The sequence below is a fragment of the Mustela nivalis genome, assembly GCF_964662115.1.
Source record: "Mustela nivalis genome assembly, chromosome: 14".
Lineage (NCBI taxonomy): Eukaryota > Metazoa > Chordata > Mammalia > Carnivora > Mustelidae > Mustela > Mustela nivalis.
Genome location: NC_139033.1, coordinates 32,030,061 through 32,102,149, shown reverse-complemented (window position 1 = coordinate 32,102,149; position 72,089 = coordinate 32,030,061). Strand labels below are relative to the sequence as shown.

The 72,089-nt window shown below is 38.7% G+C and overlaps 2 protein-coding genes across 5 annotated transcripts; one reads left to right on the top strand and one right to left on the bottom strand.

Annotated features, from left to right (window-relative positions):
• Positions 1-2,050: 2,050 nt before the first annotated feature.
• Positions 2,051-8,709, bottom strand: SERPINB3 (serpin family B member 3; the record flags this gene model as incomplete). Its single annotated transcript, XM_082700167.1, has 7 exons — positions 2,051-2,452; positions 4,496-4,651; positions 4,799-4,941; positions 5,769-5,886; positions 6,611-6,739; positions 7,964-8,020; positions 8,542-8,709. 7 exons carry the CDS (start codon positions 8,707-8,709, stop codon positions 2,051-2,053), a joined length of 1,173 nt encoding a protein of 390 aa, XP_082556293.1.
• Positions 8,710-44,977: 36,268 nt separating this feature from the next.
• SERPINB11 (serpin family B member 11) lies at positions 44,978-66,893 on the top strand. Of its 4 annotated transcripts, XM_082700160.1 has the most exons (8): positions 44,978-45,193; positions 50,392-50,576; positions 51,585-51,644; positions 52,697-52,825; positions 53,521-53,638; positions 62,725-62,867; positions 63,782-63,937; positions 66,016-66,893. In XM_082700160.1, exons 2-8 carry the CDS (start codon positions 50,409-50,411, stop codon positions 66,451-66,453), a joined length of 1,212 nt encoding a protein of 403 aa, XP_082556286.1. In that variant the 5' UTR covers positions 44,978-45,193; positions 50,392-50,408; the 3' UTR covers positions 66,454-66,893. The 4 variants fall into 4 exon arrangements, with proteins under 4 accessions (XP_082556286.1, XP_082556288.1, XP_082556287.1 ...); XM_082700162.1 differs by lacking the exons at positions 44,978-45,193; positions 50,392-50,576; positions 51,585-51,644; positions 52,697-52,825; positions 53,521-53,638 and adding exons at positions 56,558-56,674; positions 62,151-62,234; XM_082700161.1 differs by lacking the exons at positions 44,978-45,193; positions 50,392-50,576; positions 51,585-51,644; positions 52,697-52,825; positions 53,521-53,638 and adding an exon at positions 56,558-56,674.
• The last annotated feature ends 5,196 nt before the right edge of the window (positions 66,894-72,089 follow it).

Sequence of the window (72,089 nt, the reverse complement as noted above, 5' to 3'; positions counted from 1 at the left end):
ATACACTCTCCCCGGGGGCTGTTCTTGCCCTTAGGTGCCTTTTTTTTTTTTTTATATGTCTATATGTGGCTACAACATTCTGTTAGATAGCATCATTTTATTTTTTTAAAGTTTTTAAAAAAACTTTTTGACATAGAGAGAAAGAACGTACAAGCAGGGAGAGTGGCAGGGAGAGGGAGAAACAGGCTCCCGCTGGACAGAGAGCCTGATGTGTGGCTTGATCCCAGAACCTTGAGGTTCCAACCCAGGACCCTGGGATCATGACCTGAGCTGAAGGCTTATGATTAACTGACTGAGCCACCCAGATACCCCAGATAGCATCACTTTGTTAATTGCCTGGAGGTGATTATATTTTCATATAATTTTCATTTGAGATACATTTTTAAAATTTTATTTTATTTTATTTGAAAGAGAGAGGGAGAGAAAGCATAAGCAGGGGGAGTAGGGAGGGAGAGGGAGAAGCAGAATCCTTCTGAATAGAGTCTTAGATGAGGCTTAATCCCAGGACCCTGAGATCATGGCCTGAGCTAAAGGCACATGCTTTGTATGTGTGTGTGTGTGTGAACATTTTCTTTTATTGGGCTTTATATATATAATCAATAAAGTCAGAGTAATATGTAAATATCACAGTACAGAAAAAGGAAAAATATAAATGGATAATGCTTTTACTCCATGAAAAAAATATTTTAGCATCTTAATTTAATTTTATTTTTTTCATGTTCCAGGAGTCATTGTTTATGTACCATACCCACTGCTCCATGCAATATGTGCCCTCCATAATATGCACCACCAGGCTCACCCATCTCCCCAACTCCCTCCCCTCCATAACCCTTAGTTTATTCTCAGAATCCACAGTCCCTCATCTTTCATCTCCCCTTCTGATTTCCCCAATTCACATTTCTGTTCCTTCTCCTAGGTGCCTTTTTTTTTTAGAGTTCCTGAATAAACATGGTAAAGCTTATATTAGGCATGACACATTTAGAGCTTCAGATCATATAGGCATCTGAACTCCAGACTCCTCTATGTTCAAGTGCATCCATTTGGATGTCTCAAAAGTAATTAAACTTCAGGAAATATAGACCTAAACTCAGAATATTTTCTTCTCTCCAAAACAAAATCTTTTTCCATTCAATCCACTGGGAAGGCCAGAGTCTCGGACATCATTTTTGGCTTCCATCTCTCATTTCTGTCCCATATGACATGTTGCTAGAATCCTGTGCATTTTACTTTCAAAATAATTCTTACATATCTGTTTTCTTAGTGCTCCTCCTGACATTCTAATGGCTTACTAATTAATCTCATTGTGTCTGCACTGTTCTTTCCTCTCATCTATTATAAGAGCCAGAAGTATATTTAAAAAAATACAGATATGATGATCTCATTCTCCTCTTTGGAGAACAAATGACTGAAACCTATAATGGCTTTCTGTTTATTTTAGGGTAAAATAGGAAGTTGTTAACATGGCTTGCATAGCTTTTCATGGTTTGGTACCAACCTACCATCAGCGTTATGATGTTCTACTCCTACTTTGAATTTTCTTTTTTATATGACAATATATTTCTAAGTTATCTTTCCTGTGTGTGGTAGGCCAATTTGTACTTTATTGAAAAGAGAAAAAGCAACAAATAAAATGAATAAATAATTGCTTTATTGATAATGTATTTCATAAAAGAAATGTAGACATATAAGTGTTCCAGATATCACATAATTCAAAAAAGTGAGGGTATCTAGGTTAATAAGTTTGAGTAGTAGGTATGATTTTTGAAATAGGTGATATGATTTCAAATTTGGAAAAAATTAGAGAGTTTAAAACATCCTTTTATCTTATGTTGAACATTTTGTCCAAAGGGGAATTACCACTGGGAGATGAAGTAGATTTACATGTGTTTATAGAAGGGGAGAGATAGACAGATGTGCTGTTTCAACCATTACATTCTTAGTGACTATGAGATTGGATTGGAAAAAGAATTAAAGAGAAGCTGTTGTTTCTAGCAGTCCCTATACTGGAACAACTGTGAATTTCCTCTTAGTAGCAGCAGAGTAGTTGCATCTAAGGGGAAGAGACTCTGCCCAAGAAGAGGATGCTGTTGGTCTTATTGTGCTTGATGAAGAACAAGAAAGGGTGATCGCAATGGAAAGGGTGAGTCGGTGGTGATCCGACATTAACAACTACTGCTGTAGAGCTGGCAGCCTCCGTGCCCTCTTCAGTCACCTCCACAAAGGACTTGTGTATGACTTTAGATACCAGGAGATCCTTTGTCCCTGTCATGCCTGAGAGGTTGGCTTTCTGTGGATTGAAGACATCCACCATCCCCAGGGCTCTCAGTGTGTCCTTGAGGTCATAGGTCTCTTCCATTTTGAACCGGGGTAAGTATAAATCCACATAGTTATCATGCATGTTCTGTGAGCTCGTCCATTCTGTTAGTTTCTCAGCAGTCAGTTGGTCTTCAAGCTACAACAGTGGAAGAAAAGAAACAGCTGATGGGATTCTCATTGGATGTCAGACACGATTTATTTAACATTGGGTTGAATCGTAGAAAACTTTTATTTAAACAGTAAATGCAAATGCAGAAGATTCAGTGTATCACATCTTATCTGAGTAGGCAAAAATAACACAATCATAAATACGTATTTTACAATTGAAAAATGCATTATGTATTCATGACTGTTATAAATAAGCATAAATGTGCAAATATCTATACATGTGTATATATAGATATATATGTGCATACAACAGAATTATTAAAGTTATTTATTTTTTTTTAAAGATTTTATTTATTTATTTGACAGAGAGATATCACAAGCAGATGGAGAGGCAGGCAGAGAGAGAGAGAGAGAGAGAAGCAGGCTCCCCGCTGAGCAAGAGCCCGATATGGGACTCGATCCTAGGACCCTGAGATCATGACCTGAGCCGAAGGCAGTGGCTTAACCCACTGAGCCACCCAGGCGCCCTTAAAGTTATTTTGTAAGAGATGAACTGTTTCTATTTTTTACACCCCCCACATATGACATGCATCTTTTTCAAATGGACTTCTCTTGTTAATATCCCTGTGTACATAATTTTGTACATCCTAATTGAAACAATTTTTATTATGTAGGCACTACTTTTATTCCTTTTCCTTGCTTGACCTATTTGTAAATATTTCTTATATAGATATGTATTTCTCTAATCGAGTTTAAATTGTTACACAGTACTACTACTTCTAAATTGATATTCGATGTATATATTTTTACTTAATATTTTTAATCATTCACTATGTATCAGTCCCTAAATTAAACTATTTGTAATTTTGAATTTGAATTTTTCAATGTGTTGAGCCACTTCTGTCCAAAAAACCTTTTTGGATTAGTTCCTTCAGGTCAAAATCCCCAGGACTGGGTGCCTGAGTGGCTCAGTGGGTTAAAGCCTCTGCCTTCAGCTTAGGTCATGATCCCAGGGTCCTGGGATGGAGCCCCACATCGGGCTCTCTGCTCTGCAGGGAGCCTGCTTCCTCCTCTCTCTCTGCCTTCCTCTCTGCCTACTTGTGATCTCTATCTGTCAAATAAATAAATAAAATCTTAAAAAAAAAAAAAGAAAATCCCCATTATTGGGATTCCTGATGTCATTGATAATGAGGATTGCTGAGCTGGAGTATGAATACTGTTATGGCCCTTCACATGTATTGCTGTATTACTTTCCCTGAGGATCTCCTGGTCCATGTTAGCACTATATTTTGGGTGCGGCAGGTTCACTGTGACTTTAGCAGTAAGACTGGCTATTGGAGTCATTGGAAGCTGCCATGTTTGGAAAGTCCTGACTGCGCTAGTCCTTACTGCTTAGATCTTTGCCTTTGGTATTTTTATATATTAACTTTATTATAACAGGTTTAAGAGGAAAATGATAATCCCCTCACACACCTTTTTTTTTTTTTTTCTCTACTCTGAGCAATGAGGCTCCAAATGACTTTTGAGTTCTTAGGGACAGAATACTTCCAAATTGAAAAGTAGGCATCAAGATAAATATGTTTGTCTATTATCTACAAGACCACTGTGATTTGATATTTAAAATGTACCTTTTGTCGTTTTAATTTGCTTCTTTTGTTTATCAGTGGGCTTGCAAATATTTCCATGTGTCACCTACATATGAATGTTCATTTCCTTGTCTTCAAATAAATAGACTGGAATATATTAGAAGTTCTTATGGTTGCAGAATGTAAATGTGTGCCTAGATATGTTTCTTCTGAACTGACATTCCGTGGTGTCATCAGAATATTAATGGGACCTGTGATGTTGAGACTTTCTGTATATTCTTCCATATGACACTGTGATATTTAAGATATTTACTCTTTGGGGTACCAGATTCTTCTTAATAATTCTTTTTTAATACTTTGTACTTGAACTCTGTTAGCCACCACCACCACCCTGTGAGCATTACTTCAATGAACAGCCTATACAGACATTGTACTACTAGGAAATCAGGCAAATAGTGGGAAGAACTGGAGGTACAAGATTTTACCTTCTGCAGACCATCCACTTCATCTGGCAGCAGCAATACCATGCTTAGATCTTTGCCTTTGTATGGTATTTCCAGGATCTTGGCTTTTATGTCCTCCAGTGAGGTGAACTTAAAAACGTTGACTTGTTTCATCATTTGTACAGGTTTGCTTGTATCCTGGGGTAATTAATGTGGCAAACAAATATCCAGGGGAGGCATCGGTCAAAATAAGATAATACTATTGAGAATACCAAAGACATCCTCCTTCCAAAGTTTTAACGTTTCATTTATGAGTGTTACATTATTATAAATAAATTACAATACCTTGTTCAGCCAAAATTCTTTTCCCACAGTGTTTCTTTTATCAAATTTGTTGTCCCACTGTCCTTTGAAATAGACGGCATTCACCAGAACCAGCATAGTAGTAAACTCAAGGGAGTTTTTGGGAAGCAGATCCTTGATTTTTTCTGCAAAAGAAGGAAAGTACAAGTGGTTTGTCTGGAAGATGTTTTGAAAGTGACAGTGGATCATTAATTATTCACACACGTCCCCACTTTAGGGACTGTGAGCAGTAATTCTCGAGGTGCAGCTTTCCTTGTGGCACCAGCTTGATGGAGTCACCCTTGCTGGAGACACCCCTTCTTGTCTCTGGGAAGGGTGTTCAGATTCTCTGTCTTAGAGTGACTTCAGTCATCTCACACAGAATATGCATGCATCGATTTCAGCTACTCTTGCAGCTCCTCCATTCCCACGCTCGCGCTCTCCCCGAATTCTTCTGCGCCTTCATTCTTTACTCCTCCCTCTTCTCTCCCTTCGTTTCTATTTTTTCAGCTTTGGGCTTACTGCTCTGAGGAACTAGGGCTTGAATTTTCTTTAGGACAAAGGGCATGAGCTCCGTCACCTGAAACACTGCCCTGTGCTGTCAGACAGCCCAGTCCGTAATTGTCTTCCTCTCTATTCTCCACTTTGAGAATTTAAAGGATGTGAACCAAGATGGGGTCTGAGCAGAGCCTTGGGATCCACGGAGGTATGGTCATCCATGGCCATGAGCAAACAGATTGCCAGCTGTCTTTCTTTGTAATTGTCTTTCTTTTATGCCTCCTGGGTTCCCATGTTGCGTTCCACATTTACCCGAACCATTCCATCATCTGCAGTGCCCTCCTCCAGCCTCTAAGCAGAGCCACCTCCCTCAACCCACTGGCACCCCGTATGGTATCAAGAACAGGTTTTATACACACCAGAGACTAAAAAAAAAAAAAAAAGTGGCTTTTATGGGTGATCTCTCATACCATACCATGAGTTTGGCTTTCCACCCAGGAATTAATCTTCTTACGACTTTCTTCTGGAGCATTCTTAAAATCAACAGATTCCACACTGGTCAAGTAAAATTTCTTAACATTATCCATGTATTCCTTTGACATGGGAAGGAAGAAAGGAAGAATTAAGAGTAATATATCCATGACTATATATTCCCAAGTTAGTTATCTTCAATCTTGACAAAATATGGTACAGGAATCTGGACCCTGAAGAAATCTACATTGTCTTGCCCATGTTTATTTTATACAGTAAGCGTGTGGGTAATGTGAAAAAGAAGTGCAGGCTGGACATAGGCTGGGGCAGAAGAGTCTGTAGGTTGCACGCTGCAAAGCATGATGCTCTAAAGGAGATGGTGGGCTTCTGGGACTCCTCATCAGTTCTGCCAGTCCATAGGGTTCTTGCTTTTACTCATATCTTCTATTCTGGGCACTCAGTATTCCCTGACACTTTCCCAACTTCCCATAGAGACTCCAGGCCTGCCCTCTCATCAGTATCCCCGTAGCCATACATTTTCTAGGTCATTGCCCACCAAAATTTTCACTGTGTGACTGAATGGTGTCAGATCATTGGGGGCATCTCATGACTTCCTTTGCTGCTGAACATCCTCTTGGGTTATGAAGTAATGCTTTATATTGATGGATTACCCAGTTCTGGGACACGTCATTTGGTATAGTTGAGGCAAGGGAATCTTGTACCCTGTGTGAATGCTCTGCCTGTGGGTCAGCCAGGTTCCTCTGCCTCAGTCTCTCCCATTTGGTCATTGGAGGACAGAGGACCCAGGATTCAGATTAAAGATGTGGCAGGCCAGATGAAACTTACTTGAAGAAACTGATAATTTTTTTCTCCATAGAGCTTGTTGGCGATGTTCAGTTCATTTGCATCAGTGGGTTTCTTTAATTCAGTCAGAAGCTTTTGAAATTGATGATGTACATTTCCCAACTTTTCAACCTTCAAATATAAAAAAGTAGGTTCACTGCATTCTCTGTCAATGGAAATAGAAATACTAACCCCATGTAAACTGTTAGATCCAAAGCTAAAGTTTGGTAGTCCCACAGATGATATTCGTTGTTATTCCCTGATTTTTGGTGGATTTACTTAAATATTCTTCAGAATCCTTACATTCAGTCCCCTCCAGGAAATTCTTTCTTCCAGCTTTGGAATAATCTAATCTTTTCACTTTTTAACTATAGATATTGCATGATTCTGCCATTGGATTTTCTTTTAATTGGTACAAATAGGTTAAGTTTCCCAGCTAAACTTAAGGTCTTTAAGGGCTAGCGACACCTTTAATTTTAACAGCCATTAATAGTATGATAATATTGAATTTATATATTTCAGTTACATTATGACATGAAGCCCTTTACTGTCTTAGATTATATTTCTTCTAAGACCTGTTGACCATGATCTATGGCTCTTCATTAATGATATCATACTCCCAAGTGTAGAAGCAGCATGTGCAGTGGTAAGGGCTTTACATCAGTATCTCTGAGTCTTTAATCCTATTCAGGTGGAAACAAGAAGCTCAGAATTAAATCAACTTTCCAAAGGGATGCAGGTAGCAGAGTCAAGTTTTGAACACAGGTCTGTCTGAATCCAAAGCCTTCTGTTTGCTCGGTAAGAGTTTTGGACCTTAAGGCTATAACTATATATCTCATCTAATCATTTTCCAAAATGTGCTTGGATGCGGAAATCCCACTTATGAATTAATTAAAATTATATTGTTTTAGCAATAGTGTTGTGATTACTGTAATTATTATTAGTCTACATAATAATACATAAAATTTATCAGGGTTTCCAGTAATCTAGGCTCTGTTATAATGTTTTACATCTGTTTGTATGCATTAAGACAGATTCTTTTATTACTCCCAGTTTACTGGGATGGGGTCACTGTGCGTCAGAGCGGTTGTGTCTTGTTCATGTTCCCTGTTGGTGAACAGCACAGCAACCAGGAATTTGAAGCTCTTTAGGCACAGTGTTGATCTCCCCTCTGGAGACAAAAATATGAAATATTTTTGTATGTAATATGAAATGAGATACAACTCTGTCCAATGTATTTTACATAAGATATTTCTTAAAAATGAGCTTTTCACATATTATCTGAAATTCCTAAATTAAAGTATGACCCTCTTGAATAGGCAATTTTCCTTCTAGACCCAAGACTCTGTGACTCACATGGTCTGTTGTAGTTCTTCCTTCTGTGTTCTCTGTGACTTCATTAAAGTGAAGGGCCTGGAAGAGACAGGAACTAAGTGGGGCAAGAAAACTACTCAAAAGGTTGGGAGATAAAAAAGGAAAAAAGAAAGAACCCAAATCCAAACAAAACAAAACCCCAAACCAAAACCAAAACCAAAACCAAACCAAAATACTAAACAAAGGAAAAAGAGAGAACTTCAGTATAAGCAGACACTTTCTTGTAAAAACCAGACACTACAAAGAATCCTGTGTCATTATTTATTGCTGAGAAAACATGAAATGTTTTGCATGAATTTAAGTCAGTGCATCACTTCTCCCATTACCCTTCCCTGTCAGCCTTGCCTCTGTTTGTTGTGCGATTGGAGGAGTTCATCCCAGCTATCAGAGTAAATGCAGGCACGGGAAGTGGATGGGGCAGAGCCCTCCCCAGGGCTCTGTGAGTCATGGGAAGGCTTGCCCAGTCTCCTGTGCTGTACAGCCAGATCTGTGGTCATCTGCATGCAAGCCAGCCAAGAAATCAGTCTAAGCTGGTCAGTGTATAGCAAGCAGACACCTACCATCTCCATTTCGAATGCAGTGTTTTCTTTGGCTCCTAGGTAGGTCATGGCTAATGCTGATAGGATGGAGAGAGGGGAGTAGAAGACGTTGTCATCCTTTTTTGATGTTTTGAACTGTTGCAACATATCAAATGCGAAGTGGGTGTTTGCTGCACTGAGTGAGTTCATGGCGACCTTGGTGAGATCTGGAAGTCTAGAAAAAGCATAGATTCATTTTATGACTTTACTGAAGGGAAGTTTAGTCTGTAATGAACTTTTCTTAAAAGAAATGACTTATATTTGGATTGTGAGATTCTGGCAACTAAAGTTTTTCTTCTACTTTTCAAGCCTCTTTCAACGTATTTGTATTAATTTCATAATTAAATGACTATCAAATTACTAGGAAAAAAAAAAAAGCTTTTGTGAAAAAGTAACAGAACATCTTTATCTTTCTTCTGTCACTGGCAGTACTAGGCCTGGGTAGGAAAGGCTTTATACAGACCCCAACACAGAGGTAGAGCCAGCTCCCATGAGGCGCCTCTCTGCCTTTTCCTTCCAGGTTCTTTGCGAGTCAGAGACTCTCCTCCCCACCACATGTGTGCCTAAGGGAGCATTTGTTTAATCAGAAATAAATTAGCTAAAGGATAAATCAAATGAAGGAGATATTTCAATTTTACCCCGGCAGAATAAGTAAAATACAGTCACACAGATTGAGATAGATGCATGATAGAAAAAATGCCATTGCCATTATTTTCAGAAGTGATCTCTGTTATTGAGCTGGAGCAGCAGGAGGCACATACCTGTGTTCCTGGAGGAAGCAGAGGTGGGCAGGGAGCCTGTCAGCCTATGTGTGGTGAGCAGTGAACTCCTGAATATATAGCTCTCTCCTGCCACCTTCTAGTCCTTGTGATCAGTATTTCAAGTAAATCAACTTTTGATTTCTTAACCAGTCTAACCATCATATGAATCAACTCAAAATATTTATGAGAATAAAACACGAGTATTCTATTCCTGTACTTCCTTCTCACCTGCAGCAAAATACTGCAGACCTGCCATGGTTGGCTCTCGTGAAAGGCAGCTAGGCGTCTTTATAATACCAACGAGGACAGAGTTACAACTTCCTCACTTGGCCCTGCCACATCCACCTGGAAATAATCTTTGGAGAAGCTTTCTCTTGGATGTGGATGTCTTTAAGGTTCACTTTGAACATAAACAGTGAAAAAGCTTATATTTTCTAAAGTTCCAAAAGGACTTCTTCAACCTGTCAATTTCCTTAGTAATTATTCTATATAACCAGGAAAATAGCTTGGGTTCTGTCTAAAGTTGCTACTGATGCAGTGTCTCAACAGTCCACGGAGAACAAGAACCTGTTGCCTTTCCCTGAAGTCTGTACCTTGAGAGGAGTCCTCCTTATTACCATCCATGCCCCCTTGCTGCCGGTCCCAGATTTTCCCCGTTTTTTTTTTTTTTTTTTTTTTTTTTTAAGGTCAGTGGGAAATTCATTTATCCTTCAGTGTTAACATATTTGCAGGGGGAAGAAAGATGGATAAAGACAGGGAACATCTTATGTGGCAGCCTTCTAGTTTTTTATATAAATATGAATAAAAACAAATTGTCTAAGCTCCAGAGTTGTGACATTTCTCTGTCACTTGCCCTTTAGCATACCAGCTTCACAGTCATGGACTGGGCACCATATTCAACTGCTTGTAAGAAAAAATGAGACAAAGGTGTTTCTTGAACACCATGTTTAAGTCTATCAGGAACTTTATTCCCCCCATTTACATGACGTTCCCACAGGTACAATCATATTAAAAGCTTGACTCTTACCAAGCAGTGATAGGTATTCACCTATTTACAACTTTTACAACTTATTAAGGCAGGTCTCTTTGTTATCTCCATTGTATAGATGACAGAAATGAGGCACAAAGCAGTTGAATAAAAGCTCAGGTGTCTGCAGGTATGAATTGCACAGGTGAGATATCAGGCAGGTTAGCTGGCCCGGGAACCTGCATGTGTATTCACTACCCGTAGTGTATATTAGACAGACTCTGGGCACAGACTCTGGGTTTGAAACGACATACCTCCTTGTTTTTAAATGCAAAGAACCCTTTTCTTCTGTACTCTCAAAAGAGGTAATGTCCTCCTACAAAATCAGAAAGGGTAAGATACAATCAAATACCAAGCTCCACAGTCACCAGGAGAGAAGGCTTGTCTTTCAGATGCCCTTTTAGGGCTCCATCCTGGACAGCCAAGAACAGTGAGTGCGGACGGATATCTGGGTGATTTCCCCTGAGCGCGTGAGGCTCAGAGACAGAGAATCAAATCAGGCCCAATGCTCCCTTTCCCCAGACAGCTCTGCCAAGCTGGGATTTAGTAGAAATGAAGAGGAAGGGAGGGAAAAGAGGCAGACAAAAGAAAGTTTTTCCCCAGAGTACATTGTGCTCTGAGGCATGGCTGTGGCTAGTGTGAGGGTAGTGGTTACGGGGCATCTAGCCCCACATCTGACCTGCCCCGGGGGTGGTGGATGTTTGTACCATGGATCAAATTTTTAATTGAGATATAATTCATCTACTAAAAGGCTCACTTTTAAAAAATGTAATAGTCACTAGTTTCTAGTACATTGACAAGGTTGTGCAGCCATCGCCATGATTTAATTCTGGAACAGCTTCACCACCCCACAAAGACACTCCTGCATATCTCTCCCTTACCAAAGTCTCTGGAAACCACGAATCTACTTGTTCTATGAATCTGTCTATTCTGGGTATTTCCTATAGATGGAATTGCATGACATTTTGGCCTTTTGTATCAAATTCCTTTCACTTAGCATGGTTCATCCGTGGCATAGCACACTGGAGCATGTATTTCTTCATTCGACTAATGTTCTATCATATGGGAACACCACTTTCTGTGACCCACTCCTATGTGAACCTACATTTAGGTTTTGTTCACTCTGGCTATTATGTATGATGCTGACAGGACCCTTCATACAGAAATTTCAGTGCAGATATATGTTTTAATATCTTAGTTATATACCTAGCAGTGAAATCAGTTGTGTCATACAGTAAGTCTGTGTTTGATTGTGAACTGCCAGACTGTTTCCCAGCGGCTGCGCCATTTTATATTTCCACCTGAATATGATGGGTTTAGGTACGGGAGTTCTGATCTCCAGCATACGTCCCTAGCACTTGTTGCCATAGTGGGTCCTGTCTAATACTTGCATGGACAGAGTGTTTTGTCTCAGCACATCCTGAGTTCACAGGAAGGTTCACCTACAACAACGTCCCAGAAGCACAGAGGGGGTAGACAGGAGTTGGAGGGTGAATGGGAATTTTGTTTCTAAAACTGAAAGATTTTTTCTGGCAGATCTCCTTACCTCGCTAGGCCATTCTGCTCTTAGGTCTCTTCTATCCTCTGTGTGTAATGAAGCCCCGAGTGAGACTGTTATGTAACAGATCCCCAAGTTGAAGCTGGGTGGAGGTAAGGAAGGAAATAGACTGTTGGGGTTTTAATAAAGGAGTAGGTACAAAGTCAGAAGAAAATGATGACAAAACGACCCACAAACATGGGAATAGGAGCTTCGTACTGAAGGTTGTATCACTGGCCATTGTCACCAGACAGAAGTATGGGTTCCTGGAGTAGGAGCAGGAGAGGTTTCTTTGGGTTCCAAGAGAAAGGGACCTGATCTCGTAGGACAGAAGCAAAAAGCTCAGGCTGGGCGTGGGAGGAAGAAATTTGGTGATAAAGTGGTATAAATTGGAACTTCTGACTAAGACTGAAATTCCCTGAAACTTAGCTGCTAAGATTTGTCATGCAGAAGTAGAGTCTGAGGACAAGGGACTAATTATAAGGGCCAGGAGTTTGCTTACATTTAGAGAGAGCTTGGGCTCAACTGAGAAATATTTTTATAAATTTCTTCTGTTCCCCAAAAGTGTTCCTGCCATGCAATTGACAGTGTTATGACATTCTGATATCATATCAGAGTGTTTTGTCTCAGCACATCCTGAGTTCACAGGAAGGTTCACCTACAACAACGTCCCAGAAGCACAGAGGGGGTAGACAGGAGTTGGAGGGTGAATGGGAATTTTGTTTCTAAAACTGAAAGATTTTTTCTGGCAGATCACTCAGCCATTCTTGGAAGTTTTTACATGTGATTCCTTGCCAACTTGTGTCTTTGGCTGTTTTCTAAATAATACACCAACATCATTGGTTCCAGGAATCCAGAAACCCAATAAAACTTAGAAGGAACATACACTTTCAGGAACCATCATGCTATTTCTCATGCCTTTATAGATGGGTTAAGAAATATTTCCTTGGTTTTCCTGAACCTTACTTCCTTGTGAAGGGTGTGACTTGTTAAATTGCAAATCCTAGGGGAATTTTATTTCTTTTTTCTTCTTACAAAGTATATGGTGTGTCTCTTTACAGGGAAACTGATTAGTGGAGAACAAGAAGCATCCAATGGTAGAATATCTGCCAATTACTTTATCCTTTGCAGAAACAGACATAGCTATATATGCATTGAATATCATAGAATGAGGTTAGCCAGCTTTGTAAAAGAGTTTCACAGAGGAGAACTCATTCCAGTAAGATTTATACAGACATTAGTTAGGGAATTGGTCTCCTGTGTAAGTATATCGTGGAAGACAGATTCGTAAGAACCCCACCCTTTCTCCCATTCCCACACTTCCAGCACCACCCAGGATAGTCATCCTGCTTTCAACCAAATCTGTAACTGTTCCTTGTTGTTCTCTTATAACTCCCTCCCTGATTCATGTGGGCATTCCTGTTCTTTTGCCAAGAAACACCAGTGCAGACTCTCCCCTTTCCTCTTCCTCTTTGCTTTAAGTGAAATAATGGGTGTTCCCCATGACTGCATGTCACTGGATCTTTTCTCAGAGGCAGCGTCTCACTCCCCCATCTTCATACCATGAAGCCAGGAAACTTGGTCTTCTTTTTCTTTTATTTCCACTGCCTATCTAGCCATTGTTTTTCCTGTCTTCAGTGCCCTGTTTTCACTTTTCAGTTGTGCGTGTATGTCAACATGTGCCCACCTACCATCTTGTGTGTTACTCCTTACTATTCATTAAATCATCTGTTACCTCTTCACCCTTTTATGGTTTTAGCTCTTTATCCTAAATGCTTCATCCTAAATACTGCTAAACCCAGTATTCCAGGTTAACTCAAAATTTTCATTTCATTGTCAATAAATGGAATATATTCCTATTTTATTTTACATCTGTTCTAGTTGAAGCTCCTTCTTTGTGAAAATCTTCTCATGCCTTTTGCCCTATTGATCACTGGATTCATGATGTTTCTTATCTATTTGAATATGTGCTTTATATAAAGTAATATTGATTGTTGATGCCGTCTCTGGAGTACGAATGGAGAGAAAAATTCTAGAAGGCTGAAGAAACTTGAGTACATGGCATGTGGGTTTGCTGGGGATTTTATTTTGCTTTTCCAGTTCTCTACATTCTTTCATCCATCTGTGGGTTCCAGGAATCTCAGTCATAGGGTGACATAATCAGCGTCTTGTTCTCTGACAGATCCTTGCATTTGGCCACTGGGAGGCAACAAGTCATCCAGCTTCCTCTCAGCTAGGCTGCCAAGGGATGGTTGCATTTCTTTACCAAAAGCCACAGATGCTATTGGGCAGCCTTTTCTAGCTCCACCTGTTTCCTGAATTTTGGTATCCACTCCTCTTACTATTTAGGTCTAGGGGTGGCGGTGTCTCCTACTATTGCTTGCCTTGTGCTATTCACCATTTTTTATTGGCTTCTCTTAGCTCTGACTATATCTTGAAGAGTTTATTCTTCAACTTTTCTGAATTATCCACTTTGACTGTGTCATTTGTTTTCTGCTAGGTCCTTGGCTACTGTAGTAAGTAAATTATTTCAGGAAAAATATCTTCAAGTGGAATTCTGGAATCAGGTTGCTCACGTATTGAGAAACACATGTTGAGAGGAAATGGGACACTGGCATATGGCATATAGTGGCTTCAAGTTATTTCTGATGGAGGCAAGACATGAAGCGCAGGTGGAAAACAAGGTGTTGGTACATCAGGTGGCTGTGGTGTTAAGTTTCTGTAACCACAACAGTAGTTTTAAAGATTGTGGCATCGGCTGCTTGCTTATGATGGGCCTGGGAAATTCATTCCAATTGAAATCTGAAAAACCTCTTCCATGGATCTTGACAAGTAAATACTGAAAGCTAGAACACATTTAGAATGATAAGATGCTTCATCTTTGGGGACCTAGGTGGCTCAGATGGTTAAGCATCTGCTTTCAGCTCAGGTCATGATCCTGGGATCCTGGGATTGAGTCCCACATCCGGCTCGCTCCTTGCTTCTTCTCTCTCTGCCTCTGCTTCTTTCTCTCTGTCTCTCATGAATAAATAAATAAAATCTTAAAAAGATGCTTCATTTTTCTAGGAAATGCAATTAAAATAACAATGAAATTAACATGAGTAACAATGTTTAAGTGCTTCGGATTGGTGTGATGTGAAAGAAGAGAGTTCTTGTTGAAGGGCTGGTAAAAATGTTAGTCAGCTACTTTGGGAATATTTGGTGGTATGTGTTTCAGATGTCTTCAGATGTCTTCTGATGGCCCCTTATCCAGTCTTTGACTCGATAAGGTGAATTTTCTGAATTATTTGTCACTGTTGACTCATCTTCCTTGGAATTCTGCCTTTAGTTCTCCACATCTCTGACCCCTCCCTACTGCCGCCCCTCAGATCCATATCCTCTTGGGGGGTCTTCAGCAGGCCTAGCCTGCTTAGGCCATCTTCCCACTCTAACTTCTTCAGTCCATGAGTTCCCTGGTCCATTTCTCCCAGTTTAGGACTTTCTCCTCTCTTCCCATTTCATAGTGCCATTCATAAGCCCTTCTTTTTCATTAGTTTTGGGTTGATATGTATCATTTTGATTGATTGCTATTTTACATAATTTTAACCAGCCCTATTTTAAAATTTCATTCTGTACCTTTTAATCTTATCAGAAGAATTAACACTACTTTCCCTGTCTTCTATTATAAGGATCTGTTGATGTTTCAGTAGAACAAATGTGTCTTTGGAACACAAGGAAAGATTGTTCTTTCTGTGCACCAAATCTAGCAGTAATCAGGAATAGCCAATTGTTGGCTGCTTATGTTTGGCTAAATGCTTCTTGAATGTGCCTTTGTTTTGAATTTAGGGATGGTTACATAATATGTTTGACCATCACATTTTTAAGGCTTCTTTTTTTTTTTTTTAAAGATTATTTATTTATTTATTTGACAGAGAGAAATCACAAGTAGATGGAGAGGCAGGCAGAGAGAGAGAGGAGGAAGCAGGCTCCCTGCCGAGCAGAGAGCCCGATGCGGGACTCGATCCCAGGACCCTGAGATCATGACCTGAGCTGAAGGCAGTGGCTTAACCCACTGAGCCACCCAGGCACCCCACATTTTTAAGGCTTCTATAGTGACCCATTCTCCAGGCAATGGGTTTTTTGTTATTTTCTGTGACCTAGTGGTAGGCTAAGTGAGTGGTCTCCAGCACAGTGCCAAAAGCAGGGGCTTACCAACAAGGGAGGTTTGCCTAGGTTCCTTTACATTTGGGTGACAGGTGACTTGATACCTTCTACCCTGAGCCAAAAGCCTCTGAATTCCTGGAATGGCCCTGCCTTTAATATCTGTTTCTCTAGGACTGCCAGGAACAGTTATTGCTCCCTTCAGTTTCCCAATTACCCAAGCAGGATACAGTCAACTTATAGTAATTATATACTACTACACAAGAAACTCCTGACCTTACACTATTAAAACAATGTCCTCCCTACACTAGGAGGATCACTTGACAGAACTGTTAATTAATTGTACTTTATGTAAAAGAACTATTCCTGGAATTCAGGGCATTAAATCGATTTTGGTCAGTATTAATTTGATTTACAATGTTATTTCAGTGATGTTTGGAAGTATCTGTACTTCTTTGAAAGAATTTGTTTTAAATTCTTGAAGTACTTGATGCTTGCTTTGTTAAATTAAGATAATTCAAAAATGTAGGCAGGAAAGTACAAGAGGGAACTTCTCCACTCTCAAGGAGAGGAGTAGATTCTTAGGATTGCCATCATAAAGTACCCCATACTGTGTGGATGAAAATGACCAAAATTTATTCTTTCACACTTCTGGAAGCTAGAACTCTAAAGTCAAGATGTTATCAGGACCACGCTCCCCCTGAAGGCTCTAGGGCAGAATCTTTGCCTCTTTCAGCTTCTGGTGACTTCTACTGTTCCTTAGCTTGTGCAGTCAGTCTCTGCCTCTGTCTTTATAGGACTGTTTTCTCTGTGTGTCTCCTCTCTTCTTATAAGGGCATTGACCATTGGATTAGAACTCACTCTAAGCCAGTATTACTTCATATTAACTAATATCTTCAGAATTTCTATAACTAAATTAGGTCACACTCTAAGACACTTGGTAGACATGAAGTCTCAATGGGGTACTTATTCAGTTCACTACAGTTAACCCTCCCATTAGCTGAACCAACAACTTTTAATAGCTGAGTAGAAACCATCTAGCTATTTTTTCATAAATATAAAACATACTTGTATCCGTGTGATCCTTAATAAGCTTGAACATCCTAGACACTGGGTAATCCATGGACACCAGACTGTACTTCTTCATGATTATCTACTGAGGATGTTGGGGCCAAGAGTGTAGGTATTAGGACTGACACAGCAAGTGGGAAGGCTGTGGCACTGGCAGTAGGAAGGACTTTCAGCAGCCTTGAAGGACTAGCCAGAATGGATATCAGGCAACTGAGGTCAGGGCTCCTGTGGTGCTTATTCAACCTAGGCCTCATGAAACAAGCTTAGAAGGAGCTGCACTCTGACTTCTCCATTGTTTTTTGGACCACTTTCGATGGCAGCAGTTGAGAGACCCTGGAGGCCCTAGTTTCAAGGGTAGACACTGAGAGAGTAGTAAAGGAAAGTAGCATGCCATGTAAGTAGCCCTTCCCAAAGCTTTATAGGAGTGCTAGTTCCAAAAGCAAGATGTGTTTAATGATGGATCACTTCTGACTTAGCCCCCTTGGTCAGATGGTGTGTGTGGCATGGTTAGAGGATGAGAGAAGGGGGCAGGCAAAGAGAGGCTGGGGAGGAAGATTATACATGGGGAGAGTGTGAGTATGGAGGTGGAGAAGGAAGGAAAGACAGAGAAGGAAGGAAGGAGAGAGAAGGAGAGAATGAATGCCACAAAGGAGGACAGTGAGTCATGGAATCTTTACAGCTGACTGTTCTAGGGAAGAGATGCTTCCCCTAACCCAAACATCTTCCAAAACAGTGGTCTTTAAATTTGAATAAAACTAAAGGTGCCCTCAGAAACTTTTATATGATAATTTCTAAATCTCAAATGCATGTGTTCTCCAATGCTTTTGAGAATGTCCTGTGTTCCCAGGCAGATTTCCCAATTCTTCACATTTCACAAAAGAAAAGCAAACTTGTTACCTACCACAAATCTAACTACAGTGAGATATCCAGGAACAACAAAGACAATCTTTTAATGATTAATCAAGATACTACAGGCCCACCGATAGGGCTTCTGCATTCCCTGTAGAGACTTCTATACTGTGAAGACCAGAATGTCAAAAGGGAAGTATTTTAGCTCATATTGAGTTGTTCTGAATTAAGAATATTTGTAAACGAAGTCAGGGTGACAGTGGAAGTAATGACAGTTTCTCAGTACCACAGCTTCTTCAAAGCTTTGACTATTATCAAGATTGTGTTCCTTAGGAGAGCAAAGCAGAAGAGCACCTCATAAGCTACTGAACGCTAAATACGATTTTTCTACTTATTGTGACAGATTCTTTTCTCCTATTCCAGAGACTATCTCAGGCACAAGAAAATACCAAACTAACTGGAATATTTTACTGGGTTATGTATTTTTAAGATACATTAGATAAAACTTATGGAATTTATTTCAGGTATGGTGTACATTATTCAATTAATATATAGAATCTATTTCATCAAATCTCATCATGAATATTTCCTTTTGTGAAAGTGAGTTCTCATTGTATTTCATTTTTAAAAATGGTTAATGGTTAAACCTCCTACTGGCAAAGTCGAAAATTTTGTGTTAGATGCAGAACCAATGAATTTTTAGCAATACACATTTTTATCTTAAGTGAAGAAGCACTTCACTTAAGTTCACAAATTTTATACATATTTATCTTATAAGAGATGCTTCTCCAATTAAAAATAGCTTCTGTATTTAATAATATATTTTTTGGTGTATTTAATAATATTTCAAATTAAAAATTTTTTCCTCCAATTTTATACTAATAGTAAGTTTAGTGATAGATAACGCAATCTAAGAAAAAGATCTTTTAAACATTTAAAGCAATATGATCCATGGAGAATGTATGTGTAAAATGGTATCCTCTTGTTCTTTTAATTTCCTTGGTTTTGCTTATTGGTGACCTTACTTATGTTTTCCATGTGCTTCCTAAGTCTGTGAATTTCTTTGCCTTAAAATGCAGGTTGAACTACACCAGAAGTTCTTATGACTGTAAAATTGTATAAAATGTGTGCACAGGTATTTTTTTCTAAGGTTTTAAGGAGTTTTCACAGTTTTTATCAGGATATTAATAGGTCAGTGATGTTAACATTTTCTTAATTCTTTTCACATCAGATTGTGATACTTAGAATATTCATGTTTTGCAACATTACCAGGTAGCCAGGTTCTTAAAAATTCTTCTTTAGGCTATGTTTAGAGAAGAAAGAAGATACCATCCAATTTTGGTATTCATGAAGATTATGTTCTTTAAACTCATCATGGAACACCAAATGAGTGAGTACTAAACCATTCATTGCTCCTATGGGAATTATAAGCCTAGGTTCCTGTGACGCCCTGGTCACAACATTTATGTTAATAAATGAGTACACCTCATTTTAGGTATTTTTCTGCTTATAGATACTCTCATTCAGTGTATGCTGGACATTGATCTCCTGGAAAACTGCACTATAATTAATGCATGATATAAGCTTACCTTAACACATATATTTTCTATGATCTTGGCTTGCATGTCCTCCAGTGAAGTGAAATTAAAGGAATCAATTTCTGTCATCATTTGTGTACATTTGCCTGTATCCTACAGTAAGTTAATGTGGCAAACAAATGCCAAGTGAGGCATAAGTAAAAAAAAAATGATATTTAGATACCAAATACATCCTCTTTCTAAGAGATAAGCTAAGAAAACTTTGAATGAGAAATGAATATCTTAAGTATTTTATTTATTTGAGAAATCATAAGTAATAAGTGTGCTTTAAGTTAAAGTATGTTTTGGTTTCCACATGCTCTTTGTTGGTATAGAGAAAAGTGATTAACTTTTATGTGTTGATACTGTATCCTGCAACCTTGCTGAACTCATTTATTAATTATAGAAGTTTTCTGGAAATTCCTTGAGATTTTCTGTATAAAGTCATGTAATCTGAAAAATAGGGGGAGTTTTCTTTCTTTCCAATATGACTTTCATTTTTTTTTCTTACCTTATCAAAGTGGCTGGAATTTCTAGGACTATGTTGAGAAAGAGTTGTTTTGTTCCTAATAAAAGGGGAAAAATTTCAACCTTTCACTATTAAGTTTAATGTTAGCTATAGGTTTTTTGGTAAATGGTCTTTATCATGTTGAAGCAATTTGCCTGTATTTCTATTTTGCTGAGGTTTTATCACGAGTGAGTGCTTGATTTAGTTAAATGTTTTCTGGGCCACTTACTCTGATCATATGATTTTTCTTCTTTAGACTATTAATATGGTGATATGTTTGACTGATGGACCAATCTTTCATACTTGGAATCAATTCCACTTGGTAAAGTTATATAATTCATTTTATGCATCATTGGATTTAAACTGCTAATATTTTGTTGAGGAGTTTTACATTTATGTTCACGAGAGTTCTTGGTTTGTAGTTTTCTTTCTTTTCCTTTTCTTTTTTTTTAGTACTATGTTTATTTGACTTTGCTATCAAGGTAATGTTGGCCTATATAATGAATTGGAAAGTTGTTTTTTCTTCTATTTTCTTTCTGTTTTCTATTTAGTGGTCAATTTTCTTTAAATTTTTGTTGAAGTATTTTTCATGAAGCCATTTGTAACTGGAGATTCAATGGTTATAAAATGATTCAGATGACTTGTCTTACCTTAGTTTACTAGCTTACAGTTATCATTGAATTGGGTCATTTTTTTCTGAGTTGTCAGAATTATCAATATAAAATTGTTTGTAGTTTGCCCTTATTATGCCTTAATGGCTGCAGGATCTGATAAAATATCCCTTATTTTGTTATTGCTAATAGTGTTGGTCTTTTTCCCCCTCCCCTCCACTTTATAACTTCATTGTTTTGAATTTCAGGTTGTGTTATAACTTTTTTCAATCATCAATGCAATTTATTTATTTGTTTAAAGATTCATTTATTTATTTTAGAAAGTGTGAGAGCACTCTTGTGGGGAGGGGAAGAAGGAAGGAAGTCTTAAGCAGACTCCCCACGAGTGAGGAGCCAGAGGCGAAACTCACTTTCAGGACCCTGAAGTTAGGACCTGAGCCAAAACCAAGAGTTGGACACTTAACTGATTGTGCCACCCAAATGCCTCTCAATTATTAATATAATTAAAAAACTAATGAGGAGAAGGGTGTTAGTTGTATAAACCTGTATTTCTGTTGTGTCTATTGGTAGTTGTTCAGGATGGGGCAAGATTCTCTCTTTTATCATTTTCTCCTTGAAGAACTTTAAAGAAGGAATTTTTTACCCTTTAAGAGGAGTAGATCTGCTAATTAAAAATTCTCTTACTTTTCCTGCATCTGAGAATGTCTTTATTTCTCCCTTATTCCTATAGTTTTGTGGGTTATGGAACCAGTAGTTGGTGGGTCTTTCCTTTTAGCAGTTGCAAAAAAAGGGGACACTTCCTTCTGGTATTCATGGTTTCAAATGAGAAATCTGCTGTCACTCAAGTAAGTGTTTTCCTATAGGTAACATGCCATTTTTTTTTTTTTTCCTGGCTGATTTCAAGATTATTTCCCCCCTTTTTCTTTACTTCTCAGAATTAAATTTATATGTGTCTTCACATGTATTTCTTTGTGTTTATCTTATTTGGGGTTTATTCAGTTTTTAATTCTGTGGGTTCATGCCTTTTGCTAAATATGGGGTTTTAGCCATTAGTTTTTAGAATGTTCTTTCAGTTCCACTCTCTTCTCTCTCTCTGAGTTTTTTTTTTTTTAAGATTTTATTTATTTATTTGAAAGAGAGAAATCACAAGTAGGCAGAGAGGCAGGCAGAGAGAGAGAGAGAGAGGAGGAAGCAGGCTCCCTGCTGAGCAGAGAGCCCGATGCGGGACTCGATCCCAGGGCCCTGAGATCATGACCTGAGCCGAAGGCAGCGGCTTAACCACTGAGCCACCCAGGCGCCCACTCTCTCTCTGAGTTTCTGATGGTAGAAATATTGGATCTTATGTTATTGTCTTGAATGTTCTTGAAATCTGTTAATTTTTTTTTTAGTCTTTTTTTCTTGGTAAATTGTATTAGTTCTATAAATCTGTTAAAATTGGGTAAATTCTATTAAACAATTGTTAGGTTCACTAATCCTATTCTGTTTTCTCTATTCTATTGTTGAGCCTGTTCAGAAGGTTTTGTATTTTTGTTATTGCATTTGTTATAATTTCTATTTAGTTCTTCTTAATAATTTCTATTTCTTGAAATTTTCTATTTTTTCATTTATAATTTGAGAATTTGTAATTGTTGGCTGAAGCATGATGTCTGATGTCTGATTTAAAATTATGTCAGATAGACCTGTAGCCCTGGGGCAAATAATGCATTATATGTTAATAAAAATAAAAAAATTAAAAAAATTAAATTTTGTCAGATAATCTCACTATTGGTTCTGTCTGATGTTGCTGTCAGTTGATTGTCTTTTCTTGTTTAATTCTTATTTTTCTGGTTCTTGATTTGACGGGTTATTTTTTTTTTAAAGAAAATTTTTTTTATTAGTTTCAGAAGTAGAATTTAGTGATTCATCAGTTGCATATAACACCCAGTGCTTCTTACATCAAGTTACCTCCTTAATGCCCATCACCCAATTATCCCTTCCCCTAAACTGCCTCCCCTCCAGCAACCCTCAGTTTGTTTCCTAGAGTTCAGCATCTATTAATTATGGTTTGTCTCCCTCTCAATTTTCATATTATTTTATTTTTCCTTCCTTTCCCCTATGTTCATGTGTTTTGTTTCTTAAATTCCACATATGAATGAAATCATATGGCATTTGTCTTTCTCTGACTGACTTATTTCACTTAGCGTAATACCCTCTAGTTCCACCTACCTTGTTGCAAATGCTAAGATTTCATTTTGATAGCTGATTAATATTCCATCACACATGCATACACACACCAACTCTTCTTTATCCATTCATCTGTTGATGTACATCTCAGCTCATTCCATAGTTTGTCTATTATGGACATTGTTGCTATAAACAGTGGGGTTGCATGTACCCCTTGAAATCGCTATGTTTCTATCCTTTGGATAAATACCTCATAGTGCAATTTCTGGGTCATAGGGTAGCTCTATTTTTAACATTTTGAGGAACCTCCATACAGTTTTCCAGAGAGGTGGCACCAGCTTGCATTCCCACCAACAGCGCGGGAAGGTTCCCCTTTCTCTGCAACCTCACGAACATCTGTTGCTTCCTGAGTTGTTAATTTTAGCCATTCTGACGGTGTGAGGTGTTATCTCAGTGTGGTTTTGATTTGTATGCCCCTGATGCTGAGTGATATTGAGCATTTTTTCATGTGTCTGTTGGCCATTTTTCTGTCTTCTTTGAAGCAATATCTGTTCCTGTCTTTTGCCCATTTCTTGACTGGATTTTTCATTTTTTGAGTGTTGAATTTGAGAAGTTCTTTATAGATTTTAGACACTAGCCTTTTATCTGATAAGACATTTGCAAATATCTTCTCCTATTCCATAGGTTGCCTTTTGGTTTTATTGACTGTTTTCTTTGCTGTGCAAGAGTTTTTTGTCTTGAACTATTGGGGCATTATTAGGTGATTTCTTTTTTAATCATATTCTGGGTCTTTTGGTTATTGTTAAGAGTCTGGCTCCTCTTTAAATCTTTTATTTTACTAGGCCGTCACCCTGTTTAGATTTGGCATATAAGCCCTGGCCAACTTTTGTGGGCTATGGTTCTGATGAAAATTTCATTTTCAGAGATTTTGCTGTGCTGTTTTGGTCTGCTTGATACCTGTTACAGCTGGGTGACTGACAGGTCATGGCTGGTGCCACTTGAAGGGGTGGAAGGAGATTCCTAGGCAGGATCAGGGTGCCTCTAGGTGGGACAAAGAATTTCTGAGGCATCTCTGGCTCACAGGGATGAAGAACACTTCCTAGGACTGTCTACTTGTTTTGGCAGGATCCTCTTGCTTGTGCTGCCTGGCTATCCAGTGTCTCCTGAAAGGGGAGGCAAGTCCTCAGGTCCCATGGAGAAAGAGAGCACTTTTCTTGGCTGATTATTTGTTTGCAAGACATCCATCATGACCCCATACCAGTGACTTAGCTGTTATTGTCAGAAGGACTTCTATTGATTAAACAGATTAAACTGATTAAGGATGAGGAATGAGCATACATGAGCTACATTTTATTATTAGTTTGGGAGTCAGAACTTGCTGGATTTGTTTCCCTTTTTCTGTTGAGTGAAGGGATAAGATGATTTGCTGCCATATTGTTCTCCCAGTCTTGGAGTCACACACTGGCTTGCTTTTTCTTAGGGACTTTCAGGGCAAGAGGTTATTATTTTTGGAGTATGCTAATATATTTCAATAAGAAAGGCAGTAGGAGATACCCCAGAATTTCATATAGGACTTATTTGGTCGGAGATAGGCAGCAGTTAAAAGAAAGGAAGATTCAGATGTCAACAAGGTAAATAAACGTAATTGGTCAAGGTGGAGACCATCTACCAACTGGTTCTAGTTCTAGTCAGGTCCCAAACAGGTATATCAATTCTAAGCTTTCTTTTTTGTCTTCCGTAATATGAGCAGTTTGGCTTAAATGAACTTTGGGGTCTCTTTCAACTCTCATGTATATAAGCGAAAATCCATCCATTTTACTTATAGTTAAGTGAGGGTGACAGGCCAGGTATCAATCACATCCCACAAATATCTCCTAGCAGTTGAAGCATTAGGTTTGGGGAAGACAGGACATAGAGACAAGATATGGTATATCTGCTTGTATCACAAACACAGTGTGATCATTTGTTCACTAATTATTTGTTCATTTGGTTTGTCATCACTAATTAATCCATTATGTTTTATGTGCTTACTCTGGGCCAGTTTATTCCAGCTTCCGTAAAAGTAAAATGAGACCAATTCTACCTTATGTTGTTCAGCCACTCATTTGGGAATATAGGCCAATAAACACACACTCAGTAATATGAATAAGTAGCTTAAGAGACCAAAATGTAGAATGTGATTAGACTCAATATGCAAGATAGTAGCACCAATTCTCTGTGAAGCTGCCTGGAAAATCGGGGACTATTGTTTAAACACAATAGATCTTAAAGCCTTAGGATCTCTGCCCCCTACCCCCCTGCTTGAGCAAACTCTAGTGATTTTGCAAGCTTTTGTTCTTTATACATTGAGCAAACATGAACTTCCAGTGCCGAGTGCCTCACCTTGTTGCTATTCACTGTGCTGTGTAATTGGATGAAGCAATTCTAGTTTGCCTCTTCCCTGTGAAGCAACCAGTTAGTCCACAGAGCAGTCTTCTGACATCTGCTCCTGGGATGGTTACAGAATCTCAGGATTCAGCACTTCAGATATTGTTTTTCCTGGTTAATAGCACAGTCTCTCACTTCCTTGAGGCTGGGGCTGGTCCTATCACCTCGGACAAGCATGTAATCAGATAGCCCTTGGCTCTAATCATAAACTCTTAGAATAAAAAGGACCTTAGAAGCAAAATCAGCAGTACCATAAATTAAATTACAAAATATACTTAGAGGGTAAAAAATACACACTTAACACAATAAGCAGTGGCATAGGGTCTTCAAGAGATCTGCTGAACTATGGCCAGCTTCAGCCCCCCAAGTTAGGGTGAGAGACCTACAGGGCTGGGAAGGGGCTATGGAAGGTCCTTTTCTTCAACTTTCTGATTTGCATTTGAACAAAAGGAAGCCTAGAGGGTTTTCTCAGGATTTGCCCAGGTAACAGGACTACTCATTTGATCTCATTCAGAGGGATGTGAGAGGCAAGGTCTCCCTGTCCTATCCCAGCCCCCTTCTGGAACCTCTAGGCCTACCTGTTCTTTTCCTCTTCTGCTCCAGCTCTCACCACTTCTCCCCCCACCACACATCTCTATTTAGTGTGGAGGCCAAGAAAAACAAGGCTGTACCCACCTCAAGCCTAGCCCTGACATAAGTACAGCCATCTTAACAAAGCAAAAACTGGCACCTTGCACCCCCTCTCCACCCGCTCCCCTCTGCTCGGGGTAGTATATGTGAACAAATAGTTAACTCGTAAAAAATCACAATCCTGCAAGACAGCAGTCTCCCTCTGTTTACAAATGTCCCAGTGCTAAATCTCACTAACAAGGAAGCTTGATAGGAGGAATGTGACCTTCCACCAGGTAATTCCCAACTGTCTTCATGCTAGTGCCTCATTAGAGGGAAAAACAGCTTTGGCTTGATAGTAACCAGGCCTTCAATATCCTGACAGTCTTCTTTACCCCGATAGTCCTTCTGAATATCCCCTTTGTTCTCACCCACCGCCGAGCCCACCCCTCTGTGCCTTTAAAAACACTGACTGTAATCTGGTTCGGGGTCCAAGTTCCAACTCCGCTACATCGGGTATACTTGGGCCCAAGCTTAAGCTTGTCAAATAAACCCTCGTGTGATTGCATCGGTGCTTGGCTCCTGGGTGGTCTCTCAGACACGAAAACTCGGGCACGACATTAGATCCTTTTTTTTTTTTTTTTTTATCTTTTTTGTCTTTTTACCACAGAATTTTTAAGTATGCTTTTACTTATTAAATCAAGTATTGTTTTGAATCTTCTTTTATTTTATAGGTGGACATGTTAAATATTTATATTTATCTCTCCAAGGAGGAGACATTAATTAAACTGCCTAGTGACCTTGCATTTACTCTGTGATTAGAATACCAGCCCTCCTACCAAGCCCCTCCCCCGCAAAGGGCCTCCCGATCTTCTTGGTCCAGATGCTTCCAATCCCAGCCCTGGAATAGTTCTGTTCTTTTTGTTTTGTTTTGTTTTGTTTTGTTTCTCTTTTCTCTTCTTTCTTTCTTCCTCTTCTCCTTTCCTTTCTTCTTTCCCTTCTCCTCTCTTCCCCTTCCCTCCTCTCCAAATAAGACTTTATTATATAAAAAAGCCTCAGATAATAGTAGCACCTAATACTCACCATTGTCTGCTTTCAGCATTACTCAGTATGCTGGTTGAAAATCTAAAAATAACAGGACAACTGTATAGTAATTCCCAACTCTCAACCTGTGTATTCTCTATATAAGGGTTTCTTTGCAAAGCTGAACTTTGCCTCCACATCCCACTAATACAAGCACCATGGAATGCAGTCTCCAAGGAACATGGATATGGAGAGAGTGGGGCCAGGCCAGGGTGGAGCGCTGATGATTTTTTGAGAGACTGAGAAGGTCAGCAAGCAGACCAGCATGTATGTTCTTAAATTCAGAGCCTGTGGCTGTCAGAGGAGGGGCTTAGTGGAGTTCACAGATACATCCAATATTTCTAGTTTTGATGTCTTGGATGTTCCATTTCACTTGAGACCTAATCAACTACTGCTCTAGCCAAGGTCTAGCCACAGAGGCAGCTGAATGTGGACTACAGTTCCAAGACAGAAGTTGCAGTGTCCATAAATGCAAGAGAGATATTTCCTGGGATAAAGGGGATTTAGCAGCAGACATTAGGCAGCTGTGGAAGAAAGCACTCATCTTCATAATTGATGATGCTGCACTGAGAAATCTGAATTTCTGATGGGAACTCAGGATTTCCTGTCATTGATAAGTAACAAGGGCTTCTCTATTACTATTTTTTACTATTTACTTATTTTTTATAACAAGACTATCAAGATCCTCCTGAAACAAGGGTGGAGGAACATTTGCAAAACTTCAGTGTTCCAGTAGGATCAGTCCAGTCCAGCACGGCTGTCCCATGGAGTCACTGCAGCACAGATCCCTGATGGCAGCTGCCTGGTGGTATTCCCTACGAGTTGTGGCATGCTGGAATGGTGCGTGGTGCACAGCAGGTCCTCCATAAATGCTGAATATCCAAGTAGGGTTTTTGACAAATTCCTAGGGAGGAAGACTTAAAAATGAAGGCTGGGAAACTCCATCTGTCATTTCTCCTTTTTCATGTAGTCCCATTTGCCAACTAAACATGGTGCATAAAAAATGAATCTTGGAACAATGAAAAAAGAAATAAACATATTCCACACAATTAGATCAGTTAATCATTGACTCAACTCATAAAGTTCCAAATAGAAGGATTTTGTAGTAGAAAACTAAATTGGCTTATTCCCAGAACAGGCACAGCATTGCTATTGTAAAAAATTAATAGATTTCTTAATAGAGCATTTTAGTTTATACAAAATTGGGCAGGAAGTACAGAGGGTTCTCTCTCAGTAGTATTCCCTATTGTAGACTTGGATTAGTGTGGTACATTTGTTGTATTTGATGAGTGGATATTGATACATTATTATTAACAAAGTCTGTAGTTTACCTTAGCATTTATTAACAAAGTCTGTAGTTTACCTTAGCATTTACTAAGTTCTGTTGACTTTGGCAAATGCGTATTATCACAAATTCACCATTACAGTATCACACAGAAAATTTTCAGGCCCTACAAGTTTTGTTCTCCAGATGTTTATCCCTCCTTCCCTGTCTACCTCCTGGAAACCACTTATCTTTTTAGTCTCTATAGTTTTGCCTTTTCCAAAATATCATATCCTTGGGATCAAACTATATTTAATCTTTTTTCAGATTTTATTTTTTTCATTTAATCATATGCATTTAAGATTCTCCCATGTCTTTTCATGGCTTGATAACTCATTTCTCTGTAGTGCTAAATGACAATCCACTATATGAATGTACCCCAGTTTGCTTATCCCCTCACCTGTTAAAGGGCATTTTTGTTGCTCCAAGTTTTGGCAATTATGAATAAAGCTTCTATAAATATTTGTGTGTAAATACCCAGTAGTACGACTGCTGGGTCATAGGATAGCTCTATTTTCAACTCTGTGAGGAACCTCCAGAGCCACTGTTAGTGGCTGCACCAGGTTGTATTCCCACTAACAGTGTAGGAGGATTCCCATTTCTCTGCATCCTTTCCAACATTTGTCATTTCCTGGCTTGTTAATTTTAGCCATTCTGATGGTATGAGGTGGTCTCATTGTGGTTTTGATTAGTATTTTCCTGATGCTGAGTGACGTTGAGCATTTTTTCATGTGTCTGTTGGCCATCTGGATGTCTTCTTTGCAGAAATGTCTGTTCATTTCCTCTTCCCATTTCTTTTCTTTTTTTTTTTTTTAAAGATTTATTTAATTATTTGACAGACAGAGATCACAAGTAGGCAAAGAGGCAGGCAGAGAGAGAGGAGGAAGCAGGCTCACTGCTGGGCACAGTCCGGTGCGGGGCTCGATCCCAGGACCCTGAGAATATGACCAAAGCTGAAAGCAGAGGTTTAACCCACTGAGCCACCCAGGCGCCCCCTCTTCCCATTTCTTGATTGGATTATTTGTTCTTTGGATGTTGAGTTTGATAAGTTCTTTATATATTTTGGATACTAGCCCTTTATCTGATAATGTCATTTGTGAATATCTTCTCCCAGTCTGTCAGTTGTCTTTTGGTTTTGTTGACTGGTCCCTTTTCTATGCAGAAGCTTTTGATCTTGATGAAGTCCAAATAGTTCATTTTTGCCCTTGCTTCCCTTACCTTTGTCGATGTTTCTAGAAAGAAGTTGCTGTGGCTGAAATCAAAGAGGTTGCTGCCTATGTTCTACTCAAGGATTTTGATGGATTCCTGTCTCACATTGAGGTCTTTCATCCATTTTGAGTCTATTTTTGTGTGAGGTGTAAGGAAACGGTCCAATTTCATTTTTCTGCATGTGGCTGTCCAATTTTCCAAACATTTCCATTTGTTGAAGAGACTGTCTTTTTTCCATTGATCATTCTTTCCTGCTTTTTCAAAGATTAGTTGACTATAGAGTTGAGGGTCTATTTCTGGGCTCTCTATTCCTTTCCATTGATCTATGTGTACTGTCTTGATGATTACAGTTTTGTAATGGAGCTTGAAGTCTGGAATTGTGATATCACTAACTTTGGCTTTCTTTTTCAACATTCCTGTGGTTATTGGGGTATTTTCTGGTTCCATATAAATTTTAGGATTATTTGTTCCATTTCTCTGAAAAAAATTGATGGTATTTTGATAGTGATTGCATTAAACATGTAGATTGCTTTAGGTAGCATAGAGATCTTCACAACATTTGTTCTTCCAATCCATGAGCATGGAACGTTTTTCCATTTCTTTGTGTCTTCCTCAGTTTCTTTCATAAGTACTTTATAGTCTTCTGAGTACAGATTCTTTGCCTCTTTGGTTAGGTTTATTCCTAGGTATCTTATTGTTTTGGGTGCAATTGTAAATAGAATCAACTGCTTAATTTCTCTTTCTTCGGTCTCATTGTTTGTGCATAGAAATGCAACTGATTTCTGTGCTTTGATTTTATATCTTGACACTTTACTGAATTCCTGTACAAGTTCTAGCAGTTTTGGAGTGAAGTCTTTTGGGTTTTCAACATAAAGTATCATATCATCTGCCAAGAATGAGAGTTTGACTTCTTCTTTGCCGATTCAAATGCCTTTAATTTCTTTTGGTTATCTGATTGCTGAGGCTAGGACTTCTAGTAATAGAAGTACTATAAGTACTTCTAGCACTTGAATAGCAGTGGTGAGAGTGGACATCCCTGCCGTGTTCCTGATCTTAGTGGAAAAGCTCTCAGTTTTCTCCCCATTGAGAATGATATTTGCTGTCAGTTATTCATAGATGGCTTTGATGATATTGAGGAATATACCCTCTATCCCTACACTTTGAAGGGTTTTGATCAAGAAAGGTTGCTCTACTTTGTCAAATGCTTTTTCAGCATCTATTGAGAGTATCATTTGGTTCTTGTTCTTTATTTTATTAATGTATTGTATCACATTGATTGATTTGTGGATGTTGAACCACCTTGCAGCCCAGGAATAAATCCCACTTGGTTGTGGTAAATAATCTTTTTAATGTACTGTTGGATCCTATTGGCTAGTATTTTGGTGAAAATTTTTGCATCTGTGTTCATCAAGGATATTGGTCTGTAATTCTCTTTTTTGATGGGGTCTTTGTCTGGTTTTGGGATCAAGGTAATGCTGGCCTCATAAAATGAGTTTGGCAGTTTTCCTTCCATTTCTATTTTTTGGAACAGTTTCAGGAAAATAGGTATTAATTTTTCTTTAAATGCTTCGTAGAATTCCCCTGGGAAGCCGTCTGGCCCTGGGCTCTTGTTTGTTAGGAGATTTTTGATGACTGTTTCAATATCCTTACTGGTTATGGGTCTGTTCAGGTTTTCTATTTTTTCCTGGTTCAGTTTTTGTAGTTTATATGTCTCTAGGAATGCATCCATTTCTTCCAGATTGTCAAATTTGCTGACGTACAGTTGTTCATAATATGTTCTTAAAATTGTTTGTATTTCTTTTGTGTTGGTTGGGATCTCTACTCTATCATTCAAAATTTTATTTATTTGGGTCATTTATCTTTTCTTTCTGATAATTCTGGCCAGGGGTTTATCAATCTTGTTAATTCTTGCAAAGAACAAGCTCCTAGTTTTGTTGATTTGTTCTACTGTTCTTTTGGTTTCTATTTCATTAATTTCTTCTCTGATCTTTATTATTTCTCTTCTCCTGCTGGGTTTAGACTTTCTTTGCTGTTCTTTCTCCAGCTCCTTTAGGTGTAAGGTTAGGTTGTGTACTTGAGCTCTTTCTTGTTTCTAGAGAAAGGCTTATATGGCTATATACTTTCCTCTCAGGACCACCTTTATTGTGTCCCACAGATTTTGAACAGTTGTGTTTTCATTATCATTTGTTTCCATGAATTTTTTCAATTCTTCTTTAATTTCCTGATTGACCCATTCATTATTTAGTAGAATGCTCTTTAGCCTCCATGTATTTAAGTTCTTTCCAACTTTCCTCTTGTGATTGAGTTCTAGCTCACAGAGCATTGTGGTCTGAAAATATGCAGGGAATGATCCCATTCTTTTGGTACCAGTTGAGACCTGATTTGTGACCCAGGATGTGATCTATTCTGGAGAATGTTCCATGTGCACTAGAGAAGAATGTGTATTCTATTCCTTTGGGATGGAATGTTCTGACTATATCTGTGATGTCAATCTGGTTCAGTGTGTCATTTAAGACTTTATTTTCTTGTTGATCTTTTGCTTGGATGGTCTGTCCATTTTTGTGAGGGGGGGTGTTAAAGTCCCATACTATTGTATTATTGTCAATGTGTTTCTTTGATTTTGTAATTCATTGGTTTATATAGTTGGCTGCTCCCATGTTAGGGGCATAGGCATTTAAAATTGTTATATCTTCTTGTTGGACAGACCCTTTGAGTTTGATATAGTGTCCTTCTTCATCTCTTTTTATAGTCGTTGGCTTAAAATCTAATTGACCTGATATAAGGATTGCCACCCCAGCTTTCTTTTGATGTCCACTAGCATGGTATATTGTTTTCTACCCCCTCACTTTAAATCTGGAGGTGTCTTCAGGCCTAAAGTGAGTTTCTTACAGATAGCATATTGATTTTTTTTAATCCATTTTGACACTGTGTCTTTTGATTGGGACATTTAGCCCATTAAATTCAGGGTAGCGATTGAAAGATATGAATTTAGTGCCACTGTATTGCCTATAAGGTGACTGTTACTGTATATTGTCTCTGTTCCTTTCTGGTCTACTACTTTTAGGGTCTCTCTTTGCTTAGAGGACCCCTTTCAATATTTCCTGTAGGGCTGGTTTGGTGTTTGCAAATTCTTTTAATTTTTATTGGTCTTGGAAGCTTTTTATCTCTCCTTCTATTTTTTAATGATAGCCTAGCAGGGTATCATATTCTTGGTTGCATATTTTTCCTCATTTAGTGCTCTGAATAGATCATGCCAGTTCTTTCTTGCCTACCAGGTCTCTGTGGATAAGTCTGCTGCCAATCTAATATTTCTACCATTGTATGTTACAGACTTCTTGTTCCATGCTGCTTTCAGGATTTTCTTTTTGTCACTAAGACTGGTAAGTTTTATTATTAGATGACTGGGTGTGGACCCATTTTTATTGATTCTGAGGGAGATTCTCTGCCTCCTGGATTTTGATGCTTGTTCCCTTTGCCATATTAGGGAAATTCTCTATTATAATTTTCTCCAATATACCTTCTGCTCCTCTCTCTCTTTCTTTTTCTTCTGGAATCCCAATTATTCTATTATTGTTTCATCTTACGGTATCACGTATCTCTCAAATTTTCCCCACATGGCCCGGTAGTTGTTTGTCTCTCTTTTGCTCAGCTTTTTTATTCCCTGTCATTTGGTCTTCTATATCACTAATTTTCTCTTCTGCCTCATTTATCCTGGCAGTAAGAGCCTCCATTCTTGATTACACCTCATAATTCCTTTTTTGATTTCAGCTTGGTTAGATTTTAATTCTTTTATTTCTCCAGAAAGGGATTTTATTTCTCCAGATATGGTTTCTCTAATATCCTACATGCCTTTTTCGAGCCCAATTAGCACCTTGAGAATTGGCATTCTGAACTCTAGATCTGACATATTATTAGTGTCTGTATTGATTAGGTCCCTAGCTATCAGTATTGCCTCTTGTTCTTTTTTTTGTGGTGAGTTTTCCACCTTGTCATTTTATCCAAATAAGAATATGTGAATGAGAGAATACAATAATAAAAGGGTGGCATAGACCCCAGAAAAAGGTACTAACCAAATCAGAGGAGACCCGAAACCAGGGGGAGAAGAAAGGAGGTAAAAGAAATTAAAAATATATATATATGTATATATTAGACTGGTAAACAAAACAGAGCCACCCACTTGATTTTGGGTGTATTTTGGTCTCTTAGAAGAAACTAGCTTCAAAATTTTTAAAGAAAGAAAAACTCATATATAAAAAATAAGGGTAAACATGATGAAGGGATGGAATATGACTGGAAAGATGAAAAATTTTTAAAAATTCTAAAAAAGGAATTGATAAGTTGGTTGGAAAAATAAAGAAGAAGAAAAAAATAAGGCAGGGGGTGGGGAGAGAATGTGCTTAGGCTGGAAAATAGAACAAAACCCTGTTCTAGATTTAGGGTATATTTTGATCTGTTAGAAGAAATTGTATCCCAAAATTTTTTGGAAAAAAAAAAACAACAAAACCCTATATGTACACAAAAAAATAAGATTCAATACAGTGAAGGATAAAATATGGCTATAATAATGAAGGTTTAAAAATATTTTTTTAGAAAGGTATCATTAAGATAAACTAGTTAAAAAACATTAAAAGAGGAAAGAGTAAAATTTTAAAAAATAGAATAAGAAAAAAATAAAATTAAAAAATTTAATTTAGGGGCACCTGGGTGTCTCAGTTGGTTAAAGCCTCTGCCTTTGGCTCAGGTCATGATCCCAGGGTCCTGGGATCGAGCCCCACATGGGGCTCTTTGCTCAGCAGGGAGCCTGCTTCCCTTCCTCTCTCTCCGGCTGCCTCTCTCCTTACTTGTGATCTCTGTCTGTCAAATAAATAAATTTAAAAAAATTTAATATAACTTTGCAAGACTAAAGGATGATGGGGAGAAAGCCTTGAATTCCATGTATTGTTTTCTCCTATTTCTGGAGTTCTGTTGTTCTCCTTGATCGGTGAGCTTGGTCTTGGCTGGATGTTCTTGCTGATCTTGGGGAAGGGCCTGTTGTAGTGATTCTCAAATGTCTTTTCCTGAGGCAAAATTGCACCGCCCTTGCCAGGCGCCAGGTTAAGAAATCTGCTCGAGTTCACTCTCAGGAGTTTTTGTTACCTGAACAATTTCCGTAGAGCTCTGTAGGACGGGAACAAAAATGGCGGCCTCCCAATCTCCAGCCCGGAGGAGCCAAGAGCTCATGGCGGCACTCCTCCATGCGCCCTCAGAGATAGGGGTCAATCACTCCCGTCTCCCTCGTCTCCAGCCGGGCTCTGGGCTCACCTGATCTGTGACCAAGCATTTCTGTCTCTGACACACAGCCCCGTTTGGAGTCTCCAAACCCAGCAGATTCCTGCCTCCAGAGGAGGAAGGTGAGTCTCCCTGGATCTGTCACTTGTGGGATCCCTGCTCAAATAGAAGTGGCCTGACTGTGTCGTGGATCACAGTTTAAGGTAACCCTGAGCTGAGAGCTCACTCCTCGACTCTGTCTCTGTAGTTGGCTTCCCCACTCCCAATACCTGGCAGCTCTGCCACACTCAGAAACACCCGGTTTTTCTGTGACCCCTCAGGTCCTGAGACCACACTGTGCCTGAGAGGGCTCCACCCTGTTAGCCACTGGAGTGATGTCCCTCAGTGGAGCAGACTTCTAAAAGTTAGGACTTTGTGCTCCACTGCTCTGCCGCTTTCCAGGAGCCAGCCTCTCCCCCTGCCGTCTACCTTCCCGTTGCCTTGTCAGGCAAACGTGATAACCACTACGTTACGGAAACTTCCCGTTGCCTTGGATTCACTTCTCCGCAGTCCTACCTTCCAGAAAGTGTAGTATTTTCTGTTCCTAGAATTGCTGCCCTTCTTCTCTTCTCTCTCCTGTTGAGTTTGTAGGTGCTCAGAATGGTGTGATAACTATCTAGCTGAACTCCTGCAGCTTGATGTCATTTCAGTCTGCCACTCCTCTGCCATCTTTCCTCCACCCAAAATTGACTTTTAAATATAAAAGTAAAACTATAAAACTTTTAGGAAAAAGATAGAAAGTATTTGGGATCTAGGACTAGGCAAAGAATTTTTAGACTTGACAACAAAAGCATGATCAGTAAAAGGAAAAAATTGATAAATTGGATTCATGAAACTAAAAACTTTCACTCTGTGAAAGTGCCTGTGAAGAGGAGAAGTCAAGTGAAAGTATGTAACAAAGTACTAGTTTCTAGACCATATGAAGATCTCTCTAAGATCAGTACTAAAAACTGAACAATCCAATTAGAAAATGACAAGGACATGAAGAAACATTTCAAGGAAGAGCATATTTAGATAGCAAATAAACACATGAAAAGATGTTCCATATCATTAACTGTTAGGGAAATGCAGACTAAAGCTACAGTTAGGTATCACTACACACTTATCAGAACACCTGAAATAAAAAATAGCCACAGCTCATAGTGGTGAGGATATGGAGGACTAGCTCACTTATACATGCTGGTGCAATGACAAATGGTATGGCTACTCTCAAAAAACAATTTGGCAATTTATAACACACACAAACACACACACATGAAAAACCCTAAACTAAACATTAAATTATGACCCCCAAATTAGGCACTATCCCAGGGAGATTAAAAAACTTATATTCACATAAAAACTTGTATGTAAATATTTACAGCAGCTTTATTTGTAATGCCTACAACTGTAAACAGCTCAGATGTCCTTCTAGCAGGAATGGCTAAACATACTGTGGGTATTACTCAGAACTGAAAAGGAATAAATTATTGATAAATGCAACAACTTGGATAGAACTCCAGAGTATTACTCTGATTGAAAAAATGGCAATCTGAAAAGATTGCACACTGTACAACTCCATTTCTATGCCATTATTAAAATGACAAAGCTCTAGAAATGGAGAACAGATTAGTGGTTACTGGGGCTTAAGGATGAGGCTGGGGGTGGGTAGGGAGTATTGTTTGAGAAAGGCAACTGAGGAATCCTTATGATGGAAATATTCTGTGTCTTGACTTTGCTAATGTCAATATGCTGGTTGTGACATTGTTCTACAGTTTTGCAAGGCGCTGTCTTTGGGAGAGTTTGGGTAAAGTATACATGAGAACTCTATATTATTTATTAACAACTGCATGTGAGTGAGCCTAAAATTCTCTCAAAATGAAAAGTTTAATTTAAAATAGAACACTAGGCATGCCTGGCTGGCTCATTCAGTTAAGTGGCTGCCTTTGGCTCACTCAGGTCATGATCCCAGGGTCCTGGGATCGAGTACTGCATCAGGCTCCTTGCTTGGCAGGGAGCCTGCTTCTCTCTCTGCCTGCCACTCTGTTGGCTTGTGAGTGCTCTCTCTCTCTCTCTCTGACAAATAAATAAATAAAATCTTAAAAAGAAATAAAAATATCTCTTTCTTCTGTCTTGCTGTTGGTGTAGAGAAATGCAACTGATTTCTGTGCATTGATTTTATATCCTGACACTTTACTGAATTCCTGTATAAGTTCTAGCAGTTTTGGAGTGGAGTCTTTTGGGTTTTCCACATATAGTATCATATCATTTGCGAAGAGTGATAATTTGACTTCTTCTTTGCCGATTTGGATGCCTTTAATTTCCTTTTGTTGTCTGATTGCTGAGGCTAGGACCTCTAGTACTATGTTGAATAGCAGTGGTGATAATGGACATCCCTGCCGTGTTCCTGACCTTAGTGGAAAAGCTTTCAGTTTTTCTCCATTGAGAATGATATTTGCGGTGGGTTTTTCATAGATGGCTTTGATGATATTGAGGTATGTGCCCTCTATCCCTACACTTTGAAGAGTTTTGATCAGGAAGGGATGCTGTACTTTGTCAAATGCTTTTTCAGCATCTATTGAGAGTATCATATGGTTCTTGTTCTTTCTTTTATTGATGTGTTGTATCACATTGACTGATTTGCGGATGTTGAACCAACCTTGCAGCCCTGGAATAAATCCCACTTGGTCGTGGTGAATAATCCTTTTAATGTACTGTTGAATCCTATTGGCTAGTATTTTGTTGAGTATTTTCGCATCTGTGTTCATCAAGGATATTGGTCTATAGCTCTCTTTTTTGGTGGGATCCTTGTCTGGTTTTGGGATCAAGGTGATGCTGGCCTCATAAAATGAGTTTGGAAGTTTTCCTTCCATTTCTATTTTTTGAAACAGTTTCAGGAGAATAGGAATTAGTTCTTCTTTAAATGTTTGCTACACCAACAGCAAGACAGAAGAAAGAGAAATTAAGGAGTCAATCCCATTTACAATTGCATCCCAAACCACAAGATACCTAGGAATAAACCTAACCAAAGAGACACAGAATCTATACTCAGAAAACTATAAAGTACTCATGAAAGAAATTGAGGAAGACACAAAGAAATGGAAAAATGTTCCATGCTCCTGGATTGGAAGAATAAATATTGTGAAAATGTCTATGCTACCTAAAGCAATCTACACATTTAACGCAATTCCTATCAAAGTACCATCCATCTTTTTCAAAGAAATGGAACAAATAATGCTAAAATTTATATGGAACCAGAAAAGACCTCGAATAGCCAAAGGGATATTGAAAAAGAAAGCCAACGTTGGTGGCATCACAATTCCGGACTTCAAGCTCTATTTATTACAAAGCTGTCATCATCAAGACAGCATGGTACTGGCACAAAAACAGACACATAGATCAATGGAACAGAATAGAGAGCCCAGAAATAGACCCTCAACTCTACAGTCAACTAATCTTCGACAAAGCAGGAAAGAATGTCCAATGGAAAAAAGACAGCCTCTTCAATAAATGGTGTTTGGAAAATTGGACAGCCACATGCAGAAAAATGAAATTGGACCATTTCCTTACACCACACACAAAAATAGACTCAAAATGGATGAAGGACCTCAATGTGCGAAAGGAATCCATCAAAATCCTTGAGGAGAACACAGGCAGCAACCTCTTCGACCTCTGCCGCAGCAACATCTTCCTTGGAACAACGCAAAAGGCAAGGGAAGCAAGGGAAAAAATGAACTATTGGGACTTCATCAAGATCAAAAGCTTTTGCACAGCAAAGGAAACAGTTAACAAAATCAAAAGACAACTGACAGACTGGGAGAAGATATTTGCAAACGACATATCAGATAAAGGACTAGTGTCCAGAATCTATAAAGAACTTAGCAAACTCAACACCCAGAGAACAAATAATCCAATCAAGAAATGGGCAGAGGACATGAGCAGACATTTCTGCAAAGAAGACATCCAGATGGCCAACAGACACATGAAAAAGTGCTCCATATCACTCGGCATCAGGGAAATACAAATCAAAACCACAATGAGATATCACCTCACACCAGTCAGAATGGCTAAAATCAACAAGTCAGGAAATGACAGATGCTGGCGAGGATGCCGAGAAAGGGGAACCCTCCTACACTGTTGGTGGGAATGCAAGCTGGTGCAGCCACTCTGGAAAACAACATGGAGGTTCCTCAAAATGTTGAAAATAGAACTGCCGTATGACCCAGCAATTGCACTATTGGGTATTTACCCTAAAGATACAAACGTAGTGATCCAAAGGGGCACGTGCACCCGAATGTTTATAGCAGCAATGTCCACAATAGCCAAACTATGGAAAGAACCTAGATGTCCATCAACAGATGAATGGATCAAGAAGATGTGGTATATATACACAATGGAATATTATGCAGCCATCAAAAGAAATGAAATCTTGCCATTTGTGACAACATGGATGGAACTAGAGCGTATCATGCTTAGCGAAATAAGTCAAGCAGAGAAAGACAACTATCATATGATCTCCCTGATATGAGGAAGTGGTGATGCAACATGGGGGCTTAAGTGGGTACGAGAAGAATCAATGAAACAAGATGGGATTGGGAGGGAGACAAACCGTAAGTGACTCTTAATCTCACAAAACAAACTGAGGGTTGCTGGGGGGAGGGGGTTTGGGAGAAGGGGCATTATGGACATTGGGGAGGGTATGTGCTTTGGTGAGTGCTGTGAAGTGTGTAAACCTGGTGATTCACAGACCTGTACCCCTGGGGATAAAAATATATGTTTATAAAAAATAAAAAATTAATAAAAAAAAATAAATCAAATGGCTTTTTAGGGAAAATATACTAAAAATTCTTAAAAAAAAGAAATAAAAATAAAATAAAATAATAAAAATAAAATAGAATACTATTATTAATGTATAATTTAAATGTGGTAAAGTGTCCAAATCAGTCAGTTTAATCCATTTTGACTAATGCACACATTCAGGTGCATGTCCTTTCCCAGGTAATCCTGCCCCAAGAGGAACAACCACTATTGTGGTTTTGATTTTTCTTACTGTGTGTGCTTACCATATGTCCTTCCCATAGACCTATGTTGTTTTTGTTCCCTTGGTCTGGCTTCTTTCACTCAGCAGAACACTTTTCAGAGTGACGCAGTGTTATTGTGTGTATTGGCAGTTTGTTGCTTTTTAATGCTTTGTAGTGTTCCAGTGTAAAAGAGGCATCATAGTGTGTCCCCACTTTCTCTTGTTGGACACCTAGTGGTTAGCTCTTATGTTTAAAGCTACTGTCAACATTCTTGAAAAAGGCTTGTGGTGGAAGTAATGTTTTCATTTCTCTTGGATAAATACTTTGGAGAGGAATTATTAGATCACGTGGTAGATGCAAATTCAACTTTTTAAGAACCTGGCCCTTTTCACAAAATGGCTGTACCATTTTACACACCCACCAGCACTATGAGAGAGTTCTGGTTGCTCTGTATCTTCTTCAGCATTTGGTATTATTCATTAATAACAAATGATTTTTTTCTTATTTATTTTCTTTTGTATTTATTCATTCTAGTGGCTATGAAGCGATGCGCCTTTGTGTTTTATTTTGCATTTCCCTGATGACTAATGATATTGAGCACTGTTATGTGCTTATTCACCATTCATACATAATCTTCAATGAAGTGTTCAAACGAACTCTTTTTTCGAAAGAGTTGCCTTATGTCAGGAAATATTTGGTCATTTATTTCTCTTTAGCTTTTTTGTTTGTAGGTATTTGTGTGTTTCAATAGTGTGTTTAAAAAGGTGTTTGTGTGTTTTAAAAGTGTGTTTAAAAAGTGTCACCTACACTTTTTTCAGGTGTATGCATGGTGAATATTTGCCCCTAATCTGTTTGCCTAGTTTTAAGTAGTGAATTCTTCTTGGTTTACCTGAGTTGCTTATTATAGTTGAAAGTCTCTTTCTGTGTCTAGTGGAAAATAAAACAATGGCACTGTTGGTTATTTTCCTTGGGTCTGTGCCTCACACTCTTTGCATTTTGTTGCAACTGGGTCTTTGTCAAGAGTAGGATAGTGCCCTAGGTGTTGTTTTCAAAACTCTTGATTTTCACATGACATGACTCCTTTTGAAAGAGTTGCTTTATGTCGAGGAAAGTAAGAGTTCTAGTTTCACTGAAAATGTCATATTTTTTGGAAATGTCCTGTCAGAAAACCGAAACTTTTACAAAAAAATGGTGATTGGTTGGAAGATTACATTCCAAGGACTGAGGAATCCTAGCTGGGAACTTACAAACCACAGCAAAATGCACCTGTCAGAATATCATTCTCATTTTATATTACAAATAATGTGTAGTTCCAGCCTCAACTGGCAGTCAGTGAGGAAGCATTTTATGTCTTCTTGATCCACTTTTGCAAACCTTCTCCACTTTTCCAAACCTTCAGGTCTTACCCTATCTCAGTCTGAAACACACCCTTTCCCCCTCCACTCAATAAAAAGGTGGACAGTTTAAAAAATTGTTGTTGAGTGCTCACTAAATGTCAGATATTTAGCAAGAAGCATGTCTCTATCCATCAGAAATTAAGAATCTAGACACAACTTTTAGCTCATATACGCATATTTATTTAAATATAAATAGCTTCTTTGCTGTACTCCTGTATTTGGGAAGGACCATCTCATTTTATGTAAAGTTGTCTCTTTTACCTGCATTGCATTTTGCTGCCTTATATCTCTTTGTGTTGCTTTTCTTATCGACTTTTCTTTCTTTTCTCTAACAACAGCCACTCGTCCATTTTTCTTTCTTTTTCTTTCCTTCAGTACATAACTTTAGTATGCAGATCTGCTTCAAGCTGCCTTATGGACCTTTCTTAATTCTGTGTCTAGTTCAAGTAAATGCCAGTAAGTGTATATATTTACTATAGTGTCTCAGGAAAATGCCAAAGTGGTGGGGCCAGATAAAATACAGAATACCCAGTTAAATTTGAATTTCAGATAATGATTTCTTTAGTGGGAATATGTGCTATACATAGTATAAATTTGTTCCATATAATATTTGGGAAATGTTTATACTGTAAAATTATTCGTATAATTGGTATCCTGTATTTTTACTTGCTAAATTTGGCTACCCTATGAAGGGGGATGGCATAATGCAAGTGAAAATTCCAGAAGTCAACATTCTCCACCCCTTTCCATCTCCCATAACATGGAGCAGACAGTCCCAAAGTTGTCCCTACCATCGCTTCCACACTCAGCTCCCAAGAACAGTTGACTCAGTCTCAACAGGACCTGGCTCATTTAGATTCCACAGCAAATCTTCTACTTCTTTGTCTTGTACTCATATTCACCCTTCATTTGTTATCTCTGTAGACACCACCGATCTGGTACTGGCTCAACTGCTCTTTTAACCTCTTTCCTCTGGGAGGGTTGTAAATATTTATCATTCATTGTTTTTCCCTTGTTGGAATAGGCTAAAGTCACAAATAAAAAGTCCCGCAACTTTGCTTCTTCTAGCATTCTTATGTCACAGCTTCTCTTCAAGGGTGTGTTCTTTTCTAGTATGTTCTGCAATGTATTGTAGCCTAGATTCTTCCCTTAAAACACCATTAAGGCAACTTCCATTAAGATTACTTATGCCCTCTTGGTTGCCTCCAGGTTCTTTCTTGAAATTTTCCTTTAACTTCTGATGGAGGCCATCATAAGATGGCCTGCCCAAAGTGAGGGAGTAGCTGGGACCGAAATCTAGCATGTACTCTGCTCTCCGGCCCATGCTAACTGTCCTAGGCTAAGAGGTCCAATAAATAACACTCTTACTTCACCCGAGTCCTGAGAAATATTGAGAGAAAGTTGAAGAATTCAGGCAGATGGAGAATAAAATATTTATTACAGGTCAAGATAGGTTGAAAGACAGGATTAGATATGAGCCAGCAATGGATTCTAATTCTGGGCTGAAGAATTAGACAGACGTGCAACCTAATCATAGAAATTACTGGACCCTCAATGTGGGACACTGCCCCAAGAGGAACCTGGGGTAGGAGGAGAAGACCAGAGTGTGCACGTCCTTTGGATAGCTAGCACCCCCACGAGGAAACTGGCAGCTTTTCTCCTAAACCTACCCACAGGCAATGTCATGAATTAGATGTGTTGGCCACCTGTTGTGGCCACTTTACATGCTGTCATCCCACTTCCTAATCCAGTGGCTAGTGAGCCTGTCAGTTCTGCACAGGGTTTGAATGCCTTTGTACATTGCAACCTGGAAATACCTTGTTCCTGTATTGCTTCTAGTTCCAGGGCTTTCTGATGTTTTGGCAGGGATAGGCATACTTGGCATGTGTACAAGTACAACCCGAGTTTGCACACACGAGGTCACCTTTGACCGGGGGGATGAAGGCTGGTAGAGTAGATGCTTCCCTCGTTTTTCCTCTGTGTAGACAGTTCTAAGATACATTTTAGAAGGTTCATGGCATCAGGTACCAGTGTCTACCTCATTGTATTAGCTTTCCCTCTTTTCCTGTACCACTTTTCTCTTCTATTCCTTGAGATCATTTCCTTCATTGATTCCAGGCCTGCAAGACTTTGTCTATGGCTCTGCTTTCAGAGACTCCAGGGGATGAGACTCCAGGGGATGAGAGAGAGTAAGGAGAGGCAAACAGTGTTATGTTACTGGGTGTCCTTCCGCCTGGAAGGAAAGAGTGAGTGGAGTGTAAGAACTTCTCTAGTGGGGAAAATAACAGGGTTTCCATATAGACTAAGGGTGAAAAAGATCTTCTTTAATCATTTCAATTCTTAGCAAAAAAGCTAAGAAAATTAGGCATTTTTTTTTTAACTAGCTCTGAAAGGAGATAAAAATAAGCTGACAAGGTAGAGGATTAGTTCTAACCATGGATACAAAACTTCTAAGTGATGGAAGCCTCTAGTCAGAAGGAGCTCACATTGGAAAGCACTTGCTCTGAGCAAAAAACCACCCCTACCCCAAAACCCCCCAAAAATGACTGGACCGATTTAGCACTCTTCTTAGTTCTGTATGATTAGTTGTATATATACAATTGTTTTTTACGTGAATCTTATGGGCATAATGAATATTAGGGCAGTAATTTTAAATATACTTCCTCTGGTTCTTGTGTCTTTCACAGTGGTTGAGGGTGTGTGTGTATGTGTGTGTTTAAGATTTCTTTTTTTTTTTTAGTTTAATTTTTAATTTTTTATAAACATGTAATATATTTTTATCCCCAGGGGTACAGGTCTGTGAATCGCCAGGTTTACACACTTCACAGCACTCACCAAAGCACATACCCTCCCCAATGTCCATAACCCCACCCCCCTTTTCCCAGCCCCCCTCCCCCCAGCAACCCTCAGTTTGTTTTGTGAGATTAAGAGTCACTTATGGTTTGTCTCACTCCCAATCCCATCTTGTTTCATTTCTTTTTTTAAATGATCTCTACACCTATTGTCAGGCTCGAACTCACCACCTTGGGATTAAGAGTCTCGTGTTCTAACTGAGCCAGCCAGGTATCCCTAGAATGGTTGAGTTTTGACTAGAAGAGAACATACTGCACACACAATATGCAGGAAAATCACTAGCCAAAAGGACTTTCTGTTATCATAAGTGCAGTGTAGTCTGCCATCATAGTTTATGTCTGGCAATCGTCTCCCCCTGGGGAGGCTGGGCTGTGTATTACATGGGGAAGAATTGCCTCTGGGAAACTAGGCTTGTCTCATAGTGCTGATTCTGGCTACTGCACAGCCCAAACATTTATTTTTTTTTGTCTCCAGCTTTAATGTCTACCCCTAATCTATAATCTTTCTTGCATGGTGCTGAATCATAGCACTGAACTCACTTTAGGTAGGGGTGGCTTGCTGCTCCTACCAAGCTTTTAAACAGAAACCACAGAATAAGTCCCGATTGAGCTCATTGTTAAATCCTTTTTATGGGATAGGAATTACCTGTGAGCAGAAGCTCCTCACAAAAACATACTCCATGCAGGGGAGCTCAGAAAGTCTTGGGGTGAATGGGCCTCAGGCCAGGAAGCACTTGTCATGGCTAGAGTGTTTCTGTCACAGCTGGGATCTTTCCTGTTGAATCAGTCTCTGCCATCCATACTGAAACAGCAAACTTTGGAATTTTGAATATGGTGTTGCCAACTTGAATGTTTCCCATTTGCTCTTTTTAGAAAGACAGCTTATTTTCTTGAATAGAGATTAGGTTTGTAAATGTGTCCTCATTTGCAGGGAAGAACTGGGCACGTCTCCAGAAAGCGCTGGCCATCTCAAGAGTCTCCTGGATGCAGGGCAGCTCTGGGTGGCCTTTAGAGGGAGTTCCGTCTCAGGGCTGTCCTTTCTTCCAGGCGGATGTAGAGCTGAATCACTAAGGACACAATGGAAAGGGAGGGGCAAAAGTGAAGCCTTTATATTTCCTCTTCAGGGACACAACTCACATCACACCTGCCAAATTGTCCACTGCACCCTGGAAAGCAAAAAAGGTAAAGAGAAGTATTTCTGTACTTCATTATTTTAGCTATGCTTGTTGTCTTAGAGGAGCAGATAAGAGTAGTAGAATACGGCAGTTGGACGGGTGTGTAATGAACCAAATGAGCATGAAGATTATTCTTTGATTGAGTGTGGCTTTTGCTGATCTCTTGATGAATATATTAACATGTTTGTTAATACATTAACATTGATGGTGTACATTTTTTAAATCCTTGAAGCAGGCTGACTTAATTTCAAACCTCTCATTTGTTTAGCAAAATAGATCTCTGTTGATATTTTCTACTTACTAATAAGCCTTATTTAGAGCAGAGCTTGTTACACATGGCTCTGGCCTCTGTGTGCTCAAACTTTTCTTAGTTCCTCAGAAGATCTTAACTGCACTTGAGTGGTCTTATTAATAACTAGACATGTTGGAAAGAATGCCTTACAATGTTCTGTTCTCTTGCAATATTTAGTGACAGTATCCCCCTTTAAGATACGTTTCTTCCTCACATTTCCTGAATAGTTCTTTTTTTCTAGAAATCCTCCTTCTTAACCTGGAAGGGCTGCAGCCTTGGGCATCCTTTTACTGTTTTTCTCCCATGAGAGCTTCCAGATGACACATTCCTTTTGCTTGGGAGGGATTTTTCTGTGTCTGAAAGCAGACAGAAGTGTACACTAAAAGAAATTTTCTGCCATTCCCCTTCCTTCTTTGGGAGCTCACTTCAGAGTCCTTCCATGGGTCTGTGCATCTGCAGTAAGGCTCTGTGTGACTTGGGACTTACGTCTTTCATGGTGTCCTCTTTTCTTAAACCAACTGCATAAATTAGACTAGAAGTTAGACTAGAAATTGTAAAATATTTATACTGTTGATTTCTCTAATACATATCCATTATTGCGTGATTGTGCAAGACATGGATCATTTCACGGGTAGGTTTTCCCTGCCCTCAAGGAGTGCTAAGTCTAGTGAGGAAGACTAACCTATTCAGTGAATAAGAATCTGTATATTCATCCACACATTTGTGTGTCAGTGTCTCACAAAGACAACCACTCAGGTCTAGAGGAAACAGTCAATTAAGGTTATTGCATAAAATCCACTGAACACAAGATTAACGTGGATACTCTGCTGTGCTAACAGCCAAAAGGGTGAAATTTCAGAAAATGGATGATGAAAGTAGAGCTCTTAAGAGTTAGGTTAATGATAGTGAAAACTCTGTCTTGCAAATAAATGTGCCAAATACCAAAGGTCATGCATTAATTCATAGGATATATTCCCAGTAATTTTTGAGAAAAACCTAAACCTAAAGCTTTTCTTCTTGGTGCTATGAATTAAATGCTTGAAGAACTAGAAGATCTTATTGTGAAGTGAGGAAAATAATACCGTATTTTAATAAGCATTAACTATTAGAGTAAACCTATTGATACCTCGTATCTTAGGCTAAGTTTCTTAATTTTTCTGGTAAGATGGTATCCTTATAAAATAGAGATAATAATGGTGATGCCATAAAAATAAAACCATTTTACCTAAACTAAAGCTTATTATCTGAGTAGTATCCAATGGCAAGTGGAAAGAGCATGGATTTCAGAGCAGAGGGGTTGGTGTTCAAATCCTGGCTCCCCCACTTACAGTGTGTGAATTCCCAAACCCTCATTGTCTTGTCTTCAAAACTGGGGTTACATGATCCATTTTGTAGGACTTACATTCTGAATAATGTATGCAGTGCTTGGCACATACACGAAATCTGCAATTCAGTCATTTCCTTTACAAAGTAATCTTGTGTAAAGGGGTGTGTGTGTATTGATGCCCATCATAGCTCTTTTGCTGATGGTGTAGAGGAGGAGTCCATTTGGGTGTCTGCCTCTGGGGAGTGGATAGGCAAAATGTGGAAGCAGAAAGACACAGTACTTACAAACAACAGAGGATGTTTCCAGAGAAACCTGGATGAGTCTTAAAAATGTAGTACTCAGTGAAAAATAAATTATTTAATGTAAGCACATTTATGAAAATGAAAAATGCATAAAATAAGGAAACATTTTTAAGGACACATGTAAATAAAAGAACATGCTTTAAACAAATGATAAGTGTTGTCTGTGGAGATGGAGGAGAAAAGAAATGAATTGGGTTGAAGTCAATAAGCAAAGAAGAGAACTGTGGCCCAATGATGGCTGTGCGAAGAAAACCAAGGGGTATGATTACTTCAGTCCTCTATGCTTGTGGTTAAAAAAGAAGAAAGAAACAAACAGATTAATAATAGAAGAGTGCATAGGATGCCTGGGTGGCTCAGTTGGTTGGGGGACTGCCTTCGGCTCAGCTCATGATCTCGGGGTCTTGGGGTCAAGACGGCATCAGGCTCCCTGCTCAGTGGTGAGTCTGCTTCTCCCTCTGCCCCTCCCCCTGCTCATGCTCTCTCTCTCTTTTGCAAAAATAATTTTTAAAAAGTCTTTAAAAAATAAAAAATATAATGTAAGAGGGCATGGCTCACATAGGTGATCTATCAGTATATCCCCGCATCCTTTCCCTAGGTGCCTCCCTAACTGTAGGGCTACTTAACTCTTCTGTAAAGGCAGGCTTTTTATAATGACAATGTGACATAGATTTAAGAAGAATAAAGTTTACATTTACTTCTGAATCTGAAATTGTGTTCTAGATCCTGACCCCATTAGCTAACTCTATATACTGAAATGCAGAATGCAGTATGAAGAGAGTAAGGTTTGGACATGCTTCATTATTGGACCAAAATCAGTTTCTTATTAAAGCAACAAAAAAAAAACCTTTCAAGGATGTTATTATTATTAGACCTGTTACAGAGAACTCTATTACAATTAACTTGAAGAACGGAGTTCTATTAAAGGTATATGCTAATATTTTCATTAAATAAGATTAGTAAAACTTTTGTGTTATGTACCTTTAAAAAAAACTGTCGGGAACAAAGAGAAGTATAGTCCAGGCTTATTATAATATAACTTCTAGGCTCTGTTATACTATGCTGGGTGGTCTGGTCTGATGAATGGAATAGGCAGCGTCTAGTCCTTAATGATTATTTTAGGAGAACCAACTTCAGTTATAGGGATGTGTCATCACCATTTTTTTGCCATATAAATTTGGTGGGTTATTATTTTGAAAGTCCATGAGTGACATGTTTCCTTTCAGTCTCTCTCTGCCTGAGAGGTGCTGAGCTGTGCACTCTCCTCCCTGCCCCAGATCTGAGGCCTTCACCCTAGGCCTTGGCTTTGTTTGGCTCATAAGGTGCAAAGCCCTATGTTTTAGTGATAGGTGTGACAGTAACGCCTAAATCAGTAACCCAATAGTGTCACACCCCAGAGAACACACTTCCAGTGAGCTCAGCTCAGATATGTACTGTCTGAAAACAAGGCAAGTTAGTAACTAAAATAAATATACCCAGGTGGCGATAATAGCCTGGCTGTCTGTCATAATAGCCTGGAGAATATAGGTCTAGACTTGGGTTCTACAAGAGTGCACAGCTATAATCTAGAAGATGAGAGGAAGAGGAATGAATTTGTTCCATATCGCTGGGGCACTAAATGAGGGAAAAAATGTAGCTGGGCTAGAAATGTGTGAGTGTGAGGTAGGTAGGCTAATTGGTTCTAGCAGACATGGTGTATAAAGAAATCCTGAAAGAAATCCTGCAAGTAACAGAACATTCAGTCAAAACGAGTTAAAGTATAAGGAAACATCATCTTACACGACAAGAACTCCCACGGCAGTACAGATCCAGGACCAGTTAATCCGTCTACTCAGTTAATCCGTCTACTCAGTTAATCCATCTACTCAGTTAATCCGTCTACTCAGTTCTGTCCTCCTTTTCACTCTGCCATCTGACTTACCCTTGGGCTGGCTGCGTCACAGTCACACAATAGCTGTCCTGACAGTAGTCATGTGAAGACAAAACAGCTCTGAGAAAGAGAGGGCTGGCTTCCCCCGTGAATCTTTTATCAAAGGGAGGCCTCTTCTAGAAGCTCTGACTTTTGTCCTTACTGGCAAAAATCCTGGCACCTTCAGATCTTTAAAATTCTATTTATTTCCCCCCAAACTTGAGTGAGGATTAATTGACAAATATTATATATTTAAAGGGTACAATGTAATGATTTTATACACATCAACATTGGGGAATGTTTCCCAAGATTACATTCTTCACCTTACATAGTTAACTGTTTTTTTTTTTTTTTCTTTTCTTTTGTGAGAATGCTTAAGATCTACTCGCCCCAACTTTGTACTACACATTACTGTATTATTAACTGTGGTCACCATGCTGTACATTATAACCTCACAATTTCTTCTTATAACACCAAGTCTGTACCTAATTAGTCACTAATGTGGGATAGAGAATTATCTCAATCGGCTTTAGCCAGTCAAGTCTTGCTTCTGGGGCATGGAGCAGGCATGAAGGTGAGAAGCCTTCTCTGAAGTACATGGCTAAGTGGAAGTTGCTTCATGAGATCTGTGTTTTCTTAGCAAAGAAGAAGGGAAGGGAAGAGCTGAACAGCAGGCATTCAGTTTTTTTACTGAGCCATCTAGGGAGAATTTGAAGGTATCTGGAAATAGAAAGGTGTTCTCCTCCTATGAGGCTGTGAAGGTAGACAGTCTAGTGGGACAGCATTTTATTTGGCTGAGCTTGTGTAACTTGAAAATTTTTCTTCTTCTTTTATTTTTAACATTTTATTTATTTGAGAGAGAGAGTAAGCGCAGAGTGGGGGACAGAGGCAGAAGGAGACGGAGAAGCGGACTCTCCGCTGAGCTGGGAGCCTGATTCAGGGCTCAATCCCAGGGCCCCGAGATCATGACCCAAGCTGAAGACAGATGCTTAACCAACCGAGCCACCCAGGTGTCCAAGCTTGAGAATTTTTCTGTGCAAATTCCAGGATGGGGGGGGGGGAGTCTGATGGTATGGACGGTAAGAACACAAGAACCTAATTCCTTCTGCTCTTTTGTGGCAAACAACTTTAAATGTACACAAATTATAGTGAGACAGCTTTGAACTACTGGTCGAAAGGAACAGAATCTTTATTCATTAGAATCTGCAACTAATCCCCACCTCTGTCATTTACAGATTTCTCGAAAACTAGAATATGTAATTTTTCATGAAACAGTGTGCCCAGACTCTTAAATTCATGAAATTAAGTAACTGAACCCCATAGATTATCTGTATTTCCAAGTAATATTCTTGGATTTTTTTCTTCCATCTGTTCTCAGATAGTGCTGGGCATAAAATGGATTCCCTCAGCACAGCAAATGTTGAATTTTGCCTTGATGTGTTCAAAGAGCTGAACAGTAACAACGTGGGAGATAACATCTTCTTTTCCCCACTGAGCCTGCTCTATGCTCTAAGTATGGTCCTCCTTGGTGCCAGAGGAAACAGTGCAGGGCAGATGGAAAAGGTATGGAACACAGCTAAGATTTCCCTGTAACCTAGAGGACTTCTGTGTACCCCTGTGGGTCAGCCAGATGCTCACATCCTTATACCAAGGGAATTCTGCCGTCTTGTGAAAGGAGAAACGTTTGGGAAAATCGTATTTCTTAAAATGAATAATGGCTTAAATAATGCAATAGTGATAATACAAATATCGTACCGCATATAACACAGTCCCTTCCCTTCGGTGCTCTCATGCTTTCATTTCTGCAGTTTACTTTTTCAAGATTCATAAATGACAGAGAACATATGTGAGGTACATAAACCTTAATGACACTTTAAAAGCTCTCAAGTTTTTAAAAATATTCATGAGGACATTTGAAGCTCAGGAGCCCTGTGTAGCAGGTAGGGGTTATTATCTCCCTTTTACAGAGGGGGAAGCTGAGAGAGACTGAGAGAAAAGGGGTGACTTTTCAGGTTACATAGGCTGATATACAGTGATTTTTCCATTTATATATTTTTAATTACTATGGAAAATCTCGATAAACATCACTTAACTACTCCTAGAGGACTCACATACCATATTATCGTTTGCCCTTTATTTCTTTACTCCATATTTGGATGCAATTTCATGATTTTCTTGCTCTCAAAATAGGTATTGTACTGGGACACCATGTAATGTTTTACATGAACCCCAGATGGTCACTGTCCTAGTGAATGGCCCGAGACTGGTGGGAGGGGGCAGAAGAGCCTCGTGGACAACAGCTCCGTCCCTGAAGACCGGCAGATGGTTGTCAGGGAACATCTCTCGAGCTCATTTTCCCAAGCGTGAAACGAGATGACCCTGTCCACTTCTAAAGCTGTTGAGAGGGCTCAGTAAGATGTGGAGGCTGAGTTCAGTACTAAGAATATGACTGAATGTTAGCTGTTACTGTTGGTCTTTATCTGAAACGGAGAAACAGATGCTTGTAAATATCCACTTTTATAGACTGTATGTTGCTTTTGATGCCCGTCGATCCCTGTTTTTCTTTTCTAGGTGCTTCACTTTGATCATACTTCAGAGTCATTAAAACCAGAGTTCAGGGACTCAGCTAAGGTATGATAATATCATTGCTGTGCTCTCAAATGCTCTTTAACATAAGAGCACCAAGAGATTATAGTGCAGGGGTTGAGTAACAGCCTCTCTTCGGCCCTTAAGGGACTTAGCCGTGTCTCCCTTGATCCACTCCTTTGGTCTTCCCGATAATCGCTATGGCCTATAGAGTTTACATAATGATAATAATGTTAACAATGCTGATAAAGTCCCTCAGATTTTATCATACCATTTAGTGTCATCCTTGCTCCAACTTTCTGTTCTTTTATGGACTGTGCCCTATATCTCCATATGGATTTGAGTCTGCCAGCCTCATCTATGGAGTGGTAGATTTTTTTCAGTGGGGGCACTGAGAAAGGACACTGATGCTTTACCTTATAGTTAGTCCCCAGGAAAACAGGGCCTGATGTTGCCCAGCCTACATTGCCTGGGACCATGATATCTGCTCTTTTCTAGTAGGACAATTCCTTTTGAAAGCGAAATTGTATAGAATTCACATATGAAGATGGTTGTGTTTCATCGTGATTGAGAAAACACGTGAATGCATATAGGTTCACAGAATACTTGCTTCACAGAACTCCACCTGTGAGGAATTGAAGCTCGTAGTTTGGGAAACTTTTCTTTAGGGAATGAAGGTGTACAGCTATAATGTCCTTGAGTTCAGATGCTTCAGAGCTGTAGGTCTAACAGAATTGCTCCTGTGATGGGTGAGTAAGGTCTGTTCAGTGAAGACCCATTGGGATCTCTTTTTGAAAACTGGTGCTTTTGGATTAATCCACTGAGGCCAGCAATTGCTTATGTGTTTTGCAATAGCTTACAATTCTGCATACAATCTGTGAGTAAGGTCACAGCGTGCTGAGATTGTTGTGCTAGAGGAAATCTAGAGAAGGAACATGACTTCAACTCTCCAACTCCTTGTTTGTTCGTATTCTCTACGCTTTTATTCAGAGGCAGTCATCTTGCTCTCTACTTACTGTTTTTCATGTATGTATAACCCTCTGATGGCAAGAAATCAAGCAACTTAATACTCCATTCTTTGTTTACTGATGCTTCAGTGCAGCCAAGCTGGAAGGATTCATTCAGAGTTTGGAGTCTTAATCTCTCAAATCAACCAGCCAGACTCTAACTATACCCTCAGCATGGCCAACAGACTCTACGGGACAAAGGCAATGGTGTTCCATCAGGTACGTTCATATGGAATGCTGGGCCAATGCTGTCTCGGCATCCTCTAACTATCACACCATAAAATAAGTAAAGAGCAGGAAGAGCCGCGTGACATTCATCTTTAAGAGATTAAATTTGAGCTGACTTAGAGTTTCAGTGAAATGGTTTTGCCAAACTCTCATTTAAAGTTGTGAAATATCACATAAAAATTTTATTTCCCCCCAAACCACCAAAGTTGCCCAAGAAGCAAGTTCAGGGAAGAATTACAGATACACACTCACACATGCCATGGGGAGACCTGGCTCCCCATTAGACCTCAAACAAGCAAAATGTACTCACTCTGGTCCTTACTTGGGTAATCACTCTAGATCTCAGTTTTCCAATCTAGACTGTGGGGCGGTAACTCCCATTTGTCGGCTTCGAGAGATCAGAGTACTGCAGCTTGCCTTTGTGCTTCGAGTGTTTTAGAATGAAAAATGTCAATGATATGACAGAAGAAACAACCAAACATTTCTGAACATTCCTTTTGGAGAGCTTTTTGATTTGTTTAAATCCATTTGTTTTATTAAGATTAAGTACATACGGATTTTGCTTTCTTGCAGACGTACACACACGAACTGCTTTTGTCTTTGTGTTGTAGATTTTAGAAAACACAGAGCAGTAGACTTTGGCTTCCCTTACACTATTTTTTGCCTGATTGCTCTTTCTTTTACAGCAATATTTAACTTGTTCTAAGAAACTCTATCAAGCCATACCACAAACTGTTGATTTTGAACAGTCTCCAGAAGAAACGAGGAAAACTATTAATGCTTGGGTTGAAAGTAAAACTAATGGTAAGAATAAGTCCCACATGTGTCTCCAAACTTTATGTGCACTGTTTGGATAGGCTGCCTGAGTCAGCGCTAGCAAGGAAGCTGAGTGAAGTCCTGGACCCAACCTAAGCAGGTTAAGAATGGAGGAAATGGAGTATTTTGGAATATTTGTAAATATCCTTTACAGTCCTTTGTCCTAATTGGGAGCTAAGCTCAGTGACTCTGAGAATGAGAACACTATTTCTACTTCACAGAAGTGTTGTACATTCTGCAATTTAATTTAGTTAAATTTAAATCTTTCACGATTTTAAAATAAACCTTCTAATTATCAATTTTTTTAAAAAATTGGCAGGTTAAATGTTGAGATTTAAAGATGTGTCCATTTCATTATTTAAAAATATCTAGTTAAGGAAAGATTTAAAGAAAAACAAGTAGAGAGAATACTATAACGAATCCTTATTGACCCATCACTCAGTTGCAGGATTTATTACCTAAAGCCAATCTAACAGCTATACCCTCGCGCTTTTCCCCTTACCTCTTCCAGGACAGAGTCCAGAAACCATCTTTTTATCTTTTTTCAGGTTGTTTCCTTTCAAAAATACAAGTTATTTAAAAGAAAATACCCCTGCATAAGATGGGATCGGGAGGGAGACAAATCACAAGAGACTCTTAATCTCACAAAACAAACTGAGGGTTGCCGGGGTTGGGGGGGTGGGTCGAGGGGTAACGAGAGGGTTATGGCCACTGGGGAGGGTATGTGCTGTGATGATAGCTGTGAAGTGTGTAAGCCTGATGATTCACAGACCTGTACCCCTGGGGCTAATAATACATTATAGGTTAAAAAAAAAAAAAGAAAAGAAAAAAGAAAATACCACGGCACCATTATTTAATCTATAAATTTAAAAATAATTATTTAATATTAAGAAATAGGCAGTGAGTTTTTGTATTCCATCAATTGTCTCTTTTTTTGTTTGAATCAGGACCCAAATAACATTTATACATCGCAGTTGGTCAGTATGTTTCTTACGTCTTGATGTTTGAATTAAACTTTTTTCATTGAAATAAATATAGAGAAATTCACACATTCTATGTTTGCTGTTCAGTTGAATTATCACAAAGAAAATAATCACAGAAGTGAATGCCCTCAGGTAACCTCCCTCCACCTCTGCCAAGTCAGAGGAATAGAAGGGCACACTCCACGGCTGCTCTTGTGTCCCCTCCCAGAAACTAACCCACCCTATTGCCAAACATTAAGACTTCTCTAACTTCTTTACTGTATATTAGTTGTGCCTATTTAAATATTTCATGTAATTAGAATCATAAAGCATATATTCAGGATTTTTTTAGGTTAACATTTTATTTGTGAGAGTCATCCATGTGGACTACAGGTTGGCATGATTTGCTCATTTTCACTGATACCAGTTTTGTTCTCTGAAAATACCTAATATATTTATCCATTCTACTGAGTCTTAATGAACACTGGGACATTTTTAGTTTGGGTCTATTACGAATAGCACTGCTATAAGCATTTTGATACACATCTTTTGGTACATATATTGTATGTAATTTTTTTGGATGGACACCTTGGAATGGAATTGCTGATCATAGGTATATATATATATTCAATTTTAGTAGACATCGGTTTTCTAAAGTGGTTTGCCAATATACTTGCCCAAGCAATGAATGAGAGTTTTATTTATCCCTCAACTGTGCCAACACGTGTTAGTCTTATTAACTTTAGTCATTGTAGTTAGTTTAATTTTAATTTACATTTCCTTTATGAATGACATCATTGGACATTTTTCATACACTTCCTATCTTCCTTTGTAAAGTGCCTATTTGAATCTTTTGCCCATAGGTAGGGATGGTTTGTCTGTTTTTTTCTTATGCATTTTTAGTAGGAGTTACTGAATACATGTGTTGCAAGTAATTTCTACCATTTTGTATCTTTCCTTAATGGTGCCTTTGATGAATAGAAGTTTTTAATTTGAAAGGAGTAAGATTTACCAATCTTTTCCTTTATAGTCAGTACCTTAGCATTACTTTTTTTAAAAAATTTTTTATTTTTTATAAACATATATTTTTATCCCCGGGGGGGGGGGGTATGTGCTTTGGTAGCATTACTTTTAAATAAACCTTTGTCTACTCCTAGCTCATGAAAATACTTTTATACGTTATCTACTAGAGCCTTTATTGTTTCACTACAGTCAAGATTCATTTAAAAAAAAAAACCAAACCTCATTCCACTCCATATGGACATCTAGCTGACATAGGGGAAGAGGATCCTTTCACCATTACATGGCAATGTAAACTTTATCATAAGTTAGATGACCATATATGTGTGGGTCTGTTTCTGGGTTTAGTGTACTCCATCTGTCTATTCTCACGAAAATACCACAATTATGGTGGCTTTACAATACATCTTAATTACCAGAAGTGTTAAGTTCAATGTTAATCCTCTTCTGGGGCTGCCTTGACTTAGCTTCTTGGTCTTTTGCATTCCATATTCATTTTATTTGAATATAGTTGAATATAGTTGTTAACAATGTTAACATTAGTTGCAAGTTTACAACATAGTGATTTAAGTTTATACATTATGCTCTGCTGTGTCCACCACAAGTATAGCTACCATTTGTCCCAATTCCTTGCTATTACCGTATCCTTGACTGTATTCCTTATGCTGCTTTTTATTCTCTTGACTTATTCATTGCATAAGTGGAAGCCTCTTTCTCCCTCTGCCTCTCCTCTGGAAACCATCAGTTTGTTCTTTGTATTCATAGGTCTGATCCTGCTCTTTGTTTGTTTATTCATTTGTTGTTGTTTTATGCAGTCATAAAAAAGGACGAGATCATGCCATTTGTGACAACACGGATGGCCCAGAAGGTATTAATGCTGAGTGAAATAAGTCAGACTGAGAAAGGCAACTTCCATATGATTTCACCATAAATGGAATCCATACACCTTTTTTAAAGTCAACTTATCAGCTTTTGTTAAACATACTGGTTGAAATTTTATTTGGAATGATATATATTGAATCTATAGATTTGGAGAGAATGGGTGTCTTTATAATATTCAGCTTCTAATTCATTTCCATGAAGTTTACTTCTGTTTATTTAGGGCCTCTTTAATTTTTTTCAATGACTTTCTGTATTTCTCTATTTAATGTCTTATATGTATTTTGACAAATGGTTTTCAGATATTTGAAGTGTTTACTAAATTTTAACTAGTATCAATTATTTCAAATTTTATATGTTGTTGATGTAGAAATATATAATTGACTTCTGTATATTAACTTTGCTGAATTCTCTTAATTCTAGTTTATATATTATTTCAGATTTTCTATAAATACAATCATTTCCTCTTCAACCTTTCTTCTTTTCTTACTGGTTAGTGCCTGCTGTTGAATAGAAGTACTAATACTGGGCATCCTTATGTTATATCTTGTTTCTGGATTTATATCTTGTTACTGAATGGTTTTAATAATAAAAATTTAAGTGTAATGTTTGTTGCAGATTTTTTAAAAAAGATTTTATTTATTTATTGGATAGACAGAGATCACAAGTAGGCAGAGAGGCAGGCAGAGAGAGAGGGGGAAGCAGGCTCCCCACAGAGCAGAGAGCCAGCTGCGGGGCTCTATCTCAGGACCATGAGATCACGACGTGAGCTAAAGGTAGAGGCTCACTGAGCCATCCAGGTACCCCTGTTGCAGATATTTTTGTGAACATTTTTTTCAGATTAAGGAAGTTTCTTTTTATTTCTGTTTTTCTAAGAATTTTTGAGACAAATGACTAACCATATTATATTAAAGCCTTTTCTATATCTATGAGCTATGATTCTCCTTTATTATGCTAATTTAGTGCATAGTGCATTACATTAATAGATTTTTTTTTTAAAAGATTTATTTATTTATTTGACAGAGAGAGATTACAAGTAGGCAGAGAGGCAGGCAGAGAGAGAGAGGAGGAAGCAGGCTCACTGCTGAGCAGAGAGCCTGATGCGGGACTCGATCCCAGGACCCTGAGATCATGACCTGAGCCGAAGGCAGCGGCTTAACCCACTGAGCCACCCAGGCGCCCACATTAATAGATTCTTTTAGTGTTAAACCAACCTTGTAGTCCTAAGATAAACCAAACTTGGTCATGGTATATTGTACTTTTTGTATATCACTGAGTTTGATTTCTTAATATTTTCCTTAGAAATTTTACACCGGTGCTCATGAAAGAATTTGAACTTAGTTTTTGTTTATTGAAATATTCTTGTCAGTTCAGGTACAAAGTTATACTCACTTCATGAAACTAGTTGGCAAATGTTTCTGCTCTTTTTCTAATTTCCAAGAAAGAGTTTATGTGAGGTTAGTGTGCATTTTTCTCCTTTAAATGTTTGGAAGAATTCACTGGTGACCCTCTGTGCCTGGTGTTTTCTATGTGGGAAAATTTAGAGATTTGGTTTCTCTAGCATATAGAGGTCTACTTATATTTTCTTTTTTTTGTGTGTAAGTTTTTGAATTTTCTTTCAAGAAATATGTCCATTTTATCTAAATTTTCATCTGTATTATCATAAAATTGCTCATAATAGCCTTATATTATCTTCTTTATGACTTTTGGATATATAATATTGTCTTTTATTCCTGGAAATATAAACTTAAATTTTTTCTTTATCTTAATTAGCCTTATTATAGATTTATAGTTTTTTAGTCTTTTCAAAGAATTGATTTCTATTTTCTCTAATATAGATTTTTTATTACCTTAATATTTGTGATTATCATTTATTTCCTTATTTTTACTATCTTGGTATTAAGTTGCTATTCTTTTTCTAGTTTCTTGAGATGAATAATTGATTTTCAGATCTTTCTTTTTTAATGTACATATTTGAGACAATGGATTTCCTTTTAGGTGTCACTTTAACTCCATTCACAATTTTCCATTTACTTTATTTACATTATTACTCAGTTCAAAATGTTTTCTAATTTTCATTGAGGTTTCTTCTCTGAATCCTGGGTTATTTAAAGGTGCTCTATTTCCAAAAATTTGGAAATTTTCTAGTTGTTTTTTAGTTACTAATTTTTATTTCAGTTCTTTTGTAGTCAAAGAACATAGTAGTTCAATTATTTGAAATTTATTGAGACTTTTTACAGCAAAACATGTTCTGATTTTGGTAAAATTTTTATGTGCACTTAAAGATAATGTCTATTCTTTACTTATTGGGAGAGATATTTATTTATTTATTTAAAAGATTTTATTTATTTATTTGTCAGAGAGAGAGAAAGAGAGAGTGTGTGCACAAGTAGGCAGAGTGGCAGGCAGAAGCAGAGAGAGAAGCAGGCTCCCTGCTGAGCAAGGAGCCTGATACAGGGCTCAATCCCAGGAACCCGGGCTCATGACTAGCTAAAGGCAGCACCTTAACCAACTGAGCCACCCAGGCATCACTGGTAGAGATATTTAATTTTATTGCTGGTAGAGATATTTAATTTTATCAGGCCAACTTTGTGTTTGCATACCCTTGCTTAGTTTTTTGTCTGCCTTTTTTTTTTTTTAATCATTTACTGAAAAAGCTGTATCAAAATCTTCCACTATGATTGTGGATTTTTCTGTTTCTCCTTTGTGTTATGTGCAGTTTTGCTGTGCATTTTTTGAAGTTGTGTTATTAGGTGCATAGATATTAGCAGTTGCTTCAGAAACAACCCAGTGTAGAATTTAAAAAAAATGTATTCAGCTTTCCTTATAGTTCTTGCCAGGGATGTTGATCTGTCATAAACTGCATTCTTATTGCCTGAAGACATCTCTTTACAACTTTTTTGATATTTTAATAATTTCTCTTTTGTTTTTTTATTAATTTCCACACCTTTTCTTTCTTACGGAAAATTCACTGAAGGAAACAAATATTTGCCTGCATTTTCTTGTAGTCTAGGTGATGATGACTACACCTTGAAATGTCATTTAATAATTTCCTCTGTTGTTATATTTCTCATAAGTTGGAAATTAGACCTAGAAACTTGTTAAGATTCTAGTGGTTTTTGCTTATGTGTTTGTTTTTTACTTTTGACAAATATGCTTCATGGAGGTGCTGTGTTTCCATCAGGAAAGAAATAATGTCTGGGTGCACTCCCTTTTTTATGATGTTAGTATCCTTTGATGATAATTGCCTAGGTCCATTATTTCATTAGGAGTTATAAAGTTGCAGTATTCTAATTCTTGCATTCCTTCTTTATAAACTGGAATATTTCTATATGAGAAACGTCTCCTCATAAATTATTTGGTTATTCTAAGTACAGTTCATATGAGAAAAACAAAAAAAGAATACTGAATTCTTTGTCTTTAATACCAGTTTCAAAACTACTTTTTTTAAAAAAAAATTTTATTTATTTATTTATTTGTCAGAGTGAGCACAGGCAGACAGAGTGGCAGGCAGAGGCAGAGGGAGAAGCAGGCTCCCGCTGAGCAAGGAGCCCAATGTGGGACTCAATCCCAGGACGCTGGAATCATGACCTGAGCTGAAGGCAGCAGCTTAACCAACTGAGCCACCCAGGCATCCCTCAAAACTACTTTTTATTCCTTCTAGCATCCTTCAAAGATAGAGTTTTATTTGTTTTTAAGACATTAATTTATTTGAGAAAGAGGGGAAGGCACAGGAGAGGCGGAAAGAGTCTTAAGCAAACTCTGCACTGAGTATAGAGCCTGATGTGGGGCTTGATCTCACAATCCTGAGATCGTTCTTTAAACCAAAACCAGGAGTCCATTGCTCAACCAACTCTACCACCCAGGTGCCCCAGCCACTGAGTTCTGTTTTTAAGTATCCTAATTTTAAACATTTTGAGATGTTTCAATTTATTTGCCCCTTTTAGTCAGGAGTCATGTCTTTATATTGGCTCCTAAGTTCTTTCAACACTACCCTGCAGAATTTGATTGCTTTCTCACTTTTCAATTTGACCAGGGTTCCAGGCTCATGTCCTGCTCTTGACCTAGAATTACTTACTTCTCAAGGGGATCCTGAATCATTTTAATGAGTAATGATACTTAGAGACCATAAATCTGGGTACAAGAGTACCCTTTGAAACTGGCTTGGTTATTGTTTATAGGACTTCTCAGTGAATATATATATATATATATATATATATATTCATATATATATATATATTTTAGATGAAATATAGCATAATTTCTTACTGATATGACCAGTTCAAATACAGATTCATAGGATTTTTACTTCACACCCCCTTTTTATATCTATTTCTCTTTTATCTTGTGTCAAAAATTCCAGATTCCAGTGCCACCAAAATTATTTCAAAATCACATCATTTAACATAAGTATGGTCTCAAAGCAAGAATACTAATAAAATATAACAGTATCTTTTTTTTTTATTTATAATTTTTTATTTTTTATAAACATATATTTTTATCCCCAGGGGTACAGGTCTGTGAATCACCAGGTTTACACACTTCACAGCACTCACCAAAGCACATACCCTCCCCAATGTCCATAATCCCACCCCCTTCTCCCAAACCCCCTCCCCCCAGCAACCCTCAGTTTGTTTTGTGAGATCAAGAGTCACTTATGGTTTGTCTCCTTCCTAATCCCATCTTGTTTCATTGTTTCCTCTCCTACCCACTTAAGCCCCCATGTTGCATCACCACTTCGTCATATCAGGGAGATTATATGATAGTTGTCTTTCTCTGCTTGACTTATTTCGCTAAGCATGATACGCTCTAGTTCCATCCATGTTGTCGCAAATGGCAAGATTTCATTTCTTTTGATGGCTGCATAGTATTCCATTGTGTATATATACCACATCTTCTTGATCCATTCATCTGTTGATGGACATCTAGGTTCTTTCCATAGTTTGGCTATTGTGGACATTGCTGCTATAAACATTCCGGTGCACGTGCCCCTTTGGATCACTACCTTTGTATCTTTAGGGTAAATACCCAATAGTGCAACAGTATCTTAAGATTTTTTTTCAGTTCTTTCTGTCCTTAGGCTATATCTACCCAACTAGAGATGTACCAATTACCATGTTGAAATAATCTCTCTGCGTGGTTGTGCCATGTTATCATTGTACTAATAGTTTCTGAGGTTTAAGAATGTAGACAATCATATTCCTTCATATAGGAGAGAATTAGATTTATTGAGTAACAAAATTAGGGTGAAATAACAAAGTATTAACATTAAAGTATTAGAGCTAATTGCATTTATGAGAAACATGTCAGTGATATAAATACTTTTCTGAGAATTAAAGACCACATTTCTAACATATTTGTATCTTATTATTTCACTTACCAGTGATAAACTCTCAACAGTATTTTCTTGATTGGTGGATTGATGTTATTCAAGCTTAGTAATAGATGAGCAGGTTAATATGTATTTATTCAGTTCTTTGTATTAAGTTGGAAAATGCTTAGAAATGTCTACAGATTTTTCAGATCTGTTAATTTAATTAGAACAGTAGTGGAAAAATTAAGCTTAGAGTCTAATGTTCTGGATGTCCCTATGTTTCCAATTGTAAGATTATATTCCAAAAATGTTTTATAAATTGCAGTGCACCAGAGTGCACCAAGAAGGCTTGGTGTTCAATCCAATTGATATAGCTGATTGTATATTTTGTATAAATTCTGATTTTCAGGTATGTATTTACTTTAAGTCTTGGTATATACTTGAAATACACTAATTGCTAGGACATTGTAAGAATGATCTTTTGAATACTTAAAATATTTAGGTGTGGTGAGGTGTTGGCAAGTATAAAGCCTGATAAATATTAGAAGGAAGCCATAAGAGATTATTAATATTTTTTAAATAAGCAGTAATGTATAGAAAAGCATTGGGTATAACTAGGTATAAGACAAGTTGATCATTAGTTAGTATACTAAGTACTCCCTAGATGCCATCTTCTGATTAGAAATGACAAAATATTCAATTCATGGACATAAACTTCATTTGACAAGGATAGTCTTGATGGCCAGGAGATAAAGTAGTTCTCCTGGCATCTCAAATTTATAACTAACCTTAAAAAAGAAATGTTTCCAAATTTCTAGTCACTATTCAACTCTGTTATTAATAAACCCAAGTTCAAATCCAAATACATTATCTGGGTTTTTTTTAATTATTATTATAAGGAAAAGTCACAAACCTCTTTGGAAAGGGAACAATCGACCCTTCTTGTGTAATGGTCCTGGTGAACGCCATATATTTCAAAGGACAATGGCAAAATAAGTTTCAGGAAAGAGAGACAATTAAAAGCCTTTTTCAGCTGAGTGAGGTAAGTATTTTGTTTTCAGACTAATGACAATTTCCAAAGAATGCAATAATCATTTAAGGACAATTTAGAAAGTTTTAGTGAAAATACTGGTTTAGGTTTCCATAGGTTTCTTTGTGTTTTTTATGAATTTTATTTTCATTTTTCCTCATGAGGTGACAGTAACCTTTCTCACAGGGCACCTAACTGGAGCCTTTGGACACTGGAGCCATCCTGCAGAGAAGAGAGCCTGCTCTCTCCTCACTCTTCCCCTATCCACGCATTCTCTCCACGTATGCCGTGGTTATTATCTCAGCACAATAAAACTATCTATACGGTTTTTCTCCTAGACAGTCTCCAATTGGATTAAAAAAGAAAATGATCCTATGATGTTATTTTTCCATACAAATCACTTTAGGTGGTAATGTTGGCTTTGTTTTGAGAAAACATTATTGTTATTATATATATTACTATACATATGTATTTTATATACAGATAATTGTATATATCATTTGAGCTAGTTAGGCTCTAACAATGGCTTATTTTAAAATAAAAAACAACCTTTGCAAAGGGAAGTAATAAAGGGTTACTTTATTGTTTATATTTTCCCCATGCCTTTAGTGTTTTTTATTTTATTTTATTTTATTTATTTGAGAGAGAGACACACACAGCAAGAGAGGGAACAGAAACAGAGGGAGTGAGAGAGGGAGAAGCAGGCTCCCTGCCCAAACAGGGAGCCCAGTGTGGGGCTGGATCCCAGGACCCTGATTCATGACCTGAGCGGGAGACAGACGCTTAATGACTGAGCCACCCAGGCGCCCCATCTATGCCTCAGTGTTAATGCAGATATTCATGTTAGGCAAAAGAATCAGTATATATGCATGTACAAGCATATATGTAACTATTTTACCTAATTACAACCTCTTTTTAAAAAATAGGGTAAAAGTGTGTTTGTGGAAATGATGTATCAAACTGGAACATACAAATTAGCCTTCATAAAGGAACCGCAGATGCAAGTTCTCGAGCTGCCTTATGTTAACAACAAACTAAGCATGATTATTCTGCTTCCAGTAGGCACGGCCAGTCTAGAACAGGTAAAGAATGCTAATGTGCAGAGAACGCATGTGTGCTTGAATCCCCCCGCCATATATGTGTACCCTGTGACAGTGTGCTCAGTCCCTAATTCAGTCACACTCTGGGTTCAGTGGGATTGCCCCAGGGGCTGTGAGAGGGAGGGGGACCCTGGTCCCTGCCTTCAGGACAGTGTATTTTGGGGGAATAATTTATTCTTACACCCAAGAGGGCACAAGGAGGCAAAAGTGCCATCTTGTACAAGTACCACACCTACTGGTTACTTGACACTTGGGAAACATCATTCCATAGAAATGAAATTGTAATGCGACTTAGGGCTTAGGCCACAGAAGTCTGATTACGCCATCTTCCCTCTCAGGAGCAGTTTTTCCAGCCCAGTTATGACATGCTTGAGCTAGCCACTCTTATTAGCATCCTGGTTTTGTGGGGGAAATGAGTGCCACAGCCACTGAGAACAGGACATGGTGGTGGCAGGAGTTTGGGTCTAACCCCCTATCCCTGGCTGCAGCCAACGCTGCCCGGTACAGAAGCACACAAGCCACTGATCCGAGTGACTACACTTCTACCCCGGCCTTGCTGGGTCTTCCCAGTGTTCTGCTGGAGTGACAAACAGTTTCTTAGGAGACCAGCCGTGCTTCTGGGATCTTGGGGAAGCTGAGCTATGCCCACAGCTGGGATGGCCACAGTCAGGGATTTCTAAGTCAGGAAGGAAGTGCCTGCTGGAGATTAAACAGTATGGCAAACAGGTGGGGGGTAGGGAAGGCTTCTTGAAACACCTGAGTTGGGATGTATGCATTTGGATCTCTAGGAAGAGAAGCATGGCCATGGCCATGAGAGCAGGTGTGATACTGGTGTGGCCAATTCAGAGGGGCTTGGACCTCTGGTTGCCTGTGGTGAGCTGCCATGGGAAATTATTTGGAGGCAGATAGCATTTTGGAAGCAGTTCAGAAGTGGTCTTTATCAGCTTGTGATACATTCATTTATTTGTTCATTTATTCATTCCGTACCAAACATTGTTTACTCTATGTTGAGAATTCTAGTGGGTTCTAGAACACAGACAAATGTGTGGTTTCAAAATACAGAGTTACAAATATCACATAACAAGTGCCATGATAAACTCTGGTGAAAGTCTCATGTAAGCAGAGAGAGTAGAGAATGAGGAACTCTGGAAGGCTCCTAGGATAATCTCAGTGCCTCACTGGAAGAGTGGAAGTTGAGTAAGTGGAACAAGAGTACTCTGTTGTTCTAACCAGAGCAGAGAGCACATGCAAATGCCCTAGAGGCCTGAGGCCCAAAGTGGATTTATATCATGAAGTCATGGTAATTTGGATGAGGGAAGATGAGCATGAAAGGAGAAGACAGTTAGGAAGAAAAACCACCTTTACTTTATACCTGATGGTATATCGTCAGGATGGAGAACAGGTGGCCCAAAGTTTTCAACTTTCATGGTCAAACGATGGGGTCTTAGATGCCATTTTGGAGCTGTGGGGAGGGCTGGCTGGAGGGTTTCAAATGCCCAAGGGGAGAGCTTACACAAGGTTATGGCACTGGGGGGAGGGTGACAAGTGGGATGTGAGGCTGCATGGCTAGGTGGGAGCATGAAGGGGCGTGTAGAGCTGAGCTTCAGGGGTGTAGCGGAGGAGGGGGGAAGCAGAGCAGAGCGAGTGGATGTTGGCGTCACAGAATCCAAAGTTCATAATAGAGGGTGCAGCGAAATGTTTCACGTTTGGGAACCAAGAGGGAGTGGTGAATTCACCCAGGACACGCAAGGACTCCAGAGGCCAGAGAGGGAGTGTAGGTGAGGCCTACATGCTGAGGGAAATAAAGCAGAAGACTGTAGGATACACATTTGAGACCTTGAATTAGAAAACGTGGATAAAAGATAGTAGAACAGGGAAGATGTGACTGAGTGTAAGATTCTGTTACTTTTTTCCAGATGGGACTGGAGCACATTTTCAAAGTAGAAAAGAAAGCAAGCAATACATTGAATCATTCACACTGGGACTTATAAAACAGACAGCATTTAATACAGAGAGCATGTGTTTGGCTCATGCGGACTTATCTGTGTTTTGTCTCTCAGATAGAGAAGCAGTTGAACATGAAGACATTTTACGAGTGGACCAGCTCTGCTAACATGGTGGAGAGGGAAGTTGAAGTACACATCCCCAGATTCAGGCTTGAAATCCAGTATGAGCTAAATTCCCTGCTAAATTCTCTAGGCATGACAGATATCTTCAGCGAGATCAAAGCAGATCTTTCTGGAATATCCCCGCTTGATGGCCTGTATTTATCAAAGGTCATCCACAAGTCATATGTGGATGTCAACGAAGAGGGCACCGAGGCGGCAGCAGCCACTGGGGACAGCTTCCTCGTGAAAAGACTCCCCATCCGGGCTCAGTTCCTGGCAAACCACCCGTTCTTGTTCTTCATAAGGCACAGCCATACCAACACCATCCTCTTCTGTGGCAAGCTTGCCTCTCCCGAAACAAACAGGCTTGAGCAAGGTGCAGAGTCATAGAGGAGGTGCAGGGACAAACCCATGACGAAAAGCAGTTCATCTCCCCACACCTCTGTACCTCACTTTGCTCATCTGCAAAATGGGCTTATGGTCTCTTTCAACTTATACCTTGGATTGGTGAACCTTAAGATTATGGAAATCATGGAAGAACATTTACAAAAAAGATCCTCTAGTTCTCTTGTCTTTGGAGCCTCATTTAAGTGTTATCTGGGTGACATAAGTCAATGAGACTAATTTGAAAGGTTTCAATTTGTTTGACTTGTATATATCCATGACCTCTTGAATAAGTGACCAATCTACTACCTTCAGAAAACCAATTTCAGGGCTTCAACTTTGATGGGCTTTTTAAATATTGTAATTTTCCTTGTATGTATAGATGCATCATGAATTTTACTTCAAAATTCTGAATTCGCTATAATAAACACATAAAATGCTTTCAATTCTTCAAAGATTTTTAATATACCACAGCAATTAAATGACTTATAAAGGGAGACTAAATAAGGAGAAGTCTGATTCAGTGAACATTTTCATGGGATTTTTGGTCAAATATTTTCAGCCCTTTGAATAATAGATTTTCTCTTTGCCTCTCTCTCCCCCTTCCTTTGTTCCTTGCGTCTTTGCTTCATTCATTTTCTCTCTCCTTCCTTCCCTCCCTCCCTCCCTCCTTTCTCCTTCCCTTTCTCTCTCTCCTTCCCTCCCTCTTTCTTTTTTCAATAATGCAGTGAGTTATAGTTCAGAGTAGCAAAAACCAGAAATCAGATTTTTATTAAAAAAGGACTTTTATTTAAAACATTTGAAAAAACTTCTTAAAGAGAAGTCCTTGTTTTCTATCCGACATGACACGAGGTAGTAATCAGATAATAGTGGCCATGATATATTTACTGCTTTCTCGGTGCCCTCTTGGTAAGTACTTCCTTCCAGAACTCTCTTAGAGATGTGAGCAAAGCAGAGGATCTCCTCAATTCTCCCTTCCCTAACCTGATCTTGAAAATCAGCCAGTGCTTCCCTCCTGAGATGCTGGGACACCCTCTTTTACCATTGGCAGGGGTGGCAGCTGACGATAGCTTTTCTTTCCCATCAGGGCACTGAAAGAAGGGGCTGACTTTACTCTCTAATAATAAAGATGTTATAAAGTAGCTGTCTTGCTGTTTGTGCTCTCCTAGTGATCCTTTATAAGCCACTTTGGCCTACTTCACAGAACACCCCAGTGGTCCTCAGGCACAGGAGTGTTTAGCTGTGGTACAGTGGAGAGACTTGAAGCAACAGTGATGGGTGGAGAAAAATAAGAGTTGTCTCTTGGCATCTACTTCTCATTTTAAACATCCTGAAGAGACAGAAAATGGAACCAGTCCAGTAAATGCTGGGCCCTTTGACATGAACCTGGCATGGGCTATGCAGGAGCATGGAGGTATCACTTGGACCAAGCACCTTGGGTGTGACCATAGCCGAGCTGCTTGGCACTCATGTGGCAGCCTCCATCTGTTGAAAAGACTCAGAATGACTGCCTACTCCCAGGCTGCAGTCATAGAACCCCAGAGTCCTTGAAGGAATGGGAACTGAGCGTATGGTCATCATTTAGAGTCAAAGCAGGGAATACTTCTCACAGAGGGGCCTTCAGAAACACTAGTGTGAGTCCTGGGCTAGGAAAGGAGGGCTCAGAGAAACAGCGACTTAATCAGCCTCCAAAAGCACAGCTGGGAGGGGTGCTATAGTCAGGATCCTGAGCCTCTTTGTAGGATGGAGCCAAGAGCTTTTTAGGGCACCCAGCCTGGGATGGGGAGAGCACAGCTATTTTCACTCTTCAAAGAGCTAATATTATGTGTAAAAAAAAAATACATACTATGTATATATGTATATATATGTGTGTGTGTGTGTATATATGGGACCTGGATAGAAATTTCTCCAACGAAGACATCCAAATGGCCAATAGATGTGTGCAGAGATGCTCAACATCACTAATCATCAGGGAAATGCAAATCAAAGTCACAATGAGGTATCACCTCATACTTCTTAGGAAAAGGAAAGAGAGGACAAGTATTGGAAAAGATATAAATAAAAAGAAAACTTCTGCACTGTCAGTGAGAATGTAAATTGGTTCAGCCATTACAGACCCCAGTACAAAGTTTCCTCAGAAAATTAAACATAGGACTGCTGTATGATCCAGCAATCCCATTTCTGAGTTACATATCCAGTGAAAATGAAACCAGTATATGGAAGAGATATCTGCACTCCCATGTTCATTGCAGCATTATTCTCAACAGCCAAGACAGGAGAACAACCCGAGTCCATCACTTACAGCCTTGAAACTATTCAATATGACACCACACTGGAGAAGACATGTCCTTATACATCTGTCTAATCACATAGGATGTACAGCACAAGGAATGACTCCTAAAGTAAACTATGGATTTTAGTTAATAACAATGTATCTAATTATTAATTATCAATTTAACTAATAATAATAATAATAATAAATATAATAACAACAGTATTGGCTCACTGATTACTGTAACAAATGTATGACATTAATGCCGGATGTTAATGATGGGGAAATTGGGAGGAACAGCAAAGGAGGTAGGTGGGAAGTCTTTTTGCTTAATTTTTCTATAAACCTAAAATCACTCCAAAAAACGTAAAGATTAGTGATTGAAAAAAAAAAAAAACAAAAACAAAGAAGTAGGGAGGAAGATCTCCTTTACCTGGATTTCAAAAACAAAAAATTGTCTACTTTTTTCTTAGATGTTTTCTGATAGTCTTTCGTTTTCATTTCTATCAGTTTTAGTCCCTTTTATACTTAAAAGCTCTTCTTAGTTTGCCAGTGGTCTTTTTTTCCCCTTCTTATTTCAAGAACACTGAGCCTCCAGATGAGTGTTTGGTATATACAATGTCACAGTGACTCAGAGAATTGCTGCTTTCCTAACCACATTTACATCCATAACTCAGTGCACAGGGAAGCACTAAATAACATCAAACCAGAATCTGAGTCATTGTGCATCGGTGGGGCATAGAATGTCAAACTTCTCTTGGGTCTCTTTGCTCTGAGTGGTCTTTGTCATGTGAAATTGCTGCAAAATTAAAAGGCAAAGTGAAAAAAAATCACCCCTGGATAGTGGTCTGGAGATAGATTTGTCTGTGTATTATTTACTGGTAAGTATAGCTTTTCCCCTTTACTTCATATCTGTCATTTTTTTTTTTCCTCAGAAATTTTCAGGAGCAAAGTGGAATGACAGAAATGAAGGCTTAATGGAGACTGCCTTGGAAAGGGGAATCCCCGCCCTCAAACTTCTGTATTGAGGAATCTAGCTCCTTCTCCCTGTGCTGTCCTTGAAGTGCCTGGATTAATGGTGACTATACTCCTGGTATGACCGGCTCAGGCCTGGTTTACCTCTGTTGCCCTGGTGTGCTAATCAATAGCTTCCTATTTCATACTCCGAAGTGTCCTGGTTTGGATGATTTAGATGATTAGTTATATGGCTTTCCCACCTTAATGCCACTGGATTTATATCATGGTTTGAGGTCATCCTATGGTGTAAGTTACCTAAGGCAACAGAGAAAGAGCTGCTGGTAGGAGGCTCTGGTTCTTCCAGTAACAACAACACTAATGCTTGACCAGCTCTTGATCTCTGCTTTAGTGTCCCATGTACCTTTGATTCTCTTCCGGTAAGAACCATCCCTCTTGCTCTGAGATCTTCTGGGGGGAGTTACTCTTTATATGTCTTATTCTGAGAAAAGCTTCTCCTTTTATTTCTTTCCATTGTTAACATTTGTTTCTTCTTTGTGTCAGTAGAGAAAGCAGCTCAGTGGGGTACCCAGCCTACACTCAACCAGACCCAAAGGACATATACCTCCAGCGAACACCAGATCTGCTGCCCAAGAGTGAATCACTTTAAAAGGTTTTTGTCATTTCCTTATTCATTGATACCCTGGTTCATTTCTTGAAGAAATATTTCTTGAGCACCTACTAAGTTCTAGGCCCCATGTCAAGCCGTATGTATATATATAACAACTACCAAAAAAGCCTCAGTACTTGTCTTCATAAATAGAGAGGACAGACTTCAGAACAGTAATGGCACCTGGGTTCTGGGCATTGTGAGAAGCTGTTATGGGCAAGGACAAATGATGAGGATGGGGTTATGGATGGAGGCCTCCAAGTGGGGAGCACTATATCCTTTTCAGGGAATGAGGACTTTCTTCTGAGGAAAATGACTTGATGAGATTAGCATTTTGGAAACATCACTTGGGCTTCCAAATGGCCATCTTTATAATGGGAAAGATGCATTATAAGCTACATAAATTATAATACAAAGGAACATTTTCCATGTTAATAATCATTTTGGCAGAACTAGAAGAGTTTAGAGGTGTGGACACAATGATAGCTCATGGTTTATTTTGTTATATGTAGATAGCATCTTTGACAATTTAGGTGTGACAATGAAGGCGCCAATAAGATGCTTAATTGGGTGATGGAATTGTCCAGTAATGTGGATGTGAGTCAGAGTCTCACTCAACAGCTCTGAGATGGCCATGCCAAGAATCCCCTAGCCTAGTCCCCAAACATCTTTGACTATCAACGTGGAAAAGACTGTATGTTAAGAGGTAATAAGGCCAGACTGGGATTTGGCAGGGTTTCCAGGTTCTACCTGTGTTCTATGGATTTGTTTTTAAAATACTGCTTTCTATGAACGAAATCTTTGTAAGGTCTTGTAGAGCGTACACTGGACTAACAGACTCTTTCTGCACTTGATCTCACTGGTTATTGTGGGTCCTTCAGAATCCAACCTCCTTTCATTGTGCCCCAAATCCTCTCTGAGATCCCCTACTATTCCCTTCCTTATGGTTGGCTCAGTGTGGAATCTGCTACCCTTTCTGGTGCCACAGAAGCCACCTGTGATGTTGCCGATAGGTCCACAAAAGTGCCATCCCCTGAAAGGGCCATTTTTAAAAAAATCTTTTTTTTTGCTGTCTCAGTGCCAATAAGGTCTAGAGCATAATAGTTGCTCAACAGATATCAGTTGAATCAATTAAGAAATTAATTCCTTAAATACTTCAATGTTCTGAGCATCCACTATGTTCTTGATCTGGAAAGCAAAGAGCATTCATTGGTCTGAGCAAGACATGCTGGATGGGGGCTAATGCAGTGAACTTAGCCCAGAGCTCCTCTGACAATTCTAACAGGATTGTTCCATAGTTAAATGAAGGTGATCTCAGACTACAATGTGAAAGATGTTTTGTTTCTGCATACATAATTTCTTCTGATCAGGAAGATGAAACAGCCTATAAACTCTCACATGAGATGGTTTAAGATACACCTGGTGTGGAGCTGGGTTCCTCAGAACATCTAAGCCACAGATTAGGAGAGTCAGTTACCACTGAGGTCAGCTGACCCACTGCAATGATGCTCACAAGTGGAAGGGAAAGTTCAGACTGTCTGAGTGTGAGGTATTCATTGGGAACTGACTAGTTTAGTGGTTGCTAGCTTGTGAGACTACCATTCAAATTAAGTGAGATTGTTAAGGATGGTCAAGAGTCTTCTGGCATCTCCAAAATGAAGTATCACAGTGTTATATAGTGTAGCCAGATTTTCCAATTACAGCTAAATTTTATTCAGCTTTTACACTAAGTTACAACCTCTTTGT

Bases quoted from the DNA above. Each gene is read 5' to 3' on its own strand.
- SERPINB11 (XM_082700160.1), top strand. From the start codon at position 50,409: ATGGATTCCCTCAGCACAGCAAATGTTGAATTTTGCCTTGATGTGTTC. The intron at 53,639-62,724 runs GTAAGAATAAGT...TATTATTATAAG, and splicing joins GGTTGAAAGTAAAACTAATG to GAAAAGTCACAAACCTCTTT. The intron at 62,868-63,781 runs GTAAGTATTTTG...TTTAAAAAATAG, and splicing joins GCCTTTTTCAGCTGAGTGAG to GGTAAAAGTGTGTTTGTGGA.